General features: G+C 35.0%; 8 protein-coding genes and 1 long non-coding RNA gene across 12 annotated transcripts; 6 read left to right on the forward strand and 3 right to left on the reverse strand.

Annotated features, from left to right (window-relative positions):
- The first annotated feature begins 1988 nt into the window (after positions 1-1988).
- EMB2765 (P-loop containing nucleoside triphosphate hydrolases superfamily protein) lies at positions 1989-7855 on the forward strand. Its single transcript, XM_079041602.1, has 10 exons — positions 1989-2650; positions 2797-2886; positions 2961-3023; positions 3103-3189; positions 3275-3573; positions 3667-5332; positions 5407-5592; positions 5694-6848; positions 6926-7276; positions 7369-7855. Exons 1-10 carry the CDS (start codon positions 2210-2212, stop codon positions 7636-7638), a joined length of 4608 nt encoding a protein of 1535 aa, XP_078897728.1. The 5' UTR covers positions 1989-2209; the 3' UTR covers positions 7639-7855.
- Positions 7856-9253: 1398 nt separating this feature from the next.
- LOC145104338 (Metallo-hydrolase/oxidoreductase superfamily protein) lies at positions 9254-12796 on the forward strand. Its single transcript, XM_079041604.1, has 9 exons — positions 9254-9543; positions 10231-10366; positions 10541-10668; positions 10762-10909; positions 11019-11124; positions 11205-11263; positions 11364-11399; positions 11489-11598; positions 12527-12796. The coding sequence occupies exons 1-9, from the start codon at positions 9356-9358 to the stop codon at positions 12582-12584; spliced, it is 969 nt and encodes a 322-aa protein (XP_078897730.1). The 5' UTR covers positions 9254-9355; the 3' UTR covers positions 12585-12796.
- A 1939-nt stretch (positions 12797-14735) lies between these two features.
- Positions 14736-15797, forward strand: LOC145109759 (uncharacterized). The gene is made up of 2 exons (XR_013709193.1): positions 14736-15223; positions 15485-15797. It is a non-coding gene; the product is annotated as an uncharacterized LOC145109759 (long non-coding RNA).
- A 15580-nt stretch (positions 15798-31377) lies between these two features.
- On the forward strand, positions 31378-34813 carry LOC145104345 (U-box domain-containing protein 44-like). The gene is made up of 3 exons (XM_079041608.1): positions 31378-32729; positions 32808-33108; positions 33218-34813. The coding sequence occupies exons 1-3, from the start codon at positions 31983-31985 to the stop codon at positions 34657-34659; spliced, it is 2490 nt and encodes an 829-aa protein (XP_078897734.1). The 5' UTR covers positions 31378-31982; the 3' UTR covers positions 34660-34813.
- A 1958-nt stretch (positions 34814-36771) lies between these two features.
- LOC145104346 (uncharacterized) lies at positions 36772-38870 on the reverse strand. The gene is made up of 6 exons (XM_079041610.1): positions 38596-38870; positions 38173-38245; positions 37993-38086; positions 37775-37912; positions 37610-37667; positions 36772-37498 (listed from the first exon to the last, which is right to left on the reverse strand). Exons 1-6 carry the CDS (start codon positions 38626-38628, stop codon positions 37007-37009), a joined length of 888 nt encoding a protein of 295 aa, XP_078897736.1. The 5' UTR covers positions 38629-38870; the 3' UTR covers positions 36772-37006.
- A 3477-nt stretch (positions 38871-42347) lies between these two features.
- LOC145104479 (uncharacterized) lies at positions 42348-44782 on the forward strand. Its single transcript, XM_079041718.1, has 4 exons — positions 42348-42677; positions 42767-42950; positions 43826-44224; positions 44319-44782. The coding sequence occupies exons 1-4, from the start codon at positions 42348-42350 to the stop codon at positions 44780-44782; spliced, it is 1377 nt and encodes a 458-aa protein (XP_078897844.1).
- Positions 44783-44953: 171 nt separating this feature from the next.
- Positions 44954-46062, forward strand: LOC145104480 (uncharacterized). Its single transcript, XM_079041719.1, has 2 exons — positions 44954-45331; positions 45421-46062. The coding sequence occupies exons 1-2, from the start codon at positions 44954-44956 to the stop codon at positions 46060-46062; spliced, it is 1020 nt and encodes a 339-aa protein (XP_078897845.1).
- A 1103-nt stretch (positions 46063-47165) lies between these two features.
- On the reverse strand, positions 47166-49324 carry LOC145104357 (uncharacterized). The gene is made up of 6 exons (XM_079041618.1): positions 49029-49324; positions 48595-48667; positions 48405-48498; positions 48187-48324; positions 48004-48061; positions 47166-47892 (listed from the first exon to the last, which is right to left on the reverse strand). Exons 1-6 carry the CDS (start codon positions 49059-49061, stop codon positions 47401-47403), a joined length of 888 nt encoding a protein of 295 aa, XP_078897744.1. The 5' UTR covers positions 49062-49324; the 3' UTR covers positions 47166-47400.
- A 1606-nt stretch (positions 49325-50930) lies between these two features.
- On the reverse strand, positions 50931-54498 carry LOC145104359 (uncharacterized). Of its 4 annotated transcripts, none has more exons than XM_079041622.1 (8): positions 54225-54498; positions 53533-53817; positions 53390-53449; positions 53102-53311; positions 52548-52627; positions 52349-52446; positions 51587-51711; positions 50931-51214 (listed from the first exon to the last, which is right to left on the reverse strand). In XM_079041622.1, the coding sequence occupies exons 1-8, from the start codon at positions 54408-54410 to the stop codon at positions 51053-51055; spliced, it is 1206 nt and encodes a 401-aa protein (XP_078897748.1). In that variant the 5' UTR covers positions 54411-54498; the 3' UTR covers positions 50931-51052. The 4 variants fall into 4 exon arrangements, 3 of the variants coding, with proteins under 3 accessions (XP_078897748.1, XP_078897747.1, XP_078897746.1); XM_079041621.1 differs by having other exon boundaries at positions 50931-51208; positions 52548-52666; XM_079041620.1 differs by having other exon boundaries at positions 52548-52666; positions 54225-54497.
- Positions 54499-70279: the final 15781 nt, after the last annotated feature.

Here is a 70279-nt window from a genome sequence, read left to right on the forward strand (position 1 = left end):
CTATTTTAATAAATTTTTATAAATCTTTGATTTTTCAATTTTTAATCATCAATATTAATTTTCTTTTTTACCTGTGGTTTCCACGGGTTGTAACGTTGTAATAGAACATATTTGTTGGGACTTATATTATGTATTGCATTCCAAAATATATTAGACATATGCTGTCGACATTTATAATTGTTATGTTTTTATAGACATTTATGATTATTAATCGTTAATTAAATTTTGCACATGCTTTGCCATATCTGGACTTCATATAATTCTTTTGCTTCTTATGAGGAACAATGGTCATTTAAAATTTGTAGCATTTTGTTTCACTATATTTTTTCTATCATTGTTTTATTTTATTATATTTTTATAAAATCTGAATTTTGTTAACGATCACATTTTGTTTTGTTCTTGCCGATAACACTTGTTATTTAGAAAGAACAAAAATGTGTCCGACCCGTAATTTTGTATATGTTAAAGCTTGCCAAGTACATAAATAACAAATGGATGAATTGCATGTTAATTGGTAAGTAATTACTGTATACTTGAAGATTTCCCAATTGTTTTTATGGTAAATAAGTATTATAAACCATACATATCAGATCAAATATGAGGTTACTCTTATTTATAATTTGGTTATGTCTTTTTGTCAATTTTTGGAACCGGGATCCGGTAAGAACCGGTCGTTGGGACCGGCCCAAAACTGGGAACCGGACCGGATAACTCAATCAAATTTTGAAAGTTGCATAACTCACTCAATTTAACTTTTTTTTACCTGAATCTTTTTCCTACATGTAGATTATGATTTGTAGTTAAGTTTAGATTATAAAAACTCTTTATTTGGTTAAAAATTGAATGAGTTACAAGCGCCGTAAGGAAGGGTGTCAAATCATAATTTTTTTTTATGTTTCAGCAATTAAATGTAATCTAACTTTGTTGTTCAAATGTGCATAACTCACTCAATTTAACTTGTTTTGACCTGAATCTTTTTCCTACATGTAGATTAGGATTTGTAGTTAAGTTTAAACTATAAAAACGTTTGATTTGGTTAAAAATTGAATGAGTTACAAGCCCCGCAAGAAAGGGTGTCAAATCAGAATTTTTTTTTATGTTTCAACAATTAAATGTAATCTGACTTTGTTATTCAAATGTGCATAACTCACTCAATTTAATTTGTTTTGACCTGAATTTTTTTCCTACATGTAGATTAGGATTTGTAGTTAAGTTTATAATATAAAAAAACTTGATTTGGTTAAAAATTGAATGAGTTACAAGCCCCGCAAGGAAGGGTCTCAAATCAGAATTTTTTTGTTACTGCAATTAAACGTAATCTGACTTTGTTGTTCAAATGTGCATAATTCACTCAATTTAAGTTTTTTTGACCTGAATCTTTTTCCTACACGTAGTTTAGGTTTTGTAGTTAAGTTTAGACTATAAAAACGCTTGATTTGGTTAAAAATTGAATGAGTTACAAGCCCCACAAAGAAGCGTGCCAAATCGGACCGGTTCCAAAATCGAAAACTCGGCAAAAACCGGATTCGGAACTGGAACCGATAGAACCGCCGGGTCGGTTCGGTTCTTGATTTTGGCCGAAGCCGGTTCCCGGGTCGGGTCCGGGTTGGGTCGGTTCCATCCGGTTCAGTCCGTTTGCTCATGCCTAATAGGGAACCACGTTATTAGGTCGGATCACTATACCCGTTTAACCATTTCAAAATATGGATCCGAAATGAATATTCCAGACCGAATGATAATTTTTCAAAATTAATTTTATTGATGTTATTTTTTTTTTCAAAAACCATTAAAAAATGGTTAGATTAAGCTATTTCTTTTTAAATGTTATATAAACTTATTTTTGTTAGTATAAAGCTAAAAAACATTTTTAGTAAAAAAAATTTAGGTAAAAAAACTTGGATTAAAATTCAACTATTTAGGAAATGTTACGTCCTTGGCCCCTTGGTATGACTTTTCCGCTATTTACCCAAATTACCCAAATCCGAACACCCTTGGATTCGAGCCTTCACGACCGCCTTCTCTACGACCCACTGTACTACTTCTATCAGAGGCGAGTAGGGTTTCACGTAATTTCAGAAAGAACTCCATTCAAACCCATATTCAGAATCGTCCAGTTTGAAGTTCTTCCATACGCTAACATTGATTTTTGAACATTTCTACGTGGTACTGACAGCAGACCCTCACTTCGTCGATCCAGGAATTCCGAACAATGACGAAAGTCTACGGAACTGGAGTGTTCGACTTCAGGCGCCACCGCGTTGCTGAGTACCCCGTTACCGTCGGTGGTTCCGACCAAGCAGTTCCGGAAAGGCCGCCGGAATCAAAACCAGGTACCAATCTGCCAAGCTCGATGACCCTTGTTGAAATCCAGCGGGACCGGCTCACTAAGATTGCCGATGCGAACTGGTCTAATACGGCATCAAACAACGAGAAACCTCCGTTTAGTGCGGAGCTTGTAAAGGAGATTTATGAGACGGAGTTGCTGGTTAAGGAGGACAAAAGTGGTAGGATGAGGAGAACGGTGCCGTTGCAGAGGGTTATGATTCTTGAAGTAAGTCAGTACTTGGAGAATTACCTATGGCCAAATTTCGATCCCGATACTTCATCATTTGAGCATGTCATGTCAATGATTCTCATGATTAACGAGAAGGTATCAGTAGCTCAGTACCCCTGTATACTCTTTTCTCTATAAGTTTAGGGTTTGAATTCCTGTGCTAAGTAAACAAATGATGAACTAGAAGGTGAAGTCCATGAATAGTGACTTATATAATAACTTTATCCTTTTGGGCGATGCAGTTTCGAGAAAATGTTGCTGCGTGGATATGCTTTTATGATAGGAAAGATATATTTAAGGCATTTCTTGAGAGGGTTCTCTTCTTAAAGGAGGTATGTGTCTTTGCTTTCCGGGTAGCTACTGACATAGGATAAGATTAATGGTTGACATTATAACTTCAATGCAGGGAAAAAGCTTGAGTATTGCAGAGAAGACAAATTACCTACTTTTCATGATTAATGCCTTTCAGGTAAAAGTCGTTGTATATCTTGTTGCATATTATCTCTCAATATATAGTCAATTGATGTTTCTTGTCTTTTGTGTTACAGAGTCTGGAGGATGATATAGTAAGCAAGAAAGTCATGAGATTGGCAAGTCTTCATTGCTGGCATAGTCTATCCTTTGGTCGTTTTCAGGTAAGTCCATACACTTTTTTCTTTCATTTTCACGAAACTTGATTCTCATATTTACTTGTGTAATTTTCTTTTGATTTGTTTTAAGATGGAGCTTTGTCTTGATAATGATCTGATAGACAAATGGAAAAGAATTGCAAAAAAAGCCAAGAAGGCAAAGAAACGAGGGGAATCTTTTGATATGTCAGTAATGCTAGAAGTGAAGTTCTTAAGGAATTTCATTGAAGAGTTTCTAGAGGTGCTTGATTCAAAGGTATTTTATCACGACGATGACAATGAAGGGTCCAAAGTTCATGGGTTGGAACAAATCAATGAAGCTTCAATCTTGTATTGTGAGAGGTTTATGGAATTCTTGATTGATCTTTTAAGCCAACTTCCAACCAGGAGGTATCTCATCTTCACATAGTTAATACATTATCTGCTATTTACTTTTTTCATCTTCATATTTTGTTATTTATCTTGATGAATGATTGTCCACAGATACTTTAAGGCTCTTGTTGCTGATGTGGCGGTGGTTGCGAAATGTCATTTGAGTGTTCTTTATAGACATGAAAAAGGCAAGCTTTTCGCACAGCTAGTTGACTTGCTGCAGTATTATGAAGGTTTTGAAATCGATGACAACTCAGGGAAACAAATGACAGATGATGATGTTCTTAAAGCCCATTATGAACGCTTTCAAGCTTTTCAGCTTCTTTCATTTAAAAAAGTACCCAAATTGAAAGAACTTGCACTTGCTAACATTGGTGCAATTGATAGGCGTGCTGATCTTTCAAAGAAATTATCTGTACTTTCTCCTGATGAATTGCGTGACTTAGTCTGCAGTAAGCTAAAATTGGTTTCAAAGAATGATCCATGGACTGAAAGAGTTGACTTTCTTATTGAAGTCATGGTCTCTTTTTTTGAGAAACAACAGTCTCAAAAGGAATCAATAAATGCTTTACCACTTTATCCAAATGAACAGATAATGTGGGATGAAAGTCTTGTCCCTAGTATCAACTACTCTGGTGAAGGTTGCCTTGCACTTCCTAAACTAAATTTACAGTTTTTAACCCTTCATGATTACCTTTTAAGAAATTTTAATCTTTTTCGCCTCGAATCCACTTATGAAATCCGTGAGGACATTCAAGAAGCTGTTCCACATCTTCTTGCATACACCAACAATGAAGGGGACCCTGCTTTTCGTGGGTGGTCAAGAATGGCTGTTCCCATTAACGAATTTAAAATCACTGAAGTGAAACAACCAAATATTGGTGAAGTAAAGCCCTCATCTGTAACTGCTGAGGTTACTTTTGCCATTTCAAGTTACAAAGCACAGATAAGGTCTGAATGGAATGCGTTAAAGGAACATGATGTGCTTTTCTTGCTTTGTATTCGTCCTTCTTTTGAACCTTTAAGTGCTGAAGAAGCGGAAAACGCATCGGTCCCACAAAAACTAGGGTTACAGTTTGTAAGAGGATGTGAGATTATTGAAATGCGTGATGAGGAAGGGAATTTAATGAATGATTTTACAGGTAGAATTAAGAGAGATGAATGGAAACCACCAAAAGGGGATTTGAGAACTGTGACTGTTGCTCTTGATTCTGCTCAATATCATATGGATGTTACTGATATTGCTGAGAAAGGTGCTGAAGATGTTTATGGTAGTTTTAATATTTTGATGAGGAGGAAACCGAAAGAGAACAATTTCAAAGCAATATTGGAGAGTATTAGAGATCTCATGAATGAAACATGTATTGTTCCTAAATGGTTGCATGATATATTTTTGGGATATGGGGATCCTTCTGCAGCTCAATGGACTAATATGCCTGATCTTCTTGAAACCATTGATTTCAAAGACACGTTTCTTGATGCTGATCATGTTAGAGAATGTTTTTCAGAGTATCAGTTGATGTTTACAAATGCAGATGGCACTGAGAACTTGAATCCTGGCCCTCCATTTCGGATCAACATTCCTAGAAATCTTAAAGGAAATACTCATGCTCTTTCTGGAAATGAGAAGTCCAATTCAGATTCAGTTGATGTGAAGGATTTTGAAGAAGAAAAAGAAAAAGAAAAACTTATTGTTGAAGCTTACTTACCTCCTGACCCTGGTCCTTATCCTCAAGATCAGCCAAAACAAAACTCTGTTAGATTTACCCCCACACAGGTATTTTTTGTGTTTATCTTTAATTTTGTTCTTTATAAGATATTTTGTGAATGACATCATTGCTTTGTCTACAGGTTGGAGCAATAATCTCAGGGATACAACCGGGGTTAACAATGGTGGTGGGTCCACCTGGTACTGGAAAGACTGATACTGCAGTTCAGATACTGAATGTACTTTACCACAATTGCCCTTCTCAGAGGACATTAATCATCACCCATTCAAATCAAGCTCTGAATGACCTATTTGAAAAAATAATGGAGGTATGAAATGAAAACAGTTTCCATATTTACATTCAAAGTATATATCTTTATCTCTTACATATAAATTAATTTTGATTTTTTTTTAATAAAAAATCTGACAGAGGGATGTGCCAGCTCGTTATCTTCTTCGATTAGGTCAAGGGGAGCAAGAACTTGCAACAGATCTTGATTTCAGTCGTCAAGGGCGTGTGAATGCAATGCTTGTGAGACGTTTAGAGCTTCTTAGTGAAGTTGAAAGGCTTGCAAGATCTTTACAACTACCTGAAGATGTTGGTTACACTTGTGAGACAGCTGGCTACTTCTGGTTGCTCCACGTGTACTCACGTTGGGAACAGTTTCTAGCTTCTTGCAATAAAAATCAAGATAAACCCTCGTTTGTCAAAGACAAATTCCCCTTCACTGAATTCTTTTCCAACACCCCAAATCCTGTTTTCAATGGAACATCATTTGAAGAAGACATGCGTGCTGCTAAAGGGTGTTTTCGTCATTTGAAAACCGTCTTCCAGGAGCTAGATGAATGCAGGGCGTTTGAGTTGCTTAAGTCACAAGTTGACAGAGCGAATCACCTCATGACAAAACAAGCAAAGATTGTGGCAATGACTTGTACACATGCAGCTTTAAAAAGAAAGGATTTTTTACACCTGGGATTCAAGTATGACAACTTGTTAATGGAAGAAAGCGCACAAATTCTAGAAATAGAAACTTTTATCCCGATGTTGCTTCAAAGACAAGAAGATGGGCATTCAAGACTTAAACGCTGCATTCTGATTGGTGATCATCATCAACTGCCACCTGTCGTTAAAAACATGGCTTTCCAAAAATACAGCCACATGGATCAAAGTTTATTTACACGGTTTGTGAGGTTAGGAATCCCTTACATTGAGCTGAATGCACAAGGTAGAGCAAGACCGAGTTTAGCCAAACTTTATAACTGGAGATATAGGGATTTAGGTGATCTTCCTTATGTTAAGGAAAATCCCTTTTTCCATAAAGCAAATGCTGGATTTTGTTTTGATTATCAGTTGGTGGATGTGCCTGATTACCATGGGAAAGGTGAGAGTGCTCCTTCTCCTTGGTTCTATCAAAATGAAGGGGAGGCTGAGTATCTTGTTAGTGTTTATATTTATATGCGGTTGTTGGGGTACCCTGCAAATAAAATATCAATCTTGACAACTTATAATGGTCAGAAGCTTCTCATACGTGATGTTCTTAATAGAAGATGTGCTCCTTATGATTTCATTGGCCTTCCACACAAGGTCAGTTTAGGACATAAATTATGGTATTTTCCCTTTGATAGTGTTTGTGTTGAAAATATAGTATTGTTTTTTTACAGGTTGCAACGGTTGACAAGTTTCAAGGTCAACAGAATGATTTTATTCTTTTGTCTCTTGTGAGGACACGATTTGTGGGGCATCTTCGTGATGTTAGAAGACTGATAGTTGCAATGTCACGTGCTCGATTGGGACTTTATGTGTTTTGTAGGAGGTCACTGTTTGAGCAGTGTTATGAACTGCAGCCCACTTTTCATCTTTTACTCCAGAGGCCTGATTTGCTTGCACTCAATCTGCATGAGGTTGCACCTGCTACTGATCGTCCTGTTGAAGACACGGGGCCCACGCATTTTGTGAGTGGGATTGATGAAATGGCTGGAATCGTTAACTTTAGAATGCATCAAGTGTATCAGGTAATAATTGTCTTTTTTGGTGTGGATTTTTTTTTTTTTATGAGTTGGAGTGAAGTTGGTGATGATTTTTATTTTTTTGGATGTTGGTTTAGGCGAGAATGATGGGCAACCAGTTTTCAGATTATTCTGGAGAAATGGTTGGTGCAACAAATGAGCAAAATGGTGAGGAGGATGATGATATGCAGAATGTGGGAAATGGGGAACATGAAGAAGCAAAGGAGGCTGAAACACAGATGGAAGTTGATAGCAGCAAGGCAGATGATGAAGCAACACAACTTGAAACCCCTCCTGCAGACGGTGAAAGTATTCCCATTCCCATTGAGAGTGGCTTGAATGCTGATGATAGTGTCAGTGTGGAGTAGACAAAAATGAAACTCCTCTTTAGTGTTTAAAGAACAAGTTTTTTATGATCTCTGTCTCCTGTATTAAAACATAGATTGATTTGCATTAGGATTAAGAGGGGCCCGCACCGCTGTATAACAAAGAAGAAATGCATCAAGATTTGGCATCTTCATATGAACACTTGCATTTTTGTAGTTCCATAAAACTAGATTCCCATTGATTGAAGTTTTTGTACAATTGGTTCTTGTAAAGCGATTATGCCAAAAAAAATTATATAATCTAATCTTTGGCTTGCTAAGAAAGAAAGATGATACTGTTTTTATGCATTAAACCTAAACCCTTTTTTTGGTGTTAAAGTCCTGAATGATGCATGCCTATTTACATGTTAAGTGGTGGTAGCATGTTGTAAATCATTTTTAAAAAATGACATGATGAAATGTTGACACGTGTGGTAGATCTTGTTAATTTTCTATTTGATATATGTGGTGTTGGTTGACATGGTTGTGGTTAAAGCGAAGAAGTAAAGGTTGAGTGTGAGAGTGAGACTGAATGTTGCGTGCAAACTTGTTATAATGATATCATGGTTTCTTCTACACAAAAAGGTGGAATACAAGACGCACACAAAAAATGTGGAATGAAAGATACACCTGAACATCGTTTATTTGTTAAAGGACAATTTTGGAATCGAAATGCTCTTTTAATTCAAGTGGATTATTACCAAAATGTTTTTGGTATGTAGCACCTTCCAAATTATAATTATCATTTTTCCAATGTTTATAATTGAAATAGACATATTTTGATTTAATTATTTAAGGGGTTAAATATTCCATGTTATTATAAAAATGCTTATCAGTTTTCACCTAATATGTTTTTTTTTCTTATTTCACAAAATATGTAGCATTTTCAGTTTTCACAAGATGTTATTTTTTGATTATTTCGCCTATTAGTTTTTTACAACGATTAAAATATATCATACACACTAGACCAAGTTATCATTTAATTGTTATAATTTCAAATACATTTATCAGTATCTCTTATACTATGTGACATGTATTGTCAAAACTTATTATCTTATTATCTTATTAATATAAATGATGCCAAGTTGCAAACTATGTGTCTATAAATAAAAATTTAGTAATTATTTTATTTGAATATACAGTGTAAATACCACAAAATTTAAACCATATTTATCAGTCAGAATAAAAAAAAAAATGTATAACTTTAAATTGACTAAAAACTTTCTCACAACCATGACATGACAGGACACATGACAAACTATGAGTGGACATTTTTTTTTGTCAATTTTAATAACTATTTATTAGATAATATGTTATTGAAAAATTATAAAAAAAATATATTAAAGTTTATGGTTTTTATTTCTTTATATATAATATAATATTGATATAAATTTTATATATATCTGAGACTTCTATATAATTTATATTTTTTGCTGTATTAGATTGTTGATAAATACTTAAAATTTGAATTTGGTTGAATGTCTATTTAGATAATAAAGAAAATATTTTTTTAAATGAAAGAATAGTTATCATTCTTGGTAAACATAGGCTCATAAGTATAACATAACGTGTGTGGGATCCACCAACGAGAAATAATTATAAAGTTTGCAAACCGCTAAATTCTTCTCTTTCAACACCCTCTTTCCTTCCAATACTGCGATTGAAGGTTTCTCTCATTCCGAATCTATTTCGTATCTCCAGTTTCATTCCGGCAGCTTATATGGACGTCGGCGGTGACTTTTTGGAGAACGGCCATCGCGAGCAACCTCATTCAGCATTGATCTTTGTAGGTACTGGTTGTTCGAGTGCTGTCCCCAACGCAATGTGCCTGATCAAGCCATCGGATCCACCTTGTAAAGTCTGCTTCCAGTCCTTATCGACTCCACCTGAATCTAACCCTAATTACAGGTATTCGACGATGATAAACTAAGTTCTAGGGTTATAGTTGCATTTTCCCCCTCCAATGCATCGTCATGGATCTTTAACCTTTAGATTTTGTAGATCTGCCAGCATAGAAATCAATGCTTATAATGGATTAACCTGTATGTTCAAACTTGCCGGAGATTCTGATTTTTTGGAGGAACTTGTATGTTCAAACTTGTAAATAGTTCTCATTCATCATTCCTTCCTAGTTATAGTTAAATTTTGACTTTTAGACACAAATGTATTGGTTATTAGTTTCAAATTCGTCAAGCAAATGCTTTTGATCACACATGAAAAGATATATAAGTTCAACTCTAGGAAACGTATTAACTCCTTCCACCTTGGTTGTGAACTTCAAACACGATTTTTTTTGGAAATTCTGATGAACACATAAAACTTTACAACAAATAATACATATAAAAAGTTTGTGGCAGATATTTATCAAAATTCATATATGTTATGCTTTGACTTTCTCTGGCTACCTCCTCTTTTGAATAGAGGGTATATGTGCTAACATAGCAACCCCCTGCACTGACTGGACAATATCTATATTTTCATTGAGCAAATTAAGTCTGAGATTATGCTTATTATTGCCATCTATATATTCATTAAGCTTATCCTAATGTTAATGGTGGCTCATAAAAGTTATGATTTTATATATATGTTCTATAGGTGCAATACATCTCTTCTGATTGATTATAGTCCAAGTGCTGGGGAACATAAGTACATACTAATTGATGTGGGAAAGACATTCAGGGAGCAAGTCCTCCGGTGGTTTACTTTCCATAAGATCCCTCAAGTTGATTCTGTAACTTTCTTCTCCCTAATACAGTTTTTAGTTCATATTAATTGGATATTCTTCCTCTACTTGACACATTCATGGGAGGGGGACTATATAGTTTCTTGGATCAAATCTTTTAACTGAAAGACAAATGGGATCCATCATGTTGATAATAATAAATAATTGTTATAAAATGCACAGATTATTTTGACTCATGAACATGCGGATGCAGTTCTTGGTCTTGATGACATCCGTTCAGTGCAACCATTCAGTCCAGTAAACGACATTGAACCTACACCTATTTTCCTAAATCAACATGCAATGGAAAGGTATTCAAGTTCTTGGTTTTGTTTCATCTCTTGACACTTTAATACTCATGTTATGGCTGCATGATCTGTCAATCTTTCTTGTGTAATAAACAGCTTAAAAGTGAAATTTCCTTACTTATTACAAAGGAAGCTCAAAGCTGGTGAAGAAGTTAGACGTGTAGCACAACTTGAATGGAAAATAATTGAGAATGATAGTAAGAAGCCATTTGTTGCATCCGGACTAGAAATCACACCCTTTCCGGTTAATATTCTAACCTTTTCATTTATCTATTTATTATTTTCTGCTTGAATTAATAATATATTATAATTACAGTTATATAGGTTTTTGACTGTTGTTTACCTTTATTTAGGTGATGCATGGGGAGGATTATATTTGTTTAGGTTTTTTGTTTGGAAAAAATAGCAAAGTAGCTTATATATCTGATATTTCACGCTTTATAGAAGATACTGAACTTTGTGAGTGTTTCTTCTAGTCCTTTTCATAGATTCATACCTTTTTGTGTTTCAGTTTATTCTCAGGTTTTTTGAATGTGCAGGTATATCTAAAAGTGCAGGTCAACAACTAGATCTTCTTATATTGGATACACTTTATAAGGTCAATACTCCAAGTCTTCCACTTCATTAATATGGTTTTGGGTTCATAATTAGTAATTATCGTTTTCTTTTTTCATGAAGTTTTCTTTTTTATTTTGCAGAATGGATCCCATAATACACATTTTTGCTTCCCACAGGTTTGTCATTAAGTTCCTTTATTGTGATCTTGCTTTGAATTACTTCAACTATCATCTAATTTTATGTTAATTTATACATGTATTGACAGTCTCTGGAAGCCATTAAAAGATTGCAACCAAAGAGAGCATTTCTAATTGGAATGACTCATGAATTTGATCACCATAAAGATAATGAATTCCTTCGGGATTGGTCTAAAAGGTACTTTCCTACCCTTTAGATTCCTTTAGGTAGTGTTTGTTATGCAGTAAATAAAAGAGAATGGAATTGAACATCACAATGGAATGAAAAAATCATGTTTGTTTGCTTCATATGAATGAAATGGAATGCGATTCCTTCTCTCCTTGACTGATTTTCATTCCATGGGGGAAGCCTTGAAGGGGTATTTTTTTCATTCTTTGATGAAGTGAAATGATATGTTATAATTATAAATTACTTTTATCTTTGTTAACTTCAGTAACAACAATTTTTTTGTTATATTCCACAAATAACTAAAAGTATTTTTTGATTATAATTCTATTCTAAGATTTCATGGTATCTAATTTTTTTATTTTTGTAAATAATTTGTTTGGAGTGATAGATAAACATATTTCAGACGAAATCACATATGTTTACATGTAATTTATTCAGCGGTATATCTTTATTAGTTTATTTGATTGAAGTTTAATTTTTGTACGTTTTTCAAAATCTTCATATTATTATTGTTGCCATGTCAGCAGTATATTACATGTGTTTGTCCTATGTGGACAATGACTTCACACATACACATGTTAACCTGTGCCATGTCATATCATCTTTTAAATCTCATTGCTATAATGAGTAATTTTTTTAAAGTACAATGTTCTAACAAGGAATAATTTGAAAGTTCAATGCTGTAATAAATAAAAAAGAAAGTACAATGCTATATTAAGGAAAAAATTAGAAACTACATTGCTGTTTCTTGCATTTTGCATGTTTTCTAACAAACAACATGTTTGAATGGCTCATTCCATTCTTTCAAACCAAACAAACATGATAATTAAATGTAATGACCCATTCCATTACCTTTACTTTGTTCATTCCATTCTTTGTGATTCCATTCCATCATTACCAAACATACCCGTAATTCTTCACTTGTTGCTTGCTACAGAGAAGGAATTCCAGTTCAGCTTGCACATGATGGTTTGAGGATACCTATACATCTTTAATGGTAGAAAAAATATATATGCACAACTATTCAGTTGTTATAGAATGTTTTTGGACCCGATACACACAAAGAAATAGGCTTTTGAAATATGAATTAAGTTTGCATAAAAAGATGCTAGAAATTGGGTAAAAGTTGTATGTATTTTAACTGCTCAATATTCCAAAGTTTTGAGATATCTTGAAGGATTTTCAAGTATATTGTTCCATTGATTTTGATGCTTGTATTTTAAAGTGACCGTGTCTTGTAGATATACAATTTAAGCGTAATTTTGATGCTTGGAATATGGTGATGAAGGAGATAGGGGCAAAATGGTCCTTTTAAAAAAAAAAAAAAGTTAATGCATGAAGCTTTAAGTTAAACGCCTCAAGGACTGAATCGGTGAAAAAGAAAGAATATTTTGTAAGGATGAAAAAAGTTAAAAATACTTTTCAGCGATCATATCTGTAAAAATCAACAAAACTATATAGACGAATTTTCAGAAAAGCTATTACATTTTTAGCTTTTTACCTCATACCATTACAAATACTTTTTTTCCCCAAAAAAATTACCGATAATTTGAACTTTTGCATTTAAGTATTATTTACATACTAAAATTGGATTGCTGGTTAAGATGCTTACAAAATTTTCCCCAAAAAAATTACCGATAATTTGAACTTTTGCATTTAAGTATTATTTACATACTAAAATTGGATTGCTGGTTAAGATGCTTACAAAATTTTCCCCAAAAAAATTACCGATAATTTGAACTTTTGCATTTAAGTATTATTTACATACTAAAATTGGATTGCTGGTTAAGATGCTTACAAAATTTTCTATGTTGGGTTGTTTTGGACTGTTTTTTTGGCCAACTTTGGAAAGGACGGTTTGAGTTATCAATTATGGTTTTTTCGCGTGTTGTCCATGTTATGTTAGTATTTGTATACACTTGGCAATTTGATACACGACACGCGTTTTCCGTATACGAGTTTTAGAAATTTGTGTTTCGTGTCTATTTATGTCAACACAAAATTTTAAATTCGTGTTGTGTCTTACGTGTGTCAAACACAAATTTACCTATATAAACACGTATAGACACGAATTTAATTCGTGTTGACACGCAACACGTGACACGTATAAACATAAATTAAATTTGTGTAAATTCATGTTTATCATGTAACACGATTAAAAACATGTCTATTCGTGTCATGTAACGTGTCACACAGATTAATTACGTGTCGTGTTCGTGTTTGATACCCAAGACACGTTTTACAATTCGTGTCGTGTAAATTTCTAGTCTGACACTTATACACGACACACAGACACGGATTGACATGCCTAATTTGTTGGTTGCCAACCAATTTTTCTTGTAAATTCTTTTTAGTTTTCTTGTAAATTTTTCAAAAAAAAAGGAGTAGAGTTTCATTTTTAGTTTTCATCGGAAAATTTAGAAAACGTGTTTGGTTAAAACTTGTGAGTTTTCATTTCTTATTCTTTCTTTATGAACATTTTTATAAAAATGGGAGTTAATCAGAAACAAACTCTGATTAAGAACACACCATCAAAATATAACTTTCACAGAGAAATTTATACATAAATGATTACATAAGACTAATGAATGAACACCCTAGCATTACATAAATACTAGATATAGTCGTCAATGCAATCCCTAAAGATCAAAGAGTCTTCAGTTTCCCAAGCCGTGCTGCAGATCTTTAAATCTTCACGTTGATGCCATCAACTTCACTTTGTTGTAGTTGGCTGATAATCTCATCGACTTATCAAATCATTAGGTTTGATCCTAACAATCTCCACCTATATACTATTATTAATAATGACTATCAAAATAGAAAAACTATTTATATTGAACAGAGTATTTCTTTAAAGAGTATAATTAACTGATGTCACCAATAACATGTTTTTGGGTAAAATAAACTTCAAAGTTTAGATTTTTAGACTGTTTGGGGAAAAGATTCGTTGTCTATGCTTACCTTCTATCATCAATTAAATTGTTCATGAAATAAGATTCATATAATTTTGATCATAATATAAATATATATTTAAAATGGTAATATAAGTATAAGCTATCTAATAAAAGAGACTTTTTGCCATGTGTCATCTCCTAAACCTAGAATTTTCCAAAGTGAAGTGTCTATTTTGCCCCTCTCTCCTTTAATGCATTCGTTCATTCATTCCCAGAAAACCAGGAATCAGGAATTCAAAATATCCAATTGTTTCTCCTCCAATTTCGCCCGCATCCCCTAAATCTCGGTCATTCCTTTTAGGGATTCAAATTTCAAGATTTTATGCCCTCAATTTAAGGTATCCATCTTCCTTTCTTCCCCATACATAGCCACTTTCCTCCTTCAAACCCTCAAAATTCTCATGCTTAAAAGGTTTTTGGTTCTTGTCGTTGGATCTAAAGATAGTCATCAAAAAAATATCCATGACTGGGAAATTAGACCTACTTAACCCTTTGCTTACACTGCTCCTTCTTTCTTCACTTTCCAAACGCAACGCCTTTTGACAAGACATCACACAATGCCTCCCTCCTCCAGCTCCAGCGCATTTCTCCTCCGGCGCCGCCTTCCTACTGTGTCGCCCTCCTCCAACGCCTATCTGATTTCCATATCGATCTTCAATTTTTGACGACATCTCCAAACGGTAAACTTTTTTTTCTCCCATTGTGAAATTGTTGTTCTCCTTAAAATTGAAATCGATTATCTGTAAATATGAAATCGATATCTCTAACCAAATCACGACCATCACTTAATCCAATGATGAATCAACTACAAAGCATCCCTTCTTCCACGACGACTCTGCATATGTGTTTGAAATATTTTACTTCTGTATGCGTATTTACATTAATGCCATAATTGCCACTGTTACTTAATCCATTGTTTTGACAATCAATATTAATTCCAGAGTGCAGGGAAAAGTCACATAAGTGGAGATTCAATGGCAATGGTACCATCACTATATGCGATTGGTGTTTTATTCTTTGGGGGCAAAATGGTCTTTTGGGTTGCTGCTTTTACTAATGCTTCTGGTTTGCAGTTTTTAGTTGATCAAATGAGTATATTAGGATTTATGAGTGCCAAATAGAGTTTGTTGTAGTCAAACACATGTAATAGTTGAATCCAAATGCATAATGGTATCATCTTGGTAGAACCATCATGCTTTGCTTAGTATATAACGGTTTGATGGATCAATTCTATGCATTCTCGATTTACTTATATTTTTCACTCTACTATAATACATGGTCTTCCCTCTGTCTTGATTCTCATTTAACATCTTTACATCTGATAAGTTAAAAGTGTTAATAAGCTTAATTGGATCATATACTTTAATCTATTCATTGGATCATATAATTACATCTTATGTGTCAGTCTTTCCATTTGATTTGTTAGAATTTTTCTTTATCAATATTGAATGTCATATTGAGATTGTCTTTCATTTTTTTATTTATGTTTATTCAGTTATTATTCATTTAAGTTTGGTTGTTTTTATGAGCATTGGTAGTTTTCTTTAGTTGTTTCTTGAAGTATAGTACTATAGTGTAAGAAATAATGTGTGTTTGTCTGTGTATATGTATATAATTGTACTTCCTAGGAGGAAAAGACTGAAAATGTCTTAAAACAAGGACCAGATTTTGATTGATGAAGTGCATGACAATGACAAGGTGTAATACAACATAAAATGCATGTTTATGCAGGGTGGGGGTAATTTCACCATGAAACAATTTTTTTATTTGATTTTGTGGACTGCTTTTACTATGCAGTACTCATGAGTTCTTACTAAACATATTACTAAAAATATCAAAGTTTTTTATCTAACAAAAAATAGATTTTTTGGTTGTGAGATTTTCATTAAAACAAAAGTTTTGCAAATAAAATAAATTTCATGCGTGAAATGGAGGATTACAAATTTTGAGACTTTGAAACTTCATTTTTTTTATATAAAAATAAGAAAATATTTGAATTTTTTTTAATGTAGATGATTATTTTTGAAAGTTTCTAATTTTTTTATATTAAAATAACTAATTGCAAAATTTTAATTATTTACTTTGTTTTTATATTATCTATGTTAATTTAATTACTATCCCGTGTATTACACGGGTTGTAACCTAGAAAATATAATAAACATAATTAAACTTTATATTGAATTTTAGTTATGAAAGATATGTAAACAATATATCGACTTGTTATTTTAAAGAATATGTTATGTCAACAAATTAGACTTCGTAAACAAAAAAAAAAAAAAAAAAACCCACACCAATTGAAATGGAAAGTATTATTCAAAAGACATGAAGAAACATATCCCTACACACATTAAAAGGTCTTTTTTGGTATTTCTACTCAAGTTGTTTTTTTTTTTTAATCTTTACATCGTTTAAGTTTTAACAATAAAAATAAAAATGACGAGAGTGCATGATTGCTTTAATATGAATAAATTATTTAGTTGTATATTGTTTTTAATTTATTAAAACTGATTAAAATGATAATTTTGATAAATATTATATTCTGAAAGTTTAGTAAAATACATATAATAATTTAAAATTAATTTATAAGAAAAATATTATAGTCGGTTAATAAAAATAAAAATTTAAAATGATTTTAAAATATTTAAAAATATTAAACACAAGGATTTAAATAGATATTTTAAAATTTTATGATGATTAAATATAATATTTAAAAACTAATTGAATAAATATGAATTTTTTAATATATAAAAAAGAACATTAAAAAAAAGGTTCACTCTCAAGAGAATGTGATTAAAACCTCATATACTAGTAAATCATCACTTAGGTGCTGCTTGTTTTTTGGAAAAAACCTTTTCAGACCTCTTATTGTTGCGCGGCGCATCACACGCACAACACTTTTCATCTCGCAGCTTTTTGTTTTTCAGAAGTCTTCGGATTAAAAAACATCTGCGCGTGTTCTTTTTGGCGCAACACTTGTTTTGCCTCTTCCTACCTCTTCCACCCTCTTCTTCTTCTTTTTTTCTTGCTAAAATATTGATTATATATTGCTGAAATCTTATTTCACATTTTTTTTCGTTTTTTTTTGTTTATTATTGTTGAATTTTTTTTATATTGAATAATAATAATTTGTTGATGAAATATCGTTATTTTATGTTAAAATATCTTTATTTTTCAGAAGTCTTCAGATTATAAAATCAGTTTATTTTAATTTTTAATATCTGCAGCAGCATGCAGATGTTAAAAAACAAACACGCTTTTTATTACAGTCTGCAGCCGTTTGGTCCACCTCTTCTACTGCAGAGGGTTGCAGAAGTGGTCTGCAGATTTTATGAATTTTTTCTTAAAAAAACAAACTAACACCATAAATTAAATAAAGTAAGGGGAAGATGAGGCTCAAAAAACGCAAAAGAAAAGTTTAGATGCGCGAGAGATAGAAGGAATTATAGAGAAGTTTGGGTGGGTTCAAATTCCAATGTTCTTTTTTACTTTTACTTTTTGTTATTTATTGCTTTAGTTCTTTCTTTTTTAAAATAGGTTTCAAATGATCAAGAAAATAATGGCGGCATTTCTTTTTTAAAACATCAAATACTTAAATAGTAATACACATATATTTTAAACCGAATTTTGTTTTAGATTATACATATCTTTGCCAAAGGTGGTAATATATTTGATTTTTGTCCTAGAAAGTGAAATTTTCATTTAAATAATTGATTCATCTTATAGTTATCTATTGTAGCTATCTTAGACAACCAACATCGGGTATTTCAAATCCTTTTGCAATGTCATTTCTCCTACTTTGCAAGCTATTTAAGGGGTCGTTTGATAGTTGCTAGTTGGACTAGAGATGACTGTGTTAGAAGTTCTGATTGAGTTAACTTCTGACTGAAACTTACTGTTTAATTTTGGATCTGACTAACTGTACAAAATGATTATATTACCCTCAAACAATATTTAAACAACACTACAAGAAAGTACTTCGTTTTTGTTCATCAATCTAATAATATATCCAAACATTTTATCCAAAACAACACTTTATTGAACAACAAATATAATCTACTCCTAAACTACTCATTATTCACCTATGTCTCAGACGGGACTTGAACCTTCAAACTCAAATAGGGAGACAACACCTAATATCATTGGGCTAAATGTCCTTTGGTATCAACACTTAACAAAAGCATTAATGACTTCAAATCTTTAATCAAAAACCACTTGATATTATTCTTAAATGCATACTCATTTGAATACAATAAAAAACATAGAATCTCATCCTAAACCACCCACAAATTACAACTTTAACCCATTCTAGGATCATCACTTCACATTCGAGAAAAAACTATAATGTCCCATGAAATCATATGGAACAAAAACAAAAAATAAAAACTTGGCTATGACACAAGAAGGGCTTCAACTTTTTTAATCAAGTCCTCTTCATTCTTTAAACTCAGACTATTATTCGCTTCATCATAAAGATCATGCTTCCATATTCCTTCCTTTCACTTCCTTCTAATGGCTTTGAACCTTGTGTTTTTGGTTTATCATGAATTAACTACAAAGAATGTCATTATCTCAAACAAAAGAACTATATAATTGAACCATATAAAGTTTTTGATCAATCTATAATGTAATAGCAAAGAAAGGATGAAGTTCGAATTTTTGCAACTGATGAAGTTTCGATTTTTGCATCCAATCTGATTTCAATTTCAGAAAAAAAAATAGAAACCAACCTCACTATTCCATCAGATCCCACAAACAGGTTTAAAAGGAAGATCAATAGCATCAAGAGCAGTATCATCCAACTTCCTACAATCATTACTCGTGATATTATAACGGTTAACAACGCATCTGAAACAACCATCAGTCAATCTATAAACCCTATACCTAACAACTCCACAAGAAACCAACTCAAAAACTCAAATGATGAAGATGAATTGAGCCCAACTTTATAAAAATCGATTGTAGAGCAGGGCTTGGATAAGAGCAATAATCCAAAATTAAAGAACACCAAGAGGGTGAATCAGATCAACAATCCAAAATTAAAGAACAATGACATATTGATTGAGAGATGGAGAGACATATCAGAGGATATGGGGAAAGAGGAGGAAGCAATGTTGTGAGATCCCCATTTTCACGGCTATTTTAAAACTTTTTGTTTACGCTTATTTAATACTTTTGTTATTGCAGAATTGGTCCCAAAATATCCTTGACATGATATAATATCAAAATCAAGGCATTTCAGAAGATTCTATATTTTAAAACCATGGGATGTCATAACCGATACAAGAAACATAATCATAAACGGATACTTACAATATCTCAATATACTAATGGTCTACATCTTCTTGAATCTCTCAGCAGACACATACATCATTATCCAAGTATCTGTGATACAAATAAACTAAGTGAGTCAGGTTGGGAAACCTGGTGAGTACATAGGGTTTTTCAACCCACAATATTATAATATTTAATTATATATTTTTCAGCAAACAAATAACCTAGTTACACATTCCCGTTATCCTCACTTCCTAATCTTTAAATAATGATCTCGAAGGATCTTTCCTAAAGGACCTTTATCAGCCAACACCTATATTTCTTAGATGATTAGGCACGACAGTACATTAGTACTTCAGACAAACACGGAAGGCACGACATTACGATAGTACTTTGGATAAGCATGTCAGTACAATAGTACTTTGGATAGACACGACAGACACGACTTATTATTTTGCACATTTCTTACTAACCTATCACAGCCACTATCTCACACGGATCGATCACTGCCTCTCATTTATTATTTCACACGACCCATTACTACCCAATATTATTATTAAGTATGATAAACTATAGATAGTTAAACCAAGTAATAACTATATCATGTTGCGCATATATATTAAACACAACAAGACAACACACATATCATTTAAGCAATTAGAATACTTGTATTTATGTGTAAGTTGAAATTAACTATGCACTCACCTGACAAAAGTAGGTGACTCGGGGTTAGGGCAGCACTTCGCCTTAACACTTCTCAAAGACCTAAATGTATAAAGCACTAAGTCTTAGTCTAGTTTCATAATCCTAACGACTATTTAATGATAGTCTAGATTCCTCAAAATCCAAATGTCTACATCAAGTCTATCAAGTAAAGATAACCAGGTAGGATCATATCGGAGGTAGGGTCCGTTTGCTATACAGAGTATACTGTTTGAAAATCTCATTTTAAACACCTCACTAAATCCAACCTAGACATCACTCTCGTAAGTAGATCAATCAGTATAATAACTTGGAATCACTGATAAATATTGATTATAGGTCCATAATAACGATTATGACTATAATTAAAAGTTACACTTAAAATAAATAAGTGTGGCTTGACTTACAGAGTAATCTAACGAAAACCGGGAATTATGCGGGCATAACTCTGACCCTGGAGATTCTACTAGATATCTACTACTAGCCGGGCACTTCAAGTATCGCAGTGCTTAGCTGGGATGTTAGAAAACTTAAGGAAAATGTGCTACATGAAGGAGAACTGAGATATAGAGGCTGTCAGGGTGAGATATGAGGAGCATATACGGAGGGTTATTTTAGGGGAAAAAATTTATTTGCACGCCGCACATTTGGTTAGACCTGGTGATGTGGCGATTCCTGAGTGGTGACACGTGTCGCAATTTGGGTGGGGTTTCAGATGTGCGCCGTGCATCTTGTCTGTGCTTGCGGCTGCGCGTGGAAATTTCTGATTTCTTATAAAACTCATATCTTCTTCATACGAGCTCCATTTTTGACGGGTTTTATATCCACACATATCTATCGACGAGATCTACAACTTTCATTTAGACTACATTGACTAATTTTGACTTTATTTTTAAAGTTGTATTTTTAACATGCTTAGACTGTTAAAAATTCATAACTTTATCGTATGATATCCGTTGTCGATTGTCTTTATATCGACGGATAGATATTGACGAGATCTTCAACTCCCGTTTAGATTGTTTTTCCTAACAATCGACCGATTTTAATTTCGGTTTCTGAGCCGTATACTGCTGCACTGAAATATTAGAAAAATCATAACTTTCTCTCACAGAGTCAGATTCTTTATATGCACGTTCTCGGTTTTACGACTAATATGAATTTTGTTTAGATCACTCAGGCTAATAATTAATCTTTCAAAAATCCACCTTTTACGATACAACAGAGTCGTATCGGTTTTACGACTAATATGAATTTTGTTTAGATCACTCAGGCTAATAATTAATCTATCAAAAATCCACCTTTTACGATACACAGAGTCATATCAGTTTAATCGCAAGAATTCGAAGAAGCATAACTTCTTCATATAAAGTCGGATTCAAGCGTTTTTTATATGTGTGGAATTCTTGTCACATATACATAACTTTTGTTAAGATTATTTATCCTAAATATTCTTTTATCTAAAAAGTCATTTTTAACACTTATAATGACTAGCCCGTATTTGCGGGTGTTACAAACGTCGGTGGGTACAATGGCGCTGGATGGGGGTGACAAAGGAATCAGTCATAGGAGGCAAGAGTGGTGTTGATATCTATTTTCCTATGCAAATATCGGAGGTGGAGAAAGTGAAGGAACGTATGAGAACTGAGAAGAAGAATGGCAAATAAGAGAACAAGTCCTTTTTGTTTCAGTCAGTGAGTTTTTTTGAGTGACCGGGTAAGATCTTCAGGACCGAGTAAGATGCATGATAACAGGGTATCGAACGTACTAAACAGACCGAGTCTGCCAAAAACACTTGACTGGACTGGGTCAACTATAAAAATCGGTGAAAAGGGGGGGCCACAACCAAAATTTTATTTTTTTGGGCCTAATATGCATAAAATTAAAGTAGAGGAGCTATTTCGAACCAAAAAATCAATTTTAAATAATTCAACAATGACAGTCTTTCCAAAATCTTAACCTCACTCTAAATGACCAGCTCATCTCCATCCGATTTTGATCTCAATTTTACTTCACTATACACAGATCAGATACATACAAACAATTAAAAAAGTATGAACACCAAATCTTCAAAAATCTACACCTTCTGAAAAGTTACAAGTACAAGCTATGCAACATAAATACCAGTTAAACAAAATACTCTGAAACTTAAAGCTTCATCGGTCGATGAAAATTATTTAAACAAACAAATCAACTGTAAATAAAGCTTCATACTTGATTTATAATACCTTTGAGAATTGCGTGTACAAATTGGTCCTTTAAGGGTTTTCATTTGTAAAAATAATCTAAAGTTTTCATATTTACCATGATTGTGTCTATAAAAAAAATAAGGAACAAACGATTCAACAATGTATAAAAACAATAACAAATAACAAAAATCTGCAATTACAGAATAACTCATTTAACAGTATTCAAAAAATTGAAAATTGAAATCAGAAGTGAAAACAATACCTAACATAAAATCTGTAACAAATTAAAATTTACAAGCTAACAATCAACATTGAATTGATTCCTAAATCACAAAAAGTCAACAAGTGAACAAACACAGGAGCATATTCGGCAGTCCTAATTCCTTACATACACTCCTAATTTCTAATCCCAATTCCCAAATCAGAAATCGCAACAGGAGAACCGGAGAAGAAAGAAGTCAAGAACGAACCTTACATACACTCTTATTTCCTAATCCCGGATTCCCAAATCAGAAATCACAAGAGGAGAACTGGAGAAGAAAGAACGAATACCTGATTTTCGGTGAGTGCTGGCTGCTGTGCTGGATCAGTGAATGGCGATTGGCGAGACCGGAGAGTCGGAGACAGCGAGTCGCGATACAGCAAGCATCCAGACTCCAGCGAGGCACCAACGATGATGGTCGATGGGGACAGTCGGACCTCGAACATAACTCAGGAACTGGGTCGATTTCACTTATTGTCGCTTCAGTCTTTTGTTTGGAAATTGGACTATGGAGAAATCGGGAGGGACCACAGCCCAATTGTGAAATTAACAGGCCTATAATAAAAATTTTGGAGTAATTTTTGCTAGTTCTAACGCAAATATCAGGGGGGGGGGGCACATCCTCTCCTGGCCCTACTAATACTCCGCCCCTGGTGGTCTAGGTGGCCACGACCGTGGCTCGTGCACACTAGCTTGGACCTTCGTGGTTCGTCGTGCTCCTGACCTATCATGTCCGCTGTTAGGGCCAAGATCTTCAACCCTATTTAGGATCCTGGATCTTCAAGAACTTTCAAGATCCCGAACGGATCTCAAGATCCTGACCATTATTATTATTATTATTATTATTATTATTATTATTATTTCCTAACGTTTCTAACGAATATATTTCTAGTCTTTTTCTCACATGTGCAGAATTAGTCAACATAAGATTCATTCTCAACAAAGAAATGTTTCAATCAGGCAAAAGACCCGGGAATACCAAGTCAAACCAACGTGTTCATTTTTTATTTGAGAGGATCCCAAAAATATCGAACTTATTGTTACTTAGACTAGACTATAAATACACATGTATTTCGCACACTACACACATCTAGACTCACTGCAATACTTGTACTCGTTTACTTACTTTCATTTCTGTAATCAATCTTTCAATTAATACAAATTAACAAGGCAGGTGATCATTATCACCTCCCAAGGTTTTGTGCCGGAGATCCTAGCAAGGATCAAGGGTTTTTTCTTGTAAATCACTTGGTAATCTTGTTCTAATTTCGATAATCACTTTACCTACAACACCACGACCTCTCATTCAATTTGGTTGATATTCATTCAAGTGATTTTTGACCAAAACAATTTAACGCCCATCATGGGACTGTGGTGTTTACAATCCTCGAAAATCATGTAATGTCCCAAAAATACCGAGTAAAATTTTCATTGTTAAATAAATCAAAACCATTCATTCATTAATCCAAAAGACGAATAAAGTAAAAGTATTCTCAAAAATCATCAAAGTAAAATCATAAACAATTATTGCGGAATAAATCTCCAAGGATTGCAGTGCGATCAAGTCGGACTCTTCCTTTTGAAACTAGAAGTACTTGAAAATGTTTAAACCACAAAACCGTAAGCACAAAGTTTAGTGAGTTTCCCCAAAACACCACATACAACATATATATAACAACGCGTAACTGTCTCGAGTCCGTATCAATCCTGAGTCCATAATGACTCCATATAACAACATATAGTTGTGTCGGGTCCGTAACAACCCCCGGGTCCGAATCAACCCTGAGTCCATAATGACTCCATATAACAACATGTAGCGATGTTGAGTCCGTAACAACCCCCGTGTCTATTTCATCACACATACATAAGCATACATGCATATCAACATGAGTCACAAAGACAACAAGCACATACAGGCATATCAACAAGTTTCACAAAGACAAATATCATCCTACAAACATAATCCAGTGGGCCGGCATTGGTGCCTTCGACCCACGAGTACAGTGAAGAGACTCACCTGAACTACTCAACAGAAGCCCAACAACTACCTCAACATCAGAACAACCACGCCAAGCTTCCTAAATCCAAACCGAAACCAACCCTTAGACAAATACTCAATTCTATCCAAGTTTGACCAAAAGTCAACGGTCAAAGATAAGGTCAAAATTGCCAACACCAGCCCTCCACGTCGTGGGCACTAAATGTCAAAACAGACGCCGATTCCCCAATCACCACGTCGTGGCAGCTAAAGGCCACGTCGTAGGGGCTGGTTTGAGCAACTCAGACGAGCTTAATCCATTTCCTTCCGATTTCAACAGCTCCAAAGCTCAGATCTGATTCTTTCCAAAGTCTTAATGGATAAAGTTTCTAACTTTATCCATTAGGAAGGTCCAAACCACCAAGATCTAGACTTTAAGTCTCAAAAGGACCCAAAGATGCATCCTTCCCAACTCACTACAAATAAAATTACATTTACTGGAACAAGTTTTTAGTGGCAATATGTTTTTGTGCCACTATAGTATTAGCTTTAGTGGCACATATTTTGTATGACACTACAAAATTTTCGGTTCCCACCTATCTTGAACCTATGTATATGTTCTTGGGTGTTTATGAGAGAGAGAGAGAGAGAGAGAGAGAGAGAGAGAGAGAAAGAAAGGGAGAGAGAGAGAGATGTATTTTTTTCCTTTTAAGTATAAAAGTATTTAAATAAATTAAAAAAACTGAAAAAGAAAAAACCAAATGGCAAAATCGTCATTTCAAAAAAGTTTAAAGTAAATCGGACCAAAGTGGCAAGAAAATGAAAACTTTTGAACCATGAGTGCTATTTCAAACATTTTTAGCCCGAAGTGGCAATTTCCATCCAACATGACCATTCTTGCAATTTTGTCTTTAGGCAAATAAGTTAAAATGTCATTAGAGAACACTGATCAAGGGAACTTTTTTTTATAGTTTATTATTATTATTTGTTTTTTGTTGACCATTTAAAACCATTAAAACATAGAAATGATATACTTATTTTTATTGACAATTCGATATATATTGAATGGTAAGATATACTTTTATGGTTAATACATCTAACCCCTTTGTTTAATCATATTCCATTTTGCACATTTAGTTATATTTTACGGGGTGCAAACGAGCTGAGCCGAGCCCGAGCCTGACCAGGCTCGGCTCGGGCTCGTTTAATTTATATGAAGCTCGAGCTCGAGCTCGGCTCGATTCGAGCTTTCTTGTATTGAGCTCGACTCGAGCTCGTAAAGAATTATACAAGCTCGGCTCCGGCTCGGGCTCGACTCTTTATTTATCTGACGTGCCTAAATAAGCTTAAGCTCGACTCGAGCTCGTTAAGAAGCTCGTTTACCAATACCCTAAATCCATAATTCCTGTAATATGTATTTATTTTAATATATATAAATAATAATAAATTATATTATATAAAGGCTCGTTTAGGCTCGCGAGCCTAATCGAGCTTAATGACATAGGCTCGAGCTCGAGCTCGTATAATAAACGAGCTTAATATTAAGCTCGAGCTCGGCTCGGGCTCGTTTAAAATCGGTTTCGAGTCGAGCTTTTAACGATCCGATCCCGAGTAGCTCGCGAGTAGCTTAACTCGTTTGCACCCCTATATTTTAGTTTTAAATATTTGTTATTTCACTACTAATTAATTATTTCTAGTAAATATTTAATGACAACTTATTTGTGAAAATGTTCCCTGACGTATTTCTCGTATTTTATGTATATAAAATAAAAACTTGACATTTTGTATTTATATTTTTGTTTGTTTTTGACATTTTAGATAGACAAAACTGCAAAAATGTTCCCTGGCGTATGACGAAAATTGCCACTTTAGTCCAAAAAGGTTTGGACTAAAACCCTCGCCAACATGCTCTTTGTTTCTTCTACAAAGGAGGGTTTGCTTCGAGCTAGGGTTTGCTGAGGAAGATGGCGTTGGACCTCCCTTTCACAAATCGGAGGCATCAAAACTCCCAAGGGTTTTCAACACCACTTGCATCAAAGATCAAGTCAGAGGAGAAGACGAAGGGCAGCATGCAGTTATAGGTTTTTTTCGGTGATTTTTCCCTTCCAGATCTTGAAACCAACAAGGAACTCCGAAGCTGTAACATGATCAACGAGGTTTCTGTCGGTTGTAGCTCAACGTCTTTGTCGGAGGAGCGAAGGTTTCCGATTCAGAGTCTTTGTTGTTTGTAGATGACCAAATACACAAAACCCTAGCTCTTTAAATATCAATTTGTCTTCCTGATCGAAGGTTAGCAGTAGCAGAGAAAATGGGGGTTGAAGATGAAAACCCTAATCGGAGTGTTCATGGGGTTTGAATTGTGGTGGTAGTATTTTGACATGTGTTGGTGGTAGAAAGGCAGTGGTGGTGACATTAAAAGGAGGCAGTGAAATGGGTGGCACTGGCGACATTCAGATCGGATGTGTTCTGATCAGTGATGGCGGGCTTTCAGAAGCATTCATGAAGTGGTGTAATGACGGTTGTTACCGAAAAATTGATGTTGGTGGTGGTGTTGAACTGGTGGCAGGTGATGGTGGTGGTGGTCTGAAAAATTAGGCTTGAATTCATTAGATTTTTTTTTTCATACTCTCTTGTTCTTAGCTCGTGGGGGGTGTTGACATGTGATGGTGGTGGTGGTCCAATGGTAGTCTACTGGTGTTCCAATGGTAGTCCGATGACTGCTCCGGAGTGTTCCCAGATCTCTAGCGACTTGCTTCAGTGAAGTAAAGAGATTAAGTGGAAGAGGGTATAAATTATGGGGGTAGTGGCGGGGTGATTTCTTTTGTCTTTATATATATATATATATATATATATATATATATATATATATATATATATATATATATATATAGAAAAATGACAAAGTAATTAAAAAAAGGAAGGGGGGGGGGTGGAAAACACCAAGGGCAAATTTGTCTTTATAAAAAGTTTGAAAATTTTGGACCAAACTCGCAACAAAATCAAACTTTTGGACCACTGATGCTAGTCCAAACCATTTTGGATCAAAGTGATAATTTTTTACATAATGTATGTTTAAAAACGACTAATTAAATAAATAAGTTTATAGAACATTTTTGATAGATGAAGATATATTAGTTATTTTATTTAAAAAATCTATTGGAATAATGTATGTTTAAAAATGATTAATTAAATAAATGAGTTTATAGAACATTTTTGATAGTTTTTTTTTGGGAAAGGCGAGAAAATTTTATAAAAAACAGACTAGCAAGATGCTAAACAAAATTACATATTACAAGCCAAACGAAGAGAAAAACACAACACTAAACTATGTCTTTTAGCTCTATATTTCATCTAGTTAAACACCAAGACTTGAATGTCATCCATAACTTTTTATGGAGTGCACTTTGAATTTATGAAAATAAATGCATTTTTTGCATTCCAAACGCTCCATAACATGGTAAAAATAAAAGCTAATATGAGCTTCAAGAACTGTTTATTCCCACAAGCCTCTTTAAGCAACCTCTTTAGCTACACCAAACTACTTGAAGCAAGCCGTAAAGGCACCACTCCACGAAACAAGTCAATTCCAAATCTCACGAGTAAACGAGTTGTTGAAGAACACATGATCAATGTTCTCTGTAACGTCCGTAGATCCGGGCTAGTCAATTTAGAGATAATAGGGGTCGAAAATGACTTTTTGACAAAAGATTATTTAGAATAAATAATCTTAACCAAGTTGTAGAATACGTCTCAAAGGTTCCGTACATATAAAGAACGTTGAAATCCGAGTTATAACGAAGAAGTTATGGTCCGTCGAAGTTTTACGGCAAAACCGGCACGACATTGGGAGACGTAAATAGTGAATTTACGATGGAGGACTTTTTAGCCTTATAAATCTAAACAAAAGTTGTAGTATACGTTAAACCGAGAACATACAAAAAAGAACGCCCAAATCTGACTTCGTATGAGGAAGTTATGAATTTTCTAAGATTTGGCTTAGCAGTGCACAGCCCGAAACTCGAATTTTAGATCGAGCGGTTTTTGGCCTACGCGAACTAAATGAGAATTGAAGATCTCATTAATAGGAACTTAACGGTAAAAAGACAGACGAAAACTGAGTCCGTATGTAGAAGTTATGAATTTTACGCGAACATTTAACAGTATAATCTCCTCGTACTGTTAAATTTATGATCGGTCGAGAATTAGCCGACGAAGTCAAAATGAAAGTTGTAGATCTTATTTTTATCTACGCATGGATATAAAGAACGTCAAAAATGGAGGTCGTATGTGAAAGTTACGGATTTTAGAAGTCGGAAGTGTGCTGTGCGAAAATGGGTGATGTGGCACAATCTTGGCCATTGCTTTCTCCCCAAGGCAAGCCACCAGAAGGTGACATGTGGCATGGACTCGACGAGTAGGAGGACCTACTCGACGAGTAGAGCTGTTTTCCAGCCTATAAATAGAGGTGCCGGGTTCCCTCATTCTTCACACCATCCCAACTTCACTTTCTCTCTCTATACTCTCTCTCTAGCCCCCAAAAAGCCTAGGGAACCTCCCTAGCACCCGAAGGAAGCCCCGAGGCTCCCGGAGTCCCGATAAAATAGCCTTTCGGCTCGGGAACGCTGCTCCGGCAGAGCCCGGTTTTCGAGAAAACCCGCTGTAAGTGAGCTACGCCTACGCTATTTTTAATATAGCTTTTAATTAATTATAGTAACGTTATTAGGACCTTATAATAATTATTTGGGCTATTATTATGAGTTATATAAGAGTGTTGCTTAACGCTTATATAATAGTAATAATAGCTAGAGTATTAATTAGTCGTGGTTAACGTTAGACTAAACCCTAGTGGTATTGATACTAGGTTTTGTCAAGAGAAAATTGTTTTGAGATAATGAAGTGTCGTCCGAGTACCGAGTCACCACCTTACCAGGTGAGTGCATAGTTACTTTCAGCTTACACATAGATATGAAGTATTTTATATAAATTACGTGTTGTGTGTGTATATTATCTGTATACTTGTTATCTATGCTGGATGAACGATTTTATACATGTTTTAAATGATTTAAACTGTATATGTATTTTATATCTACAAAATGTGTTGGGTAAAACATGGGTAGATGAATAGTTGTTGTGGACAAAATAAAATAATGAGAGGCCTCGTTATAGATGTTATTGATGATCCAGTCATCTAGCGGAGTATAGATGACGACCACGAACTATTCTAGACAGTCCAGTGGAACGCTAGCAAGCTCGCAACCTGTAGGTGTTTATTTGAACTGTGTGTTTATTTGAACTGTGTGCTCACCGGGTGTACTTCATCCCCCTCATGGTTGCCTTAAGAACATTTATTGCTGAGGAATCCCCTTAGCATTAGTGTCCATCCCGATGTTGATCCTTAGTCTAGGTCCCTTATGATAGGTGTTTTAGGGACGTAATGTGAGGATAACGGGAACGGGTAATCGGGTTATTGTTGGTAGATGAAATTAATAAACTTATTTATTGTGGGTTGAAAATCCTATGTGCTTACCAGGCTCCCAAGCCTGACCCACTCAATTTCTTGTATTACAGGTAGTGGCGCATGAGCATAGATGTGATGTCTTGGATGAGAGATTAAGGGATTTTAGGCATGTAAATACGGAATAATGTAGTAAGGCCTATGTTGTATTGTTTATGCTTATGATCTGTATCGAACATGACATCCCGAGTTTTTTTTAATGAAGTACATTTCTTCGGAAATGCTTTGATAACGTATTTATCATGTTTTTCTGGGAACAAATTCCGCAACATTTTTATTAAAAGAGGTACTCTGATTTTTATAAAGCATAAACAAAATCGGTCTTTTCTGGTCGTGAAAAATGGGGATGTCACATTCTCCTCCTCCAAATTGTCGAAGGAACATAAACTAGAGAAGGCATACAAACCTTTCATAGTAAGATTCGATGCGAGAGGAATTCGATTTTTGAAAAGCCTCCATGAAAAACAAGAAACTTTTAAAGGAACCCAATTGCACTTAGGAAAAGCTATCAATACAAGAATCGTTCCCTGTTCCAATCATACTAGAATATAAATTTTAGGGAAGAACTCCTTAAGTGTAACTTTTCTCTCTATTTATCTTTCCAAAAGAAAGTATGATCACAACTATGCACCACTCTCTCAAAAAGATCATCAAGACATATATCATTATCAAGTAATTCATTCTTACTAGATGCAATATTAAGCCAAGTAGCATAGTTGAACCATTGTAATACTCTTAAAGAAAATACTAACAGTTGGATTATTTTAAAAAAATAACATTTTTTACCGGGTGAAATCGAGTGAAAAGACAAAAACCAAAAATTAGATCCATCTTTTAGTTTAAATTGTAACTTCTTTTAGATTTTATCCAAATTATACTAAAAAGTATTATATTTTTATAAGCTATTGCCTATTGGAAAAATCAAACAGGCGATGATTGCAAGTTCACGAGTACCAACAATGGTAATGGTGTTGAGTCCAATCCATTGTTAGTTGTTACCAACCCCAGCACGATTTAAATACTCCCGGCCATCGGCATCAGCCGCCGTCCCCTCCATTTTCATACGCCAGTTTGAAGGTTTTGTTTTTTCTCATTTGTCTTTCCCTCGGCCCTCAGCCCTCAGGTCACGTCATTTGGAAGTTTCTCCTCATTCTTTCTTTATGGTTATACCTTTTTCTTTCATCTTCAACGTAACTAGTTGGAAAATGAACCCCGAAGACGAAGTCAACCTCCACGCATCTCCTTTTTCCTTCCTTCAATCATCTGTCAAACAACCAAACTTTGTATTTCACGTTTGGGAGACCCGACAAAACACCAACAATTCAAGATTTTTTTGGGTTCCAAGAATCATCGTTCGTTGCTCACCAACTGTTCGCCGAATTGTCTAAAAGAAATGGAACACTTTCTTGATTCCAATATTGGATAATTCCGATACAGTCATCTCTTATTCCAGGTCTTCTCTTCACTTTGTGTGTGTGTAAGCGTTCTTTACTTGTGATTGCTTTTCGTCAGCTGGTTTCTTCAAATGGAGGGTAAAAGCCTCTCTGTTATTGTTCCCGACGCTGATGAGGCAAGTAGCAGTGTAACAAAAGATTCCGAAACTCTATCAGAACTCTCTCACTCTACACGTAAATTAGGTGTAATTCTCAGTGAATTTAAGGAAAACAAGATCATGGAGACTTCTCCCATTAGAAAAGCTGTTGACTCTCTTGAAACAGAGCTACAAAGGGCTAAGGCTTTGGTTGCAAGTCCCCTTTATTCATCTTCACCAAACAAGCGAATTGAAGAGATCACAGAAAATCTTGGCAGGTCAATAGGCCTTGTTCTGTTTGCTAGTCATGATGTTTCATTGACTGGTAAAGAAAAACTTGAAACTTTAAGGAGAGAGATGATGAGTGTTGCACAGTTCAGTGTTGCAAGTTCTGATAGTAAATCAGACTTTCTTGATGATGTTGAAACAGAAGAAAACGAGGAAGATGATGAAGAGGAGGAGAATGTTGTTGGAGAGATAGTTGAAGAGGAAAAAGTTGTTTCATGTTCTACTGTTGAAGATATCGTTTTGTACCTCAAGTGTGGAGATGATGAACAGCTAAAACTTGCACTTTTTGCCTTGGACACGTTGATAAAGGATCATAAAGCTACAAATGAATGGATTGATTCTGAAGAAATTGTCCCAATTCTTTTCAATAGGTTAACTTCAGCAAAACCGCTTAATCGCTTGAGTATCATTCAAAATCTGAGATCCCTTGTTGCACAAAATGATGGTATTAAGGTATGTTTCTTCTCTCTTTCACTTCTAGTGTGTGTGTGTGTGTGTAACTGTGTGTTTTACCAGTCAAATAACGTGCAGAGCAAGATGACAGAGGTAGAGTATTTGTCAGCACTGGTCAAATCTTTGACTCGTGAAGAGGAAGAACAGAAAGAAGCAGTAGGCTTGTTATCATCTCTTTCTGATGTTTCTGATGTGAGAAGAAGAATTGGAAGAATTCAAGGATGCATAGTTATGTTAGTTGCTATTTTCAATGGTGAAGATCAACAAGCTGCACAAGATGCAGGAAGATTGTTAGCTGCTTTATCAAGCAATACCCAAAATGCCCTTCATATGGCAGAAGCTGGTTACTTTAAGCCTTTAATAAAGTATTTAACAGAAGGTAACTTCATCAAAGATTCAAAGCCTTTTACTTGATGTATTATTTACTTATTTATTTCCAAGATTTCAAACCCATTAATAAAAATGATTAATTTGATAAATTCTTGCAGGATCTGACATGAGTAAAATTCTCATGGCAACTGCGATTTCAAGAATGGAACTTAGAGATCAAACCATGGCTTCAATTGGAGAAGATGGTGCAATTCCACCTTTAGTTAAAATGTTCAAAGAAGGAAAACTTGAATCAAAACTTTCATCTTTAAGTGCCTTACAAAACTTATCCACATTAAAAGAAAACACACGAAGATTAATAAATTCCGGAATTGTCCCTTCACTACTTCAACTCATGTTTTCTGTAACATCTGTTCTCATGACACTTCGCGAACCAGCTTCAGCCATTCTTGCAAGAATTGCAAAGTCAGACTCCATGTTAGTCAACCATGGAATTGCCCTTCAAATGTTCTCACTTTTGAATCTTTCAAGTCCCATTATCCAACACCACCTTCTAGAAGCTCTAAACAGCATTGCTTCTCATTCTACTGCTTCAAAAGTCAGAAGAAAAATGAAGGAAAACGGATCAATTCAACTTCTTTTACCTTTTCTTAATCAAACTAATCCCAAAACAAGAACAGGTGCCTTCAATTTGATTTACACTTTATCTAAAGAGTTATCCGATGAACTTACAGAACAATTAGGAGAAACTCATCTTCTAATCATTGTAAACATTCTATCATCTTCAACATCCGAATCCGAAAAAGCTACAGCTGCTGGAATCCTGAGTAATCTTCCTGTTAATGACAAAAAAGCTACAGAGATACTCAAAAAGGCTAACTTACTACCTGTTCTTGTGTCCATTTGTTCAAAGCAAACAACTTTATCATCCCATTTGTTTGAAAACATCGCGGGTATACTCATAAGATTTACAATCACATCTGATGTGAAATTACAACTTTACTCAGCTGAAAATAAAGTAATCCCAGTTCTGATAAAGCTCTTATCAGAAGGGTCGATAGTTTCCAAAAGCAGAGCTGCAATCTCACTAGCACAGTTATCAAGAAACAGTTTAAATCTGAGAAAGGCAAAAATGTCAAGATGGTTATGTGTTCCTCCATCTGTGGAATCCTTCTGTGAAGTTCATAATGGTTACTGTTTTGTGAAGAGCAGTTTTTGTTTAGTGAAAGCAGGTGGTGTTCCTTTATTGATACAAGTCTTGAAAGGTAATGAAAGGGAAGGTGATGAAAATGTACTTGATGCTTTATCGAATCTTTTGCAAGAAGAGATATGGGAAAATGGGTGTGGGTTTATTGAGAAATTGGGTGGGATTGAAGCTGTTATAAAAGTTATGGAATTGGGGAGTTTAAAAACGAAAGAAAAAGCAGTTTGGATTTTGGAGAGAGTTTTTAGGGTTGAAGAGTATAGAGTTAAGTATGGGGAATCTGCTCAAGTGGTGTTGATTGATGTTGCACAAAATGGAGATTTGCAGTTGAAACCAATAGTGGCAAAGTTGTTGGCTCAACTTGAACTCTTGCAAGTTCAATCTAGTTATTTTTGATTTTTGATTTTTGATTTTTGGAATATTTTGTTTTGTGAAAATCATTTTTTTGGTTTCTTGATTTTATATAAAAAGGATGTGTTACTTACTATATTGTATTGTACAAATATATGAAAATGAAAATTGTGTTGATTCAGAAGGTTTGGTAATAGAAAGATGTTGGATTTTTTGGAGCCTAATTTTCTATCGAATTATAGAAATATCTTTCAAATACAAAGCCTTTTTCACTGGTATAGATGGGTAAAATTTTGAAAGTTTAATGCCCTAATAAGAAAAAAAAAGTAAAGGTATAATGTTATAATTGGGTAGATTTTTAAAAGTACAGCGCTGTGATAATTGATAGGAAAAAATGAAAGTAGGATGTTATAATATACAAACAAATAAAGTACGTTGCTATTTCTTGCATTTAGCCTTGAAGTATATGACAAAGAACTGAAACAAGTATCCCACATGGATAAAAAAAAATAAGAAGTTTGAATGCCTTACAACTTAAAAGTCTTAATTTTTGTGCTAAAATAACTTGTATCTATATTCAAATTCAAAGATTCCTGTTTATTGTTTAAATATGTTGATGTTGAATTTGAATTTGTGTATCATTTTAATACAAGATACATCCAAAGCAAATGTTAGAAGTCAATATTTGAATTCAAATCCCTTGAACACTAGTTTAATTTGGATAAGATATAGAATGGCATACGAGAATCTTTTTGAAGTTGAATTTGATACTTATGCTTTCCATGACATAATAAAGCTTGATCTGATTGGACTAAAAAAGTCAAGCTACTTAAATCCGATGTCAACAAGTTGAACAACCTATCAGGCTATTACACCTGAATATTGTATAAGTCATTGATAATATAATATGTAAATGTCTTTCAAGTTCATAAAGCCAATTCAAACACATCATATATCATCTAGTCCTAACCCTAAGCATTAAACTGAAATATCAAAACAAGATAGTTCCCTGCAGTGTTACTTCTTGTTAAACTACATTCAATGCTTCGACAATCAAATCCACTAGAGTGTAGAAGGTTAAGGATGCTTAAACAGTTCACAAGAATCCTTGCAAAGTAATAGTAAGGCTTGTAGGGTTTAGAAATAGGTAAGTAGTGCATGAGTTTGAGGTTGGTATTTAATGGTGTTAGTGAGAGAAAAAGACAGTGTGAGTGCCTTCATATCCACACTAAAGCCACCACTTGGCAAGCTTTTTCCAGAGTAGTGGGATTGGAAAAAGGACTTCTTGTTTTTTGATAGTTGCAGTGGGGCACTTTCAGAGTTTAGTCAAGTAAGATGGGTTCCACCATTAGGACAGGTATGGTGTATAATGTGCCTATTCAAAAAGTGTGTCCATGAGCTTCCCTATGGTCGGTTGATTTTGTAGGCCCATGCTAAAAATAAAAATGGGCCCCTAAATATAATTTTATTCATATAAACAAAGATCATTGATAAGTAATTGTAATAAAATTAATCAAAACAAAAATATGTCACTAAACGTTTGAACCCACATCTACATCTGACATCCATGGAATTGTTGTGTACAAGTTGAAGTCTCGAGTTTGAAGATGACATTGTGGTATTTGACAATTGGAGTTGGCGGAGGATTTTGCAAAAAACAGGAACAAGGATTGCCTTATGACTCATTTAGGGCTTCATAAATAACACTCTATAAATGTGGAGTTTATGCGCACTATGTTGCTCCACTTCATCTGTGTCTCGTAATCTATAAAACTTGATATCTGGTTTAAATTTGGATGGTTCCCCTATTTAAAAGGAGAATGTTATTGTGCAAAAAAATAACATTGATGACCAAATTGGGACAAAACACATAGTTCCTTGTGCTACAATGTTGTTTTCCCAAGCTGTTGCTACAGATCCAAGGTAATCACAAGACTGCATTTGAGATAAATGACACAGCTAACAGTTACAAGACGCATCATGGGAGCTCACTTGCATGTAAAACATATCCAAGACCACACTGTTTTAGTAAAGAATCTGAAATTTACATTTGCTTGAATATGTAATGTGATGTGAGTTATATTCAAAAACTCTTCATCTTTTTCTTTCTGATTCCACAAGATCTTCGATAAATCAATCTACTAATAACACAGAAAGTTGTTGACAGATTTACCATTTCATATCTGAATGCTTCAAGCAATCAATCATTCATATAATACTTACTACCTACTAGCTACAAGCTACATGGGTACTGTAAGGGCCTTCTGATCCAAAATACAACAATGGATAAATGCCCTTTCAATACACCAACATGGATAAAAAAAAACAAACAGAGAATTAAGTGTAAACATTTATATATAATAAACATATGTAAATTTTGGTATTCTACCAGTTATTCTTCATCATAGTCTTCATCTTCCTCATCCAACCTTGAGTTAATTTGTCCTAGATTTCCAGTGTCAATCACCATCCTGTCCATTTCTGAAAGCGACCCCCCAAGATAATCTTCGTTTTTAACTTCAACCGCCTCTGAACCACCATCTCCACCACCACCACCAGCAGGAACTGAATCTGGCGGTGGTGGTGGCTGCTGCAGCTGTGGCGGTGGTGGTGCTCCTCCGTCTAACCCATCGGATGCTTTCTCCATGTTCTCATCAACCCCAGCATTCAAATCAAAGTCCCGACCACCATCACTGATCGCGGTGGCAGTAGCGGTGGCGGCGGCGGTGGTGGTGGAGGTTGGTGGAATCAATGGCGTGCAGGATTCGAGTTCAATATCTGTTTGGGGAGCCTCTCTATCTGCTGAGCTTCTCCCCCGGCCCCTGCCCCTTCCTCTACCCCGCCCTCTGCCCCTACCATTGCTGCCCGTTTGCCTTGCTTCATTCTAAAACAAAATGAGTGAAACATTTCAAATTAAATATTAAATAAATAGATACGAAAAGGGTATATACAATTACAAATTATGGAAAAAAGAAGAAGGGAGTTTTAGTTTTACCATCCTGTTTCTTTTCAACTCTTCATCACTTTCATTTGTTTCATCAGCAGCAATTTTCCTATGAAAAGAAAAACAAAATAAAAATGAATTTCACATTTTTTCATTTTTCATTTTTCATTGGCATTGAATAAATAATCTTAAAATGGATTTACGAAAGTAACTTACTTCCTCTTTACCATGGTACGATCATCACCAGAACCAACAGCACCACCAGCAGCAGCATCAGAATGGCCATAGTCAGGGACCTTGCTCACAACTTCCCTCAGAAAATCAAATACATTGTAGCTTTGTACACAGTGCTTTCTGAACTCAACAAATCCATGTGTTTTTAACAAGGTAATTTAACAGAAAACTGAATTTTAAGAAATGGAAGGAGGACTTACAAATGCAGTGAATTAACAGTTTTTGCACCTCTGCGTAGAGTTATATCATATGTTCTATCACAAAGATCTTGCAGAAACAATTCCAAAGCTTTGGCTGGATAAATAATATTACAAAACAATAACAAAGTAAGAAGCAAGAACAAAGTGTGTGGTTAATAAAAGGTGATACTAGAAACTTACAAACTAAAACTGGAACAGCCATGGCGATTTTTCCAACATCTTCATCAGCTTGCATTATCTTTTTGATCCGAGCCTGCATATAATTACTCCAAGGTATCAGATTACATCCTGCAGATACTTAAACAAACCAATTGATTTTCAGATGTTAATTTACACCAACAACAATATTCCCTTTGTGCTAGGTCATTTTTTTTTCTAAAGAAGGCTGTGAATCCATATTAATTTGAAGTTAAAAACGTGTCAAAAGCAACAATTATGATTAGGATATCAGTAATCCTAAAGCGAAGTAAAGATCTAAGATCTTCCATAGGAATAAGCTACGATTATAGCATCTTCAATACCACACATACTACAAACACCGGACACCGAAAGCGTATGCTTATCATGTGTAATTGCATAAAACCTGGAAAGAGGAAAACTTACAGCAGGGAAACGCGTATCGAGCTTCTTCTTCATGGCGTTGATACACCAACAAACACAAATTGAACAATTAATTTAAGAGGAGATTCAACAAAGAGCGCGTGAGAGGAGATCTGATCTCTAAGAATCACAGTGGCCGAGAAGTCTCGGCGTTGCAGATCTGGTTCGTAGTTTGGATCAGATTCGAGTTACCACATCCAGTAATTTCACAGATCCGTAAAGGCTCGAGCTTGGAGAACATCAGAAAAAGGTTGAGAAAAGATACGAAATAAAAGAAAGAAAGAGATGATAATGTTTTTAATTATATTACTTTTTATTTTTATTTTAGAATTTATTTATATTTCTAAAAATAACTTTTGAACTATATGTTATAATTTTTTTTTTCATAACAAAAATTTGATTACGAGTTACCAACAAATTAATTTATTTATAAGTATATAATAAGCTAATTGATTAAGAGTTACCAACAAATTCATTTATTTTTAATTTTAAGTACCTAATAAGTCTATTTTTTTATTATATCTGTAGATATGTCTCTTGAAATATAAATTGACTTGATATATAATTTTTCTACATTCAATTTGTTTTTTTTTCATGTTAATTTAATTTTTTACTACTTACTAACTATTTATTAAAAGATTGATAATATGACAATTGTTTATTTATTTGTAAAATAGGCAAACATCAAGGTTGTCATGATCATAGTCATTAACTGAAGAATATATTAGGATCGGAAGATCTTATCAAAATGAATTAGTCTTCAAATTTGCTTGTAAGATCAATGTCATTTATAACTTGATGTTGGTTAAGACATTAATTGTGAAATCAACTTTAGCTTCTTTAACATTAATCATATATCCGTAGATGCAAACAACAACAATTACAAAGAAAACATCTTAAGCATAAAATAAAGAGGATCATCAAAGACACAAGATCACAAAGGAACTAACCCACATGTTGTACTATTGTGCCTAATTAATAAATGGATGAAGTTTTGATGCTTTATGAGGTTTCTTTTTATCTACAATGTTCAATTTTCAAGTTGAATGCACAAAATTTTAAGATTCGAAAATGAACAACTTTTTACGCATTACATGGTTTTGTTTTAGCAAAATGGTGAATTTATTAAGGTTTAGAAGACTAATGACTTGAATATAGAATAAAGACTAAAAAGATGGTGAATTTTGTGAATGAGATCATTTTATTTTCTTCTTCTTGGTTTATCCCAACTATTTTCTTAAAATATAAACTCATAGCGTGCCATAAACTTCTTAAGTGAATACAAATAGTCTTTGTTCATGATATTTTCGGTATTGAAATGATGACATGACATTTTTTTTGCTCGTGATGCTTAAATAGTTAAGTGGCACTTTAATCATCAATAAAGTGAAAATCTTTTTTTTTTCACAAAACATTTCAATCTTCTACTCTATCGATGCCAAGCTTTATAAATTCACCTACATTAATCAAATGGTTAAATGATTAAGTGTTTTATGGTGTTGTTGTGAAATGTTCGGTTGCATGGACCATAGACAACACATGAAGCGGGTTTATGAGTTGTCTTGATTTTTTAGGTAAAATGTGCATTCAATCGATACATTTAAGAGTTAAAATTAAATGTTTAATATTTTTTTTTGTTTATTTTCATGATTCATACAAAAGATTATAGTTTCTTCAAGTGGATTGACCCACCCTTTCCAGCTTAATCGGACAAAAATATGGTTCATGAAATATAGGCTAAATTGAAGAAGAAAAACAATTTCTAAATCCAGTTGTAGGAACAGAAGATTACGATGGTGTTGTTACTAAGAGTTATATTAATGTTGATGTTAGTACTTCTAATAATCACTTTTGGAGGTTGTTTTGTTATTAAAGGTACATATATTTCCTTACCATATATCTATTATTATGTTTTGTTAATGTTCCTCTAATGTACTTTCCTATTATGATATTGAACTTGTTCGACGGTAATATTAATTTTGATCATAATATTCATTTTGGTAATGATAATGTACTTGTAATGTTCACCAACGGCAACATAATGTAATTTCTTTTATTGTATGGTAATATACTTGTAACAGCGTAACATACTTTCCTTAACATGCATTTAGTATGGTAATGTACTTGTAACATTTATTTACTTTCCATACTTGCACTATATTCCATATAGTCATACACTGCACATTTATGCATGCATACATACATAGGCTAGATTTTATACATACACTTCATTCCATATGTATACATAACAAACCATTAGTATTACCAAAGGATTCCATCCATTTGTATATAACAAAGGAATGATCATGTTGTTTGTCGGCATTTTGATGTAAATAGAAAGTCATTAGCAACCTATTTAATCTAAACAAAATAAATGGAAAGTAGACATCAACATGTTGACAATAGATAACATAAAAAGCATTAAATCTTGGAGAAGATCATATATAAAAAAAGATTTGAGAAGATCATAGACATTGTTTACAAGAATACGATAATCACAACCTCTATGTTTTTTTTTCCAAGAATCGGTGTTGTTGTATAGACTATAGAGAGCTTGCAATGGATGAAGGTTTGGTGATTTTATCCTCCATTAAGCTTAACTTCTTCCTCCAGGCTTTTTTTTTGTCAAGGAATCTGGTAATTGCTTCATCATGCTACATTTCTGCTGCTGCAGCCAATTTTCTTGTAATTAAAATCCCAAAATACAAAAAATAACAATGTACTTTCATTATTTTAATGGTTTGATCGCTACATAAAAACTTACATGGCTAAATTGATAAAATGATGAAAGTAAAAGTGTTTTTATGTATTTCACTCTAACTAAAATATGGAAAAGACACCCTTGGTGGTGGTGGAGTGTGGGTGGGGCGGTGGGGTTATCTTAGAAATAATTTTTTATGTAAAGTTAATTAAAGAAAATAGAAAATGAATTAAATGGGATATGAATTTTATTTTATATGCATCAATGACCAATCATGCAAGATTTTGAAACCATAAGGGTTATTCATATAAAAAATGGTTATGAGCTTAAGTAGTGACTTTTTGTAAATTATAGAGACCATTGATGTAATTTTGTGGAAAAATAACACCGTAGCACAACGAACTTCGTGTTTTTGTCCGGCCATCAATGTTTTTTTTTTTTTGCGCAATAGATCATTAAAGTTGACTTTTCTTAGTCATTTACGCCACTTTGATAGGTGTGAAGCGGTCAACCCATATACTCACGGGCATTTGGTGTTGTAAAGAGAAGGTTTCCTATCATTAGAAGTACACAAGAACCTTTTTATTCTTGTGAAACACAATCAAACATTTTCTTGGCATGTTGTATTTTACATAACTTTTTGTTAGAAGAAGATCGAGACAAAAATCTTGAAAATGAGGTCCTACAGGAGATGTTAAATGAACCAAGAGAGGAAATGCGCCATAATATAAGAGAGACAAGTGAGGGTAATGCTGTGGCAGAGCGAATGAGGAACTTAATTGCAAATCAAATGTGGACTGATTACTTGCCAAATCGAAACCATGAGATAGATATGTCAATGTAGCTACTAGTTTTTATTATAGCATTTCAATTTGATTTTGTATGGATCTCTTGTGTTTGATTTGATTTTGTATGAATCATTAGTGTTTTGATTTTATTTGTGTTATTTATCTTTTGGACATGTTATTTACTCATTATTTGTACATCCTCTAAGTATGTATTTTTTATGTTATCAATGCATGGTTTGTTTATTTATGATGTTATGCGGGTCAAAATGATGAAGGAAGAACAAGTTACTAAGAAAGAACAAATAAAATGGACAGATTGGATGGATAATTGTTTTATTCAATCTATGATGACACAAGATGAGAAAGGATTAAGGATTAGTGGGAGCTTAGCGTACACCAACATGGTGGAGGAGCTTAATCAAAAGTTTGGGAAGAGTTTAACAAAAAATCATTTAAAGAATCGTTTGAAAACTTTAAAATCAGGTTTCTCGCAATGGTATGACATGTTCCGCGTAACTTCATTGAGTGGGTTCGGTTGGAATTCTGAAACACAACTAATTGAAGCGGACGAGGAAGTGTGGGCCAACCTAATTAATGTAAGTTTCTTTTATTGCATGTTACTTAGTTTGTATACATTTATGTTATTTTTCTTAACAATAATTGTATTTGGGATTGCGTGTTACAGTCAAAGCCAGAGGCAATTTCATTGAAGTCCAAAAAAATACCAAACTACAATGAAATGATAGCTTTGTTTGCGAAAGATAGGGCTTCAGGGGTGCACGCTGAAACTCCGAAAGAGAAGAATGCTCGATTGAACAGGACTGGGGATATCAAAGTAGAAACACTCTTTGTATTTCTCTATAGTTATGGTAATTTTGGTATTAAAACACAGTAATACTCATAAAAATTCTACTTAAAACTCAAAAAGAATCGGCTTTATTTGTTAACTAAAACTCAGAACATATACATACATAATATACTAGCTAATAGTATAATTACATATATACCATTTGATATGATTGCCATGTATCAAGATATATAGCTATGGAGATGATCAAACAACCAATCCCATATGTACAAGATTGAAGAAGATTGAGTTGCTCTATTGTCCGTCCTCATGATGTACATTGTCTAATGTAATCAAAAGATTCTTTGGTATCTAATTTATTTGCTTTTAAATAGTAAAATTAAATTGGATGATGTTCTTATGTTGTCCTGTAATGGTTCTGTAACTCTGTTTAGATATAGAGTTAGTTATCACAATTTAGAACCATTGCACTGTAATAAATACTAAAAAATCAAGCCATAGGCTCCTTAACCAATCCTAGTTGTTAAATATCTCTATAACCTATAAAACAAGACTCACAGTTTAATAATTTTCATAAAATAGGTAACGATGGATTGACCTACAAACACCTGCTCAATTTCTCAGAGTCAGGCAAAGACAAGTAATTCATCTGACTTGCTTGTTGATGGCCATTTTGACACATCGTGCCTTTGCCAACACAAACCGTTCCAAATTACCTTCTAGAAAACTTATTTTAAAGCGACGACGTATACGTGAACGGTTGCTACACGACCTTTCAAATGGTGGACAATGTCGTGAACTTATCCGTATGAGTGAGCAGGCTTTTAAGAAATTGTGCACTATCTTACAACAAGTTGGTGGTCTTTGAGCTACTCAACGCATGTCCGTTGAAGAGCATGTTGCAAGATTTTTGCACATTGTTGGCAATGATTTTAGAAATCGATTTGTGTCTTGGCTATACCGTCGCTCTAAATCCACTACAAGTAGGTGCTTCCATAGAGTTCTCCGAGCAATTATATCGCTGGAAAGTCATTATATTCAACAACCAAAAGGTGACGTTGTACAAAAAGAAATTCAAGAAAAAAAAACGATTTTATCCTTACTTCAAGAATTGTATAGGTGCAATTGACGGGACACATGTTCGTGTCAAAGTACCTAACAAAGATGCCCCTAGATATCGTGGTCGCAAGGGATACCCTACGATAAATGTCTTAGCTGCTTGTACGTTTGATTTAAAGTTTACGTACATTTTAAGTGGTTGGGAGGGTACAGCATCAGACTCAAGGATGCTAAAGAATGCACTCACTAGAGAAGATAAACTATTAATTCCAAAGGGTAAATTTTTAATACCAAAATTACTCTTATGTGTAATCTAACTTTTAATACATAACTAATTACAACTTATTTGTAGGCTGATACTATTTGGTAGATGCTGGTTTGCCTCATACAACTACACTAATGGCACCATATCGCAGTGTCAGATATCATTTGAAGGAGTATTCTGCTCGGGCCCTTGAGAATGCAAAAGAGTTGTTTAATCTCCGCCATGCTTCATTACGTAACGCTATAGAACGGGCATTTGGTGTTCTAAAGAGAAGGTTTCCTATCATTAGAAGTACACAAGAAACTTTTTATTCTTGTGAAACACAATCAGACATTTTCTTGGCATGTTGTATTTTACATAACTTTTTGTTAGAAGAAGATCAAGACAAAAATCTTGAAGATGAGGTCCTACAGGAGATGTTAAATGAACCAAGAGAGGAAATGCGCCATAATATAAGAGAGACAAGTGAGGGTAATGCTGTGGCAGAGCGAATGAGGAACTTAATTGCAAATCAAATGTGGACTGATTACTTGCCAAATCGAAACCATGAGATAGATATGTCAATGTAGCTACTAGTTTTTATTATAACATTTCAATTTGATTTTGTATGGATCTCTTGTGTTTGACTTGATTTTGTATGAATCGTTAGTGTTTTGACTTTATTTGTGTTATTTATCTTTTGGACATGTTATTTACTCATTATTTGTACATCCTCTAAGTATGTATTTTTTATGTTATCAATGCATGGTTTGTTTATTTATGATGTTATGCGGGTCAAAATGATGAAGGAAGAACAAGTTACTAAGAAAGAACAAATAAAATGGACAGATTGGATGGATAATTGTTTTATTCAATCTATGATGACACAAGATGAGAAAGGATTAAGGATTAGTGGGAGCTTCATCCCACAAGCGTACACCAACATGGTGGAGGAGCTTAATCAAAAGTTTGGGAAGAGTTTAACAAAAAATCATTTAAAGAATCGTTTGAAAACTTTAAAATCAGGTTTCTCACAATGGTATGACATGTTCCGCGTAACTTCATTGAGTGGGTTCGGTTGGAATTCTGAAACACAACTAATTGAAGCGGACGAGGAAGTGTGGGCCAACCTAATTAATGTAAGTTTCTTTTATTGCATGTTACTTAGTTTGTATACATTTATGTTATTTTTCTTAACAATAATTGTATTTGGGATTGCGTGTTACAGTCAAAGCCAGAGGCAATTTCATTGAAGTCCAAAAAAATACCAAACTACAATGAAATGATAGCTTTGTTTGCGAAAGATAGGGCTTCAGGGGTGCACGCTGAAACTCCGAAAGAGAAGAATGCTCGATTGAACAGGACTGGGGATATCAAAGTAGAAACAATTGAAGTAGTGGATCAGTTACTAGCAAGCAATGACATAACACTTGAGAAACAACAAAAAAATAATGAAGATGATGATGATGATGGTCTTGATGATATTCAAGTGTTATCTCCTACATGCTTTTCACCGGTGCAAAATTCAAGTTCTAAGAAGTACAAAAGTAAAAAAAGGAAACATGAAATTGAAGATGAAGATGAACTTGAAGCTGAACCTGAATCGTTTGAAAAGGTTATTATGAGTGCAGTTAAAGATGTGGCTTCTGCTATGAGGGAGGGTAACAAAATCTTCAAAAACTCTCATCATCGGGTTTATACCGGTGATGAAATTTATAAAGAGTTAGAGCCAATGGATTTGGAACCCGATGAATTAGCAGAAGCTCTCATGTTTTTGTCGCGAAATCAATCTGATGCGGGGACATTATTTAGAGTTCCATTTAAAATACGAAAAAGTTTGCTGAAAAAAATGATGGGGGCAAGTAAATGACTTACTTAGGATGATAGTTTTTTGATTTTTTATCAGTTTGACTTCATACTTTTTGGTTTTTGGTTTGAGTTCATACATTGGAATTTGTTTGATTATTCTTGCGTTGACTTTAAATTGGTTTCTTATGAATTTGTTTGATTATTCATACATTTATGTTTTTTTTTTGTTTGGGTTTATTGACTTCTCTTTCACTTTATATTGGTTTTGTTTGAAAAAGTTATACAAATGAACATACTAGAATTGTGATTAATAATGAATTATGTATTAATGATTTTTGTATAAATAATCATGTGAAAAAAATAATTAAAGAAGTCGAGATGTAGGCAATAGTTGGCAAAAAAAAATAGTTTAGGCATAATTTTGTTTTTCAAGAGAATCGTGTGGTATATATTTGAAATTATGGAAAAATTGTGACAATGGTATAATTGTCCACTTTTAGTTTTCATTTCTTTTCCTTCCAACTCGGGAACACAAAGAAAAATAATTTTCCTTTCCTTTCTCTCGAACTCGGGAACAGAAAAATACATTTTACTTTCGTTTCCATTCTTTTCTTTTCTCTCCACATTTCTCTTCTTTTCTTTTCTTTCCTTTAAATGAAACTCCGAAACAGGGTACAAAGCTTGCACCGTCTTTCTTCTTTGGTTTTTGTTTCAAAGACCAAAGTTTTTCCTTATGATACCCATCTGACATTTCATATCCTTCCATTCAAAAACTCGCCGAAGAGAAAGGATTTTAAAAAACAAGGTAAGCTACCGTTAGGGTTTCTAAATTTAAGGTTTTGTACATAAAACCCTAATTTAACCGATGCAAATTAGGGTTTTCTACAAAAATGTTTAAATTAACCGATGCATATCAATGTTAATAAGCTCACCATAGAGTTAGGGCAAATCCATAAACGTCCTAGTGGATTTGAGAAGCTTCATGACGTTCGTTTAAAACGTTTGAACCCACATCCGCATCTGGCATCCATGACATTGTTCTGAAGTTGAAGTCTCGAGTTTGAAGACGACATTGTGGTATTTTATGATTGGAGCTGAACAAGGTTTACCTTATGATTCATTTACCATTTCTTCGATAAATCAATCTACTAATAACACAGAAAGTTGTTGACAGATTTACCATTTCATATCTGAATGCTTCAAGCAATCAATCATTCATATAATACTTACTACCTACTAGCTACAAGCTACATGGGTACTGTAAGGGCCTTCTGATCCAAAATACAACAATGGATAAATGCCCTTTCAATACACCAACATGGATAAAAAAAAACAAACAGAGAATTAAGTGTAAACATTTATATATAATAAACATATGTAAATTTTGGTATTCTACCAGTTATTCTTCATCATAGTCTTCATCTTCCTCATCCAACCTTGAGTTAATTTGTCCTAGATTTCCAGTGTCAATCACCATCCTGTCCATTTCTGAAAGCGACCCCCCAAGATAATCTTCGTTTTTAACTTCAACCGCCTCTGAACCACCATCTCCACCACCACCACCAGCAGGAACTGAATCTGGCGGTGGTGGTGGCTGCTGCAGCTGTGGCGGTGGTGGTGCTCCTCCGTCTAACCCATCGGATGCTTTCTCCATGTTCTCATCAACCCCAGCATTCAAATCAAAGTCCCGACCACCATCACTGATCGCGGTGGCAGTAGCGGTGGCGGCGGCGGTGGTGGTGGAGGTTGGTGGAATCAATGGCGTGCAGGATTCGAGTTCAATATCTGTTTGGGGAGCCTCTCTATCTGCTGAGCTTCTCCCCCGGCCCCTGCCCCTTCCTCTACCCCGCCCTCTGCCCCTACCATTGCTGCCCGTTTGCCTTGCTTCATTCTAAAACAAAATGAGTGAAACATTTCAAATTAAATATTAAATAAATAGATACGAAAAGGGTATATACAATTACAAATTATGGAAAAAAGAAGAAGGGAGTTTTAGTTTTACCATCCTGTTTCTTTTCAACTCTTCATCACTTTCATTTGTTTCATCAGCAGCAATTTTCCTATGAAAAGAAAAATCAAACTTCATATTTAATTATTTAACAGTTTAGTTATAGTAATCAGTATTTCCATTGGCAATTTGGCACTGAATAAATAATCTGAAAATGTATTTAAGAAAGTAACTTACTTCCTCTTTACCATGGTACGATCATCACCAGAACCAACAGCACCACCAGCAGCAGCATCAGAATGGCCATAGTCAGGGACCTTGCTCACAACTTCCCTCAGAAAATCAAATACATTGTAGCTTTGTACACAGTGCTTTCTGAACTCAACAAATCCATGTGTTTTTAACAAGGTAATTTAACAGAAAACTGAATTTTAAGAAATGGAAGGAGGACTTACAAATGCAGTGAATTAACAGTTTTTGCACCTCTGCGTAGAGTTATATCATATGTTCTATCACAAAGATCTTGCAGAAACAATTCCAAAGCTTTGGCTGAATAAATAATATTACAAAACATAACATTTAAGAAGCAAGAACAATGTCTGTGGCTAATATTGAAGCTAATAAAAGGTTATACTAGAAACTTACAAACTAAAACTGGAACAGCCATGGCGATTTTTCCAACATCTTCATCAGCTTGCATTATCTTTTTGATCCGAGCCTGCAGCATATAATATAATCACTCTAAAATATCATATTCCATCATGCAAATTACTTAACGAAACCAATTGATTTTCAGATGTTAATTTACACCAACAACAATATTCCCTTCGTGCTAGGTCATTTTTTTTTCTTAAGAAGACTGTGAATCCATATCAATTTTGACGTTAAAAACATGTCAAAAGCAACAATTATGATTAGGATATCAGTAATCCCAAAGCGAAGTAAAGATCTTCCATAGGAATAAGCTACGATTATAGCATCTTCAATACCACACCTACTACAAATACCGGACACCTAATTACCTAAACCGTATGCTTATCATTTGTAATGGCATAAAACATGGAAAGAGGAAAACTTACAGCAGGGAAACGCGTATCGAGCTTCTTCTTCATGGCGTTGATACACCAACAAATACAATTTGAATAATTAACTTAAGAGGAAAATCAACAAAAGAGGGCGTCAGACGAGATCTGATGTCTACGAATCACAGCGGCGGAGAACTATCGGCGTTGCAGATCTGCTTCGTAATTTGGATCAGCTTCGAGTAAACACATCTAGTAATTTCACAAATCCGTAAAGGCTAGACTTTGGAGAACATAGAAAAAGGTATAGAGAAAAAGATGTTTTTAGGGGTGTCTGGCAGTCTGGGATTGGTTTTTGAAGTTTGAACTCTAAAAGCGTTTAATATTTGTCTATGATGCGAAATTTTTTTTTTTAAAAAAATGCTTGAATTGGCTTTTAAAATTTAAACCAATAAGTTAATAAGTTATTTTGAAAAACAATCTCAAACACCTTTTACATTAAATTTTATTTTTATTTTAAAATATATTTAAATTTCTAAAAATAACTTTTGAACTTTATGTTATATTTCATAATAAAAAATTGATTACAGTTACCAACAATCTAATTAATTTTTATTATAATCTTATTACATATTTAGATATATCTCTTATAATATAAATTGACTTGATATACAATTTTCCTACATTCAATTTGCTTTTTTGCATGTTAATTTGATTTCTTACTACTTATACAAAGATTGACAACATGACAATTGCATTTTTATTTGTAAGATGAGACAAATCGGAGTCATGATTATTTTACGTTTTGCAAAATCATTAATGTAATATTATATGAGGATTGGAAGATCCTATAAAAATGAACTAGTTTTCAAATTTGCTCGCAATGTCACTACGATGTATAACTTCATATTGATTAAGACGTCAATGATGAAATAAATGATTAAGGCATCAATGTAATATTATATCAAATGAAGTTTTGATGCTTTATGAGGTTTCTTCGATCTAGAATATATGATTTTCAAGTTGAATGCACAAAATTTTAAGGTTCAAAAATGAACATTTTTTAAACACTGCATGAGTTTTTATATAGCAAAATGGTGAATTTTATAGGGGTTTAGAAGACTAATGACTTGAATATTTAACAAATAAATACTAAGATGTGAGATTAGATTGGGTATGATCCTAAAATCCTAGTTGAGATCCTAAGATCTCAATACGAATCTGTTTCATAGATGGTTGTATTGTAAATGGAGTCATTTTTTTTTTTCTTCTCGATTTATCCCAACTATTTTTGTTGTATTTAAACTTATAATGTGTCATAAACTTGTTAAATAAACACAAATTGTCTTTGTTTATGATATTTTTATTGAAATGATGACATGTCATTTTTTTGGTCAATGTGATGCTTAAGTAGTTAAGTGGCACTTTAGTCATCAATATAGTCAAAATTATAATTTTTTTGCACAAAAAACATTTCAATCTTTTTCTCCATCAGCTTTATAAATTCAACTAACATGAATTGAAATGTTCAAGTGATTAAGTGTTTTGTGGTGTTGTTGTGAAATGTTCGATTGCATGACCATGGACTACACATGAAGCGGATTTATGAGTTGCCCTAATTTTTAGGTAAAATGTACATTCAACCGATACATTTAAGAGTTAAGATTAATTGTTTAATATTTTTTTTTGTTTATTTGCATGATTCATGCAAAGAGTTGTAATTTCTTCAAGTGGATTGACCCACCCCTTCAAACTTAATGATACAAAGATATGGTTCATGAAATATATGCTAAGTTGAAGAAAAAAACAATTTCCAAAACCAGTTTGATGAATGGAAGACAACATTATGATGGTGTTGTTACTAAGAGTTATATTAGTGTTGATGTTAATGCTTCTAACAATCGCTTTTGGATGTTGTTTTGTTATTAAAGGTGCATATATTTCCTTGCCAAAGAAGAATTGATAAAAGGCTCTTATGTATGAACAACATCAAACAAAAAAAAAGTTGATAAGAGACTATATCATATATATTATCTACAAGAATACGATAATCACAACATCTTTTTTTTTTTTTTTTTTTTTTACCAAGGATCAGTGTTGTTATATAGAGAGCTTGCAATGGATGAAGGTCTAGTAGCCATTTTGTCCTCCATTAATATAAGGTTAAGACGTATGATTAACTTCTCTAAAGCTTCTTCCTCTAGTTTTTTGTTCAAGGAATCTGGTAATTGCTTCATCTGCTTCTGCAACCAACTTTCTTGTAATTAAAACCCCAAAATAACAATCTACTTTCTTTATTTTAGTGGTTACAAAAACACTAAAATACAGAAAATGCTATGAAAGCCCTGATATTTTCCTCCTCTTTCCAAAAAAAGCCATTATTGTAAAAAGTTTTCCATGATATGGCACCATTTCAGATTTTGTAACTTGAAAGCTGTTTGGGATTTATGAAGTTTCCAGAAGTGCCATTATTTAAAATTTCAAATGCCTTTCATGGAAAAGTCAACAAATGACAAGATGGTTTTTATGAGAAACTTTTTTTTTTTTTTTTTTTTTGGAAAAATGAGGGAAAATATAAGGGGTTTTGTAGGAATTTGATTTGGTGTAGGGTGTACCTGTGAATCCTTATATAAGTGTAGGTATTGCAAGGATTCCTTGTAAAATCCACAGTGATAAAGGAGAGCACCATAATCTCTTAGTTCCATACAATCAGCTTCAAGAATAATAAGCCGCTCACATGCTGTTCAAGAAAAAAAAAATCACACTATTATAAATACGTATCAAACGTTTCTTTTAACAATTACATATTTAACTCCATCTATTTTTAAAAAAATTATAAAGACACCTCATTGGATTTATCGTTTTTGGACACATGTCATAGTTAATATTGATCAAGTATGTAGTTTTAATAAACAGAAGACGATAAAAATTGTTCAAATCCATTTTCTATTTTTAAAGAAAACAGACCATGTAGTGAAATATAACAAAGTAAAATATGAATATGGTGGTCAAAAAGGAAAATTATATTGAGATGAGGGGGTAACATGTAATAACACAGTAGAAGATTAAGAGGTTGAAGAAAATACCAAAATATGCTTTAACTCCAATGGTATTAAGCTCAACAAAGACTTATTGAAATAGTAATAACTAATAAGCTACTCCAATTAGAGATGCTGTAATAAATAAAATATAGAATAGTGTTAAAATTCTTGTATCTATATATAATTTAAAAAGCTATATGAAACTTCATTCTACTCCTACAAGCCAACCAAACATGATAATGGAATGTAATGACTCATTCCATTCCATTCCATCCAGCCATATAGTTCAAATTTTAGAATTGGAATTTGACATGAATTCATCAAAAAAGTACATACCAGAGAGTGCACGCCTTATATCCCCAAACCGAACACTTGTCCAAACACCACGTTCTAATCTATGCCTTGCAGCCTTTGCAGATGCAACCTCCAATCCACTGTAAAATGTAAATACACCCAAAATAAAGTTGATGATTCATGATGAAATATTTGTTCATCTATTATCTAAGAGAAAGAGTATCAGGAGTTAAAAAGGGACCTTTTGTCAATATATGCTGATCTATCAGAGCAGTTAGCAGCCTCTGCTGCTCTTAGAAATGGGCTTTTACTTTGGTCAACCTGAAAAGGCCAAAAAGCATGCTTCAACTCTCTCAAAATCTGCATAAAAGATTAACAATTTATATGAATAATAATAGAGATGTAGTATGGCTGACTTCCCAAATCAACAAAAAGACTGCTGTACTAAATTACTAATACTCTAATAGTAATATGCATAAATTTTCTAGTTAATCAAAAGTGTAATAAAGGTTAGTGTACATACATTGGCAACTCTTTCATGTCAAGACTCAAGACTATGCTTACATACATTGCCCCCTACATCTAATATAAAAACTCATCAAAAATATATTTACACATTTTCTTCTACTTAACCAATATGATAAATAAGTTTAAAAAAAAAAAAAAAAAAAAGCAGTGAAAAAGTCAGAGTTCCATACACTAATTACACCATTGATATACTTGGTTGCAAGTGCAGAAGTAACACTAGTAGATGAACCTGCAAGTGAATATCTCAACAAAAAAGACAGAAGCCACCTTCAGTAACAGTGATTCAGTTGTCATGATATGTTGATGATCAGACTCTGTACTTCTCTGTTTCAGATAGCCTCTAGGAGAACCATAAGAATCATTTGGTGAAGATATTTCAACATCAAAATTCACAAGACCCCACATACGAAGCATCTTCAAGATCTCAGAATATATCAATGAAAGCATACACATTGACCCCACACGATGAGTCAAAACCTGATCACAAAACAATACTTTAGTCGTCCTGTAGATATAAATAGTAAAAGGTTTCATACAAGTCTTCTTAGTTCTTACTGAATGAAGATAAACTGCTCGTTGCTCCAATTGATTCCTTGAGTTGCTCCTCCGAAAGCCCTAAATAAAAATCAAAAATTGTACTAAGCTGGATTTATAAAGAAAAGAAATAATTTACTTTCAGCATGAATTGATGGATATACCTTGTCAACATACATGTATCTCTCTAGGCACTCGAGGAAATTATCAGGAGATGATCTAAATGATGAACTATAGCGTGAGCAGTAATCCATAGAAAGATCATCTAATCTGTCTATAAAAGCATCCACAGGAAGTGGTACAGAAGAGTGAGAGATGAGTGAATCATCTTCTGCTGCTATGTAAAGAGCTGTTTTCCCTAAGTCTACCCCTCTATTGATGATTATGCTTGTTTCCCTCTCTATTTCAGACAACTTCTGAATTTGTGAGCAGAAACCCTCTCTTGCTTCCTGTTGGATATACATCGCATTCAGACAATTCTCTATTCCCGAGTAACCAAATGAATGTAACAGATCCTCATTAATACTCATCACATCATAAAATCAATCATATATTTGATTTTGACTATTGAGAATCCAACCTAGAACTTCTGCAACCCTTATGAACTTAGTTAAGACATTAACAATCTTTGCTAATTTGTATCGAATTCAAGTTTGTAAAAAATGACTTTTGATCGAAAATTGCTACCTATCAGGGTACAGAACACTGTTAACGATTAACAGAGCCCATACGAACAAAATTTTCAAACATATACTAACAAAATGAAAAGAAATTCAAGCCAAATGATGTGAAGGAGTATTTATATAGTATAAGAAAACAATGGGAATAAAAGATTGAATTGATAGAAAAGAAATACCCTAACATAGGTAGTGTTGAATCCAGCAGAATCGAGCGCCTCATGGAGAACAAATTTAAGGTCTTTTGGTGCTCTGAAGTGAGATCGGCACACACAAGTTGCCAGAGAAGGCGACGATGTTGAGAATTCCGATGAGGAAGGAAGAAAGGTACCCAGAATCCATGGCGAAACTAATCCTCCAGTCATTTGTTACTGTGCGATGAAACTGTTAGAATACAAAATACTGTTGATCACTTGTTTGGCTGATTGGTTCCCAGGGGATTACCATTCAATGTCATTACAACAAATATTATAATCAAAACAATTAAAAATATCTCAAATCAATTTTTTTATAAAGAAATATATGATAATTTTTAAAAATATTCAATTACTTAAAACCAAAGAGTCTTATAACGTTATCAGGATTTGACGGATAGGTATCCCTCAGTCAGATGTTGAGGATTTTAGTGTTGTTGTAGACGAAATATATAGATTTAATAGTAGAATAATGTATATGTATAAACCGTTCTAAAAAAATTACTTAAAAAGAAAAACTTTAGCTTATTAAGAACTGTTTTTTTTATTTAAACATATATTTATTATTTTTAAATTTATGATGTTAACAAAAAATATTATCTTTAAATGTTGATTACTTGATTTTACATGAGTTTATCTAAATATATTTTACTAACCCTTTTAACATGTAGATTGTCTATACATATAAGGTTGTGGGGAGTGGTTACAGTTAAGCCACCGGAAAAGGGCTGTCAACTCGGCGCTACATCAGCTCCACCAACTCACTAGACATTAGAAATGGTTACCACTTCACAGTATTCATTTTTTTTAATTTTTTTTATCTTTTTTATGATTAAATTAAATAAAAAAACTTAATTTAAAACATAATCAAATATTTTACATTAATTAAAATCACATTACATTAATTAAAAAACATAGAAAATTAAACCTAAAAAATAAAAAATAAATTACTAAAAAAACATAGAAAATTAAACCTAAATTACTAAAAAAACATAGAAAATTAAACCTAAATTACTAAAAAAAAAACATAGAATCTAGTTGCGATATTTTTCGAGAACTTTTTGTTGGATTTTTAAAAACGTGCTTAAATTTTCCGGGTTGAGATCCGGTTGCGGCTTATTGTTTAAAATTTGAAGATCGGTGAGTGTCATTTTTTGCCGACGAGCTTCCACCGTTGATTCAATTTTTTTCTAAAAAACTTAGAGTTTTGTCTATTTTATCTGCTAGTATGTCCTCGTTGGTTGATTTTCCGCTTGAAGACGCCCCCTTTCTCGGTTTGTCCCTTCCTGGTGGTCGACGAAGTTGGACGTCCGGTAGACCCTCCCCCTCGGTGGTGTCGAACTCATCATTGCGATCGAGGCTAACACCAATGTCCGACTTGGAAGTTCTTGCCCTTTTGTTGGAGCCGGTGGTAGATCCCGAATGCCACGTATCAAGATAAAGGACCCATTTTGGACCATTACGACAAACTTCCCACGCTTTTTGGTTGCCGAATGGTATACCATTGTTGGTAATTTTGTATTGGTACAACGTGGTGGCTAAAATGTTGAAATCGTTGCTACCACTTCGATGCATATTTTTAAGATTGTCAAATACGCCGTTAAATTTGGTGCAAGCCGCTCGAAGGTCACGCCATTTTGCATTGACCGCGTCGTATGTCGGGTTCGTTTTCCTTCCTAATAACGCGTGGAAGTGGTCTAAAACACGATTCCGAAAACTTTGACCCGTTTGCGCGTTGCCGACATCCTCGTCTTGTGATATGAAAATCAAGTTTTACCTTAGGCTTCCTTCTCCTCTTCGGTCCATTGGGTAGTTTTTTTTTGGATCTTTTGATTTTTTTTTGCCTTCTACGATTTGGTTGTGTTTCTTCAACCCGTTCGTCGCCGTCATTGTCAAGATTTATAGGTTGGGATTGAGATAATGGAACTTGAGATAGTTGTGAAGGTTGTGCGTGAAATTGTTGACGTTGAGAAGTTTGGGGTTGAAATTGCGGAGAAGGTTGTTGTTGAAATGCTTGAAATTGGGGTTGATTGAATTGTGGTGGTGGTTGTTGTTGGTAGTAGTGTAGGTGGTATGAAAGATTGGTGAATAGAGGTTGTTGTTGGATTGGAGATGTTATCAATTGCATGTAACTAAGATTTGCTAATGGATCATTTGGAGTGTTTGGGTGCTTTGATTTGGATCCACAGGTAGAAGATAAAAAAATATATGATAAGAGAGTGTTTTTTGTAGTGTAAAATGTTAGTAAAATAGTGAGTATTTATAGTTGTAATTGATAGGTTTTTAAATTGAAAAAAGATATTTCTTAATGTGTAACGGTAAGAATTTGGTCAAAATGACCGTTACCAACTTTACCCTTTTCCCATTGGTCGTCTTCTTCCGTCTTCGGACTCACGCCACAGCCAGAGCACCGCCCCTAGGGGCGGTGTTCACGTGTCTCCACCGGTTCCAAGTCAGCATCACACGTCTTCTTCTATGTCCACTCCGGACAGCCTAATTAGGTTGAGTGGTGCCATGACAAATAAGAAGAGAGAAGTGACAAGAAATGAGAAAAAGGACAAGTGAGGGAAAATGACAAGGGAGTCGTGGAGGATCGGCCAAGGGAAAAGGATGGTGTTTGCTATGCCATGCAAGCTCTAACTCAGAGGGTGTTTGAGATTTCATTTTGAAACTCAAAATATTTTTAGACAATATGACTTATTGACTTATGGTTGTAGGAAAATGAGTTTTAAAAATAAGTTTTGATTAGCTTTTGTGGTGGGAAATGACAATAAGTCAGTAAGTTAATTTTTAAAAAATGTTTGTCTTAAATTTTACATCTTTTAATGGGTATTTTACTTTTACAACCCAAAAAGTCATAAGAAGTTTTGAAAAATTAGAAATCATACTTTTGTTGAAATCTTCTTTTTAAATGGTTGATGAAAAGTTATTTTAAAAGTCTTTTTTTCATATTGTCAAACACTTTTTTTGACTTATTGACTTTTTTAAAAAGTCAATAAATCAATACGTTGTTTTTAAATGAAATCTCAAACACCCTTTCAGTTTTGTCGAGCTTCGTGCTCCCTTTACCCTTAGACATAACTAAGTACTTTTATATAATAGTTTTTGTTGTAGTAACCAGGGGTGACGAATGATGAAGTAACTAGGGGTGTGACAAGTGATGACATAACACGGAAAAAATACACGATATGAAACGAAAATGGGACGAAACTAAAATTCGAGTTCATGTTCGTGTCAAGTGTAAAAACATTGTTCCATGTCGTGTCGTGTTCGTGTTCAAAATTCGGCACGAAATTGGCACGATTTAGCATTTGCTTGTCGTGTTTTTCGTGTTATGTATGATTAAGTATTAATTAAATAAACTAATTATTATTTTTGTCGTGTCGTGTCGTGTTGTCGTTTTTAAATGGTTCATTTTTGTGTTAGTTAAAAAACACGACATTGTGTCGTGTTCGTGTTACATAAAACATTATCATTATGTTGTGTCGTGTCAGATAAAAACATGACACGATTGTCTGATTTATCACCCCTAATAGTAACGTTGTATTTGTTTGTTGTTTGTCAAGCTTCCTTTTTGAACATCATATATCCTCTAATTTTGACTTAGTTTGAAAAAAAAAACTTTATTCGATAAAACATCTAAGTTTCTTTGAACATTGGGATAATGTTTTCGTGGCCATTGAGTTTTTAAATACTTGTCCAGGTAACATATTTTATCATAAAAAATGATTTTTTTTACTTTCTTTTTCAGTCTTCTTGAAACTGCATGATGTGAGTACTATGTTTTATGGTCCCACTCCTGTTTGTGGCCATTTACATGGATCTTATAGTCTAATTCACTTCATGATCCTCTCTTACTTTATAATCTTTTGGACCCTACATAGTCCAATATTATAAGGGATCCCCAACCAATCTAACTTGATCAACGACAGCACTGTCTAAAAGTGTGGGCAATAGGGACGACTATCCAGGGCCCATCTTTTAAAAGAACCCAAAAATTTTATGGAATATATATATATATATATATATATATATATATATATATATATATATATATATATATATATACATGGTCCATTAGCATGGCCTAGACTGCTCTAGCGTGCCAGCCTGGCCTGGCGTGCTCCTGCCAGCCCTGTCTGACACTCCCATGCCAGCCTTGCTGGAGACTCTCCTGTCGGCCCGGCCCGATGCTCCCTTGCCTAGAGCCCCTTTGCCAGCCTTTCCTAGTGCGCGCCCGTCAGCCTTGCCTGGGGCGCGCTCGCCAGCCCTGCCCGGCGCCTCCGGGCGGCCTTGCCCAGCTCCTTGTTTGCTTGGCCTGAATTAGGCTGGCCCAAGGCCTGACCTAATTCCCATTGACCTAATTGTCCCCTATAAATAGAACAGTGTCTCCTCCTTGGAGGAGGACTCTTCCCCAAGTGGCTCAGCCGCCACTAGACTTCCCCCATGGCTCAGCCTCCACACTATACTCCGGCCGGGTGGCTCAGCCGCCACCCGCCGCCGTCAGCCACCATACACCACCACCGGCACCAAGGTGGTTCTCTCTAGCTAAAGAGAACCATCTCAGATCTACCAGATGATCTAATTTGACCGTCGGAGCCCGCTCCCGGTGCACAGTCCCTGGGGCGGCTCTAACGGCCTTGTCTGTTGTGACCTTGCAGATCCGTCTCCGGCGTAGAAGCACATCCTCAGAGCAGGTGGTCAGAGCCGATGTCGCATCATTTTTGGCGCCATCCCGGACTCGAACGAGCAGCCATCATCTCGTTCTTGCCCAGATCTACTCAGATCTGTTGTTTCAGCTCAGGTTTTCCTCAGATATGTTCATTTCTAGCACCATTTGGTTCAGATCCGTTTAGCTTTTGCCAAGATCTGTTCCATTCGATTTGGTTCTTGACAAGATCTTTTCAGATCTATTTAACCATCGTTCAGATCTCTTGATTTGTCCATTTTTTTCCTTGAGGTCTTTTGATCTGTTTACCTTTTTTCGTTTAGATCTTTAGATCTGTTGAGTTTTTGCTCAGATCGTTAGATCTACTTCGTTTTTGCTCAGATATCTAAATATGTCTTGTTTTAGTTTATTTGAGCAATTCTCAAGTTAAAAGATTTTATCAGATCCATCTTTTGGTTTATATTTTGATGGATTATTCAGAGAGTTGGGGAGAAAAGAGGTTTTCATGAGTTTTTCCCCATCTTTGCTCATATTTTCGAATTTTATTCAGCAAATTGAAGAACAAACAATATTTTACAAGTCTTTACCTCTTTTGCTTGTTCATTTTCAAGAAAATCGGTTTTTGGTTCCTGATTTCTCATGTACAACTTCATTTAAGTTGTTTATTTGGTGCTTCCTCTAGAATCTTAGAGATGGAAAACAAAAGATTTTCAGATCTGTTGAGCAAGCTGAAGAGTAAAGAAGGTTTAGTGAGAAAAAACCTTGTTAGATCCGTTTTTGTTTATATTTTGGGGGGTTTTCTCAATAAGTTGAGAAGAAAAGAAGTTCTCTATGAGTTTTACACCATCATTTGCTCAGATCTTCTTCGTTTTTTCCAAGATCTGTCCAAATTTGCTTCACAAATCTTTTAGAGTTGTAGATCCATTTCGTTTTTAGTTCAGATCTATAGATCTACACGGTTTTCTTCACTCAAACACTCCCCAAGCTTGCAAAAACCTTCTTAGATCCGTTTTTTGTTTATATTTTGGGGGTTTGTTGAACAATTTCAGAAGAAAATAATTTTTTATGAGTTTTTACCTCATTTTTAGTTTATATGTTACAGAAAAACGATTTTTGTTTAGATCTTCTGTATAGAACTTCAATTCCTGAAACATTTATTTGTACATACAGCTGTGTAGCTTGTACATTTTACAAAACCCTTCAGAAAAAAAAATAGAGAAGAGGTTCTTTATGGGTTTTATCCCACTTTCAGTTTATATATTTTCAGAAAATCCCATTTAGTTTATGATTTTCTTTATACAAATTTATCTAAGTTATTTAAAAGCTTGAAGAAAGAAATAAGTTATTTATGAGCTTTCTCAAGTTGTTTGTATTTCCATCTGAATATGAGTTTTTACCATCCATTTCACTTCATATTAAAATTCATTTCAGTGATGATTTTTGGGGTACAAGTGTGTTTAAGTTGTAAACACAGTTGTAGTACTTGTACATTCCAAAGCCTATCAGACCATATTTCTACCTCGAAAATTATATTTACCTTCAACTTAGTTACAGTCCATCCCATCAGTCAAAAAAAAGGTAGAAAGGAGTTCTACAAGAAGAACTGATCTGAGATTCATACAAAAAGCAAGAGTTCATACACATAGAAAAAGAAATCTTTACATCAGCTGATATAAAAAAAGAAGAAAGGAAAAAAGGGTAGCCGACCACTACCTGCGTACAATATACATATTCAAACGGTCAAAGTAAAGTGGACCCATGCGGTCTTAAAAGCTCATTGGTTGCATAAGAAACAAGAACACCCTTAGTGGGACCCACCTGGAGGCGACCACATACCTATGGACGATCAACCCTTACAAATCCTGTCATCACCATCATCTATCAAAAGCCATGGCCAGATCACCTTCGGTCGCTGGTCGTTGTCATCGTCGGAGACCCAGCAAGACATCACCAAAATACCACTGATCGCCATTCACCAACAACCCAACAAATCAATTTCAAAGGCAAGCAAAACCCAATCACCACTTGTCGACGACTTTCAAGATAGATGACGTAAGAGAGCAGCGCCACTAGCCCTCTATATTCCTAGACAGTCGCCGTCGGCCGGAGCCACAACATCACTGCTGGCCTCGCCGATCGATATCCCTCTAGCCGATTGCAATCTGTTGCTTCTCCCATCGTCGGATATTCTGTTGATTCCCAACGACAACACCTTCAACACCGGTGACCTAACGGAGCAGCTCGGCGCCAGTCACCAGCTTTCGTCATCCCTGTCGGAACACCTGCTATCGCCAGCGCCTTGAACGGTAACCCAAGAGCCTCATGTCGGAGGAGAAATCGCCACCCATTGCCGCTCCTCAAACAACCACTGTACCATCTCCAATTGCTCCTGACTCCTACCTTCGGCCTCCATGTTCTCAATCATAACCACCAACGCCACCAGCAGTACCGGTCGGTCCTCGTTTGGAACTCTCATATCGCCATCCCTGGACCACCAGTCGGAACCCAACCCACCACCGCTTGCTACTCCACCACTGGCAGCGATTCACCGGAACCAACGATAACCCTTCCAACAACCATAGCTCGTCGATCCTCCATCAACACCAACAATCACCACCACAGACGAACTATGTCCTGTCACCGGGAACTGAAACCAAAAGCGCTAGTCAACCATTCCGATTGTTGTCACCGCCGATTGCCATCATCGCGTCACCATATGCAACCGCCGATCCTCCACAGTAGCGAAGCCGACAAAGTGAAGCTTTGGTTCGAGCCTTCACCTCCATGTCCGTCATGAAGCTCACAGCGGACCCAACCGCCTGATTCGTTCCATGTAGATGACAAAAAGGAATTATGGCACTAGCCCACATGTCGTATCTGGGCCGTTTAATGAATAATTGGGCCGATAACTTGGATTCATACATTCATTTTGGGCTCCATGACAATTGGGCCCCAACAGATTTATTTTGAGATAGCATTTCATTATATTGAGCTACTCACTAAAGAAACTGGATCAATTTTACAAAAAAAAAAAACAAAAAAACAACAACTACTCAGTACTCATGTGTCGCAAGCCGCTCAAACAAAATACGTTTTCATAATACGTGTTGCGATGTAGACCACTCAGCATTTTCATAAAAAAAAAAAGGAGGGAGAAGAGTAGTACGCTGCTACTACTACTCGTGAAGCATTTCGAAAGAGCCTTGACAGAAAATCAATTAGTTTATGATTTAAAGAAAAAATACTAACTATTTGATCGAGTTGTCTTTTCAGATAACCACTCCACCTCCACGACACTCAAAGCTCGCCGACGGCAAATTCGCGGAGCAGAGCTCAATCTGTAAAAATATTTTCAGGGGACTTGCAAAGTGTGCACCGCTGATCAGTCACTCAAAGTTCCCATTCAGCGGGCATAGAAATATAACTCCCCACCCGGTGTTGGCTGCGGGTCTCGTCCCCCTCACCGGGGTGCGCGCGCGACGCTCAGAGCGTCTATTTCTATTAACAACTTTCAGATGTGACTAGAACGCGGGAATCATGAACCAAGTATGTTGTATATATTTACAGACTTTGGAGCTCGACAACGATCTTTGAGACTGTATTGGCGAGGTTACACTTCTTAGCTACCCCGGCCCGACATTTTATCGACATCAGTGTCGCGTAACACTCTTTAGCAGCCTCGGTCTTCATTATCGCAGCAACAGTTACGTTGTGTCGCACCAACCAGATCACACTCCTCTCAGTAAAGGAGTATCAAGTCAGCTCAAGTTGTATAAGCAATGTTTGGCTCATCGCACAACCCCACGACTCTCGTGAGCGAGGTTCGGTCGTTCTCTCTATTATTTAATGTATTGGTGTTTTGTCTAGTCCGATCTGATTGTCAGCAACCCAATCGCATCGGACTAGGGGGGCTTGACGACGCACAGTTTATATGACTAAGTCCAGTCCAATGTCATTGGTCGCGTACCAATAACATCGGACTGGGGGGGACTTGATGATATATGGTCCATTAGCATGGCCTAGACTTCTCTAGCATGCCAGCCTGGCCTGGCGCGCTCCTGTCAGCCCTGTCTGGCACTCCCTTGCCAGTCTTGCTGGGGACTCTCCTCCCGGCCCGGCACGGCCCGATGCTCCCTTGCCTAGCGCCCCCTTGCCGGCCTTTCCTGGTGCGCGCCAGCCAGCCCCGCCCGGCGCCTCCGGGCGGCCTTGCCCAGCTCCTTGCTAGCTGGGCCTGAATTAGGCTGGCCCAAGGCCTGACCTAATTCCCCTTGACCTAATTGTCCCCTATAAATAGAATAGTGCCTCCTCCTTGGAGGAGGACTCTTCCCTAAGTGGTTCAGCCGCCACTAGACTTCCCCCATGGCTCAGCCTCCACACTATACTCCGGTCGGGTGGCTCAGCCGCCACCCGCCGCCGTCAGCCACCATACACCACCACCAGCACCAAGGTGGTTCTCTCTAGCTAAAGAGAACCATCTCAGATCTACTAGATGATCTAACTTGACCGTCGGAGCCCGCTCCCGAGGCACAGTCCCTGGGGCGGCTCTAACGGCCTTGTGTGTCGTGACCTCGCAGATCTGTCTCCGGCGTAGAAGCACATCCTCAAAGCAGGTGGTCGGAGCAGATGCCGCATCAATATATATATATATATATATATATATATATATATATATATATATATATATATATATATATATATATACTAGGTTATAACCCGTGGAAACCACGGGTAAGAAAGAAAAAATAAGATTGATAATTAAAAATGGTAAAAAAAAAAAGATTTATAAAATTTTATTAAATTAAGAAGATATATGTTTTGTTAGGACTTTTATATTGATTACATCTGATTCTATAACACAATTACAGACCTCATTCTAGAAAAAATCAATATAATTTCTCTTAAAAGCGTATATTAAATCACAAAGATTGATCACCTTTAACATCATTACTTATAGAATGCAAAATCAATATAATTTCTCTTAAGAGGAGCCTCATATATTCATTAAGACATGTCAATGTGAAAGAACAATATAATATGTTCATGTAACTCATTAAATAGCTTCAAAAAACTTTACCAAATCATATGAATTCAAGAGGGTACATGTATCCTGACCTTTAATCGTTTTGCATTTTATTCCATATTTTTTTATGAAAAAAAAACGTAAAACCAACAAACTAAAAGAACCGGTTTTGAACCGAATAAGTGATTCACGTCAATTCAATTATTTGAGTTATATTATTCATTTTTTTGGAAAAATATATAAAACCAAAAGACCGAACAAATGAAAATATTTGGCAATTCTTTTTTATAAACAATTTTAGGAAATAATAAATATATGGCAGTATAACAAATACATACCATAATTCCAAAAAAAATGTCTTTTACTAAAAAAATACCTACTGTATCTCAGGAGAGTGTAAGACCAAAAAACATATCATATCCAATCTACTTTTCTTATTTTCTAGTTAGCAAATAAATCACTAATGCATAAAATACAACTCCACTTTGAGGCATCATAATCAATCTTCTGTTCATCACAGTAAAAAGACAATTACATCCCCCTAAACCTTCATTGCTCCTATTTTTCATATCATTCGAATTCCAAAAAAGAGAGCGAAATACCCTTCTACCTTTTTACTGCACCAGATCTTTAAGACATCAAACCAATTCCTTTTCCCCCTCCCTACATGAGTCTTGAAATATTAAACAGGTCTGAATAAACCAGTCACATTTGACATTATCCAAAAAAGACCATATTGCCCTTTTTCCATATTATCACACCAAAACTTCAAAACATCAAACTAATTCCTTCTCTCCACTGCATGTCAAAATTACGAAAGTGCTTACACTCTTTTGTAACCCTATCACAGTTGACAATAAACAAAAAAATTCCATATTGCCCTTTAATCATGTTTTCGCACCAACTCAATCCACCTCTGTTTTTTTTATTCCAAAGAAACTAATCCACACCAACTTGCAGTCAATATCAAATTTGACACAAATAGGATTAGAATTTTGTTACACAAGTAGGATTAGATTTTTATTGCACCAATCCTTGAGAAGTAAACTAATCATTTCTATTTATGTGGCAACCATATTCACAATTCTTTCATGTAATGAGAACAAACCTGCTAAAATCAACATATCCTAAAAAAAGAAAGGAAACCATAAAAATAGAGGAAGACCTTGATAACAACATCCACTATCTTTCCTTCAACACAACGTGATCAAGATCCTCAAGGAGCTATTCTGAAATTTCAATATCATCATTATACTACATCTAGTTGCTCAAAAGACAAATTATATGCCAAAAAAATGTTTATCTTCTATCTGAAATTACAAAAGTAAACCATGATAAGAGAAATATAATGAGCAACTTAACAATAAGTCAAATGAAAATAAAATCAAAGTTGTCAGTAGCTTATAACCAATAACAAAAACTTGAATGGATTCATTAGAGTAGCAAAGCATTAATAGAATAGTCAAATACGAGGCATACAATGATACAGGGGAAAAGATATAAGCATATGAAACTCAAATATTGTACTGCTTTGGTTGTAAAAATTAAAAGAAACGTTGTAAATATAGACTCATACACACGCACATATAAACATATATTAATTCGTAAAGACGAGGAGGTTAAGGCTACCAGATAGAAATACCTAAATTTTAGGAGGCTGTGGGAATTGAAGTTCACTCCTTGAAGCCCAAGAAATCACACCACTTGACTATGTTCTCTATTTTGGACCAAAATCGAGTACATACTGTTTATGAATAATGGATCAACTCATCACTATTTAGCCAAGACTTCAAAAAAATGTTTTTTGTCATATTCGTTTCCCGCCCAAATCTTTATCTAAATGTCCAATTCTGATCCTACCTGAACCCTTGTTTATTGATTTATTTCTCGATTGGATTTTTTACCCGCTATCCAAGCCAATTGAGTAATGGCATATGCAAGAGATAACACCCAAGTCCCTACAACAGAGTAAAATAAATCAATCTTTTTTAGAAAACACGAACATACACTATTAGAAAAAAGAATACCAGCAACAAAATCGTTGAAAGATAGTCATCAACAACAATATATGTAGAAAAAATGTTAGTCATTGAGGCATTTTGTCAAACAGTTGGTGTTCATGGAAACTAAAAAACCCAAAAAACGAAATCCAAAAATTATGTTCAACAACCTAATTCGACAATGCTGAGATGGGTTTTGGAGATGAAGCTAACCTGATATCAATGCTTTCATTATTCATTATTCACGTTTTTTTGGCTTCGGCTCTTCAAAATATCATGGATTCATGATTTTGGAGGCTAGATTTTTGGTAACAAAGAACACAATAACAAACCGTATAAAAGGAAAAATTAGGAAAGTTTTCAGCGATTCCTGAACGACATCTAGAATTTGAGCGGTTAAAAAAATGGTAGCCTAAGAAGGACCTTTCCATATGCTTAGGAATTTCTCTTGACCGGAGTGTGGAACCCCTGTGTCTCCTCTGTATGCGTTCCTAAAGTAATTCTCCATTGAGGTATGTGGTGGTTTCTAATCGTAAACCAGTTAGAGAGAGAGAGAGAGAGAGACCTATTGTGTGTGTAAGTCTTTGGTCGTCATAAATGGTATTCTTTCGTTGAGATGCTACCGCTTTCTTGAGCAGAGAATCAGGTAGCATTGGTGGTTTTGACCAGAGAGAGAGAGAGAAAGGGAGCCAGCGACTGATGAACGGCTAGATTAGGGTTTCAAATTGATGAGCTTCTATCTCTCGATGATAACGAATGAATAAGAGGGCACAGAGGGTAGTTTCGGAAAATCACTTAAGTATTTTAGGCGGGATAAATCGCTGGGGGTGGCTAATACAATGACACGTGGCAAAATTGCTCTTATTTATTAGAATAGGGGATATATATATATATATATATATATATATATATATATATATATATATATATATATATATATATATATATATATATATATATATATATATACACACACACACACACACACATACACATATATATAATCGAAAATGTTATACTTAGAAGCTAGTACAAATAATTTTCTTTCAATCATTGAGTTATTATAAAAACTTGATGAAATTTGTGTAGTTTAAGGGCCTTTTTCCCTCGCGCCCGGGCCGAAAATATATTTGGAACAACCTTGATCAACAGACACTACTTTTGAGATGAATCTAACGATCTTATTTAATGAGTTATACGAGGTTTCTAGCCAGGTAACTATAGATGACTCTGATATGCAGTACCCAAGATCTAGATTCAAACCTAAAGAGTCGATAATGATTTTAGGTATCATCTTTGGCGTTACCTAAGTAACACTCGTGAATTGTAACACCCGATTTCTGGTCATTTCTTAATTCAGGGTTGTGGATTGAAGGTCGATCATGTAAAGGCTTTGGGCCTTAAATAAGTAAAGTTTAGACCTTTGGGGAGGTGATAATATTGGTTGTGAGATCTAACCCTTGAATTGTGTGTTAGACCGAAGGGTAGAAAGGGGAAAAGTTATGGATCAGGTTTCTTGCATGAATTAAGGATTTTAGTTTGATATGTTTTTAGTCCAAAGTAACTAGATAAGATTGTGGGGCTCTTCAATACCTTTCCGTACATATAAAGAACGCCGAAAACGGAGTTGAAGCGAAGAAGTTATGACCGTTTGAAGTTGAAGTGGAAATTGGGGATTTTTGGATTACGCAGGGCATAACCAAAAGTTACGTAGGGTGTAACGGGCCTTTAATGAATTACGTGGGGCGTCATTAAGAGGTACGCAAGGCATACTCGACCAGAGTGCAAACACTAAATTCAGGGTTTTGAGCCCTATTTAAACACCTTAACCTCCATAAACCTCTTCTATTCTCAGCCTTGTGGGCACTCAGTTGCATTTCAGCACGGCGTACCACCCCCAGACAGATGGCCAGAGTGAGAGGATGATCTAGACACTTGAGGATATGCTTTGGGCATGCATGTTGGATTTTGGAGGGAGTTGGGATACATACCTCCCACTACCAGAGTTTTCATATAACAATAGTTACCATGCCAGTATCGACCGACCTCCGTTTGAGATGTTGTATGGTCGGAGGTGTAGGACCCATGTTTGCTGGGGTGAGGTTGGACACCAAGTCATGGGGAGCACCGAAGTAGTGCTCAAGACTACCGGATTGATTCAGTAGGTGCGCGACCGGCTGCGAGTATCACAAAGCCGTCAGAAAAGTTATGCTAAACGGCGGCGATCGGATCTTAAGTTCCAGGTGGGGGATTTTGTGTTACTAAAAGTGTCGCCATGGAAGGGAGTCATCAGGTTTCAGAAGAGAGGCAAGTTGGGGCCGCGATATATTGGCCCGTTCCGGATTTCGGCCTGAGTGGGCAAGGTGGCTTACCGCTTGGATCTGTCGAACGATCTTAGCCAGATACACAACACCTTCCATGTGTCACAACTTCGGAAGTGTGTCACCGACGAGGCTGCGGTCATTTTTCTGGACGATATTCAGGTGGACGAGAACCTGAACTACATTGAGAGGCCCATTACAATTTTGGATAGGAAGACCAAGGTTCTTCGGAACAAGGAGGTGAAGTTAGTAAAGGTGCAATGGTAGCACTGAAGAGGCTCCGAATGGACATGGGAGCCGGGGGATGAGATGTGAGAGCACTACCCGGATTCGTTCGCATCAGCAGACTTCGAGGACGAAGTCTAGTTCAAGTGGGGGAGATTTCTAACGCTTGTTTCAGGTATCTTTTTCTTTTCAGAATTTTAGGGCTTTAGACTGAAACTCGACGAGTTGGGGAGCTCCAACTCATCGAGTAGAGATCATTGTGGGACGCGGGATTTAGGACCTACTCAACGAGTTGGAAGGCCCAACTCGACGAGTAGGCGCTGTAAAGGAAAACCCTAAATTTCAGGGTTTGCACCCTATATAATCTCCTTAAAACCTTGAGGCTGACCTTTCATCAGCCTCCAAACCCTAAGAACGTCTGTGCAAAACCCTAATCCCCATTTCCTCTCATATTGTGAGCTAGAGTGACTTTTGGAGCTTAAGAAGAAGAAGATAGTGAGAAGAAGGAGGAAATCCAGCAAACAAAGCCTTCACTCTTGAGCTTGACCATCTTGTGGACTATTGTAAGCATTCAAGATTCGATTTTTATCTTAGAATATGTCTAGATCTTGAGTTTACTCTTCATTTCCCATCCTTCTTGTTGATTGCATGCATGGGGTTCATAAAGCTTGCAACTTTATGAATCTCTAGGGTAAAATGATCCCATGGTGGGCTAGATCTAGCTTTTGGTCAAGCATGGATTTTAGGATGTATTTTCCCTTTTTGGCCATTTTGACTTCAAGACATGCATTGGACATGCATGTCCATAAATCCTCCATCTTTGGAAAGTTTTGAGGATTATAACCTCTTCTGGAAAGGAGGGATTCCAGATCCCTGGAGCTTTGAACCTCATGGCTAAGCTTTTAAGCTTTCCAACCTTTTTTAAGGGCTTTATAGCATTTAAAGTGGTTCCATAGGATAAAGTTGGAAACTTTATCCTTCTAGACACCTTAAGACCTTGGATCTAAGCCCTAGAGTCCCTGTTATCGACGTATCATCCGAATATGCAAACAGGGGGAAAACTCGATGAGTTGCTCTGGCAACTCGACGAGTTGGATCAGGTTTTCCCGTCTCCTGGATATTGGGTGAACTCGTCGAGTTGATGAGACAACTCGACGAGTTGACTAGGGTTTGTCCCGACTTTCTGGACTCTGAAGGAACTCGACGAGTTGCTATATGCACTCGACGAGTTGGGGTCAACATTGACTGTTGACCTTGACTGATGACTTGGACTTTGACCAAGTTTGACTTTGAGGGTATTTATGGTATTTTGGGATTGTGACAAGTTAATCACATGATGGTTATAGGCAGTTGAGTTGGAGCTGCGCGTTGGGACTTATCTGACCCTACCTTATCAGTTCAGCATTCTTGAGAGGTGAGTTTTCTCACCATACCAATGGGTCTAAGGCACCAAGGCCGGCCCATTTTATGATGTGTGGATTGTTGATGGATTATGTGTTATGTTAGTATGACACCTGCAGGGACAGTGGCGGAGGCTCTTTGGGGCCAGGAGGGGCTATGGCCCCCCTAGTTTTTGGCTTTCTAATACCTATACATATCTATACATATGGTTATTTAGTAATAAAATATCAATTAAATGACTAATTACCCCTCCGATTTCAAGTTTAGCAGCACACTGCGCAACAGATGTTAGTTACAAACAATATTCAAGAAACTAAATCTCTCATTATCCAAAAGTTCAAAAAATCACTAACAAAATTAGAATAAATCTCCTTTAAAATTAAAATAAGAAACCATGTAAATGC

The sequence above is a fragment of the Lactuca virosa genome, chromosome 4, assembly GCF_052849685.1.
Source record: "Lactuca virosa cultivar CGN04683 chromosome 4, Lactuca_virosa_CGN04683_v6, whole genome shotgun sequence".
Taxonomy (NCBI): domain Eukaryota; kingdom Viridiplantae; phylum Streptophyta; class Magnoliopsida; order Asterales; family Asteraceae; genus Lactuca; species Lactuca virosa.

Bases quoted from the DNA above. Each gene is read 5' to 3' on its own strand.
- EMB2765 (XM_079041602.1), top strand. From the start codon at position 2,210: ATGACGAAAGTCTACGGAACTGGAGTGTTCGACTTCAGGCGCCACCGC. The intron at 3,190-3,274 runs GTAAGTCCATAC...ATTTGTTTTAAG, and splicing joins TATCCTTTGGTCGTTTTCAG to ATGGAGCTTTGTCTTGATAA. The intron at 3,574-3,666 runs GTATCTCATCTT...GATTGTCCACAG, and splicing joins AGCCAACTTCCAACCAGGAG to ATACTTTAAGGCTCTTGTTG.
- LOC145104338 (XM_079041604.1), top strand. From the start codon at position 9,356: ATGGACGTCGGCGGTGACTTTTTGGAGAACGGCCATCGCGAGCAACCT. The intron at 11,125-11,204 runs GTGAGTGTTTCT...TTGAATGTGCAG, and splicing joins TATAGAAGATACTGAACTTT to GTATATCTAAAAGTGCAGGT. The intron at 11,400-11,488 runs GTTTGTCATTAA...ATGTATTGACAG, and splicing joins CACATTTTTGCTTCCCACAG to TCTCTGGAAGCCATTAAAAG.
- LOC145104345 (XM_079041608.1), top strand. From the start codon at position 31,983: ATGGAGGGTAAAAGCCTCTCTGTTATTGTTCCCGACGCTGATGAGGCA. The intron at 32,730-32,807 runs GTATGTTTCTTC...AATAACGTGCAG, and splicing joins CACAAAATGATGGTATTAAG to AGCAAGATGACAGAGGTAGA. The intron at 33,109-33,217 runs GTAACTTCATCA...AAATTCTTGCAG, and splicing joins AATAAAGTATTTAACAGAAG to GATCTGACATGAGTAAAATT.
- LOC145104346 (XM_079041610.1), bottom strand. From the start codon at position 38,628: ATGAAGAAGAAGCTCGATACGCGTTTCCCTGCT. The intron at 38,246-38,595 runs GTAAGTTTTCCT...AATTATATGCAG, and splicing joins TCGATACGCGTTTCCCTGCT to GCTCGGATCAAAAAGATAAT. The intron at 37,499-37,609 runs GTAAAACTAAAA...ATTTTGTTTTAG, and splicing joins AGTTGAAAAGAAACAGGATG to AATGAAGCAAGGCAAACGGG.
- LOC145104479 (XM_079041718.1), top strand. From the start codon at position 42,348: ATGATGAAGGAAGAACAAGTTACTAAGAAAGAACAAATAAAATGGACA. The intron at 42,951-43,825 runs GTAATTTTGGTA...CAATGATTTTAG, and splicing joins TGTATTTCTCTATAGTTATG to AAATCGATTTGTGTCTTGGC. The intron at 44,225-44,318 runs GTAAATTTTTAA...ACTATTTGGTAG, and splicing joins TAAACTATTAATTCCAAAGG to ATGCTGGTTTGCCTCATACA.
- LOC145104480 (XM_079041719.1), top strand. From the start codon at position 44,954: ATGCATGGTTTGTTTATTTATGATGTTATGCGGGTCAAAATGATGAAG. The intron at 45,332-45,420 runs GTAAGTTTCTTT...TGCGTGTTACAG, and splicing joins TGTGGGCCAACCTAATTAAT to TCAAAGCCAGAGGCAATTTC.
- LOC145104357 (XM_079041618.1), bottom strand. From the start codon at position 49,061: ATGAAGAAGAAGCTCGATACGCGTTTCCCTGCT. The intron at 48,325-48,404 runs GTAAGTCCTCCT...TGTTGAGTTCAG, and splicing joins ACTGTTAATTCACTGCATTT to AAAGCACTGTGTACAAAGCT. The intron at 47,893-48,003 runs GTAAAACTAAAA...ATTTTGTTTTAG, and splicing joins AGTTGAAAAGAAACAGGATG to AATGAAGCAAGGCAAACGGG.
- LOC145104359 (XM_079041620.1), bottom strand. From the start codon at position 54,410: ATGACTGGAGGATTAGTTTCGCCATGGATTCTGGGTACCTTTCTTCCT. The intron at 53,818-54,224 runs GTATTTCTTTTC...TATATCCAACAG, and splicing joins TCAACACTACCTATGTTAGG to GAAGCAAGAGAGGGTTTCTG. The intron at 51,712-52,348 runs GTATGTACTTTT...TTTCTTGAACAG, and splicing joins TATAAGGCGTGCACTCTCTG to CATGTGAGCGGCTTATTATT.